The sequence below is a fragment of the Mesoplodon mirus genome (assembly GCF_964341445.2).
Source record: "Mesoplodon mirus genome assembly, chromosome: 1".
In the NCBI taxonomy this organism is placed as follows: domain Eukaryota; kingdom Metazoa; phylum Chordata; class Mammalia; order Artiodactyla; family Ziphiidae; genus Mesoplodon; species Mesoplodon mirus.
This window is the reverse complement of record NC_138976.1, coordinates 129,259,186-129,331,274: the sequence shown is the minus strand read 5'-3', so window position 1 is coordinate 129,331,274 and position 72,089 is coordinate 129,259,186.

Sequence of the window (72,089 nt, the reverse complement as noted above, 5' to 3'; positions counted from 1 at the left end):
AGCTACGATGCCCAGACCTATGCTTAGCTGTGCCGCGAGGTGTACTGCGCCGACAGGTTCCACACAAACTTCATGTAAGAGGGCGGCCTGAGTGGAAAGGTGAGAGTTTGGCAGTTGTGCAGACAATGAAAGCGCCCTTTGGCCTGGGCCTAAATGCTTGTGACACTCCACTGGGCCTGCCGGGCTCTGAGGGCCCTGCCCTGGGCCCCCTGCTCCCCTGCCCTTTGTTCAGTCACAGCAGAGATGGCCACACCCACTCCCTCAGTGAGGGCAGTGTTCCAACCTCCCTCAGCCCCGCCCCCTCTCCGCAGGTTACCATGGACTACAGAGGCTGCATTCTGAGGCAAGGGCTTTCAGAGAATGCCAAGGGCAGACATGATGACCTTAAATGATTTCCTCTTGTGTCAGTTTTGGTAAACTTTAGGAGCTAGGAAATGGTCCAATTGACAGAAATGTTCAAATTTACTGGCATTTCATATATTCTCTGCTCTAACATTGTCCTGACTCTTTCTGTATATTCTTTACTTATGTTTTTGTTTTCCTTAATCAAAGTGTGTCTTTTAAATCTTTTCAAAGAAGATTCTTTGGACTTACTAAATCATCTGAATTTTATACGTTTTCTGTTGTATTAACTTCTGCTCATATCTTTATTTAACTTTTTTCTATGTTCTCAGGGTTTATTGTTTTCATCTTCTGATGTCAATTAAAACACTTGGTTATTCATTTTAATAAATATTTTTACTTATAAAGATTTGAACTTTTGAAGATTCCAGCTTACTAGTACGTTTCTAAGGGTCAGGTCCTCTCCACTGTTGCCGGCCTAAGGCTTAGTTCAGCATATAGCAATGTATATACTGACCTATTTTCCCCTCGACTTTCTGTGATCCACTACATCTCACCTTTCTTTGCAGACAAGCCATTTGAAATACCCTTAGCTTATTTCACAGCCAATAAGGCTTTGAAATAATGTTTATTTTTTACAGAAAACTTCTTATATAATTAGGCAGAAAATCTGACCTGCCATAGTTTTCAAAACAGCATAATTTCACTCTTCTCAATGATTAATCTGTTGTATTACACAACCTTTGTGTATTTACCTTTATCAATGACATGTCCTTTAAAAATGTTTTAGAGATCCTACCAGTCTTTGAATACATCCTCGTGCTTTGTTTCAGTTCCAGTTTTATGTATATTTTCTGCCTTGCACCCGATTATTCCTACATCTGATGGATGGCCTTGGAAATCTAATTCTGGTATTGATTGTTTTGGCTGATTGTCTCTCCTTGTAGCTGCTTTCTTCATTATTGTGTAAATTTAGATCATGAGCTAATGTTTAGCTAAGCAGCTGACCTTGTAAGAGGTTTAGGTGTGAACGCTCGTAAGTTTCAGAAGAAAGACGGCAAAGATTTATTAGTGTCCCTCCAATGAGTGCTCCGCAAGTACCCCGTTTTCTACAAGTGTTGGTCCAATACTCCCTCTAGAGGCAGGGGACTCAGACAGGGCTGCTTTGCGGCCCCCGATCTGGGACAGGGGCAGTTCGCGGCCTGTGGCCCGGGCAGGAGCCTCTCCGCGTGTGTCCCAGGGACCCATCTGCCTGCGAGCCTCGGTCCCCTGGCAAGAAGCTATGATGCCCAGACCTATGTTTAGCTGTGCAGCGAGGTGTACTGCGCAGACAGGTTCCACACACACTTCAAGTAAGAGGGCGGCCTGAGTGGAAAGGTGAGAGTTTGGGCAGCTGTGCAGACAAAGAAAGCGCCCTTTGGCCTGGGCCTAAATGCTTGTGACACTCCACTGGGCCTGCCGGGCTCTGAGGGCCCTGCCCTGGGCCCCCTGCTCCCCTGCCCTTTGTTCAGTCACAGCAGAGATGGCCACACCCACTCCCTCAGTGAGGGCAGTGTTCCAACCTCCCTCAGCCCCGCCCCCTCTCCGCAGGTTACCATGGACCACAGAGGCTGCATTCTGAGGCCAGGGCGTTCCGAGAATGCCAAGGGCAGACATGATGACCTTAAATGATTTCCTCTTGTGTCAGTTTTGGTAAACTTTAGGAGCTAGGAAATGGTCCACTTTCCAGAAATGTTCAAATTTACTGGCATTTCATATATTCTCTGCTCTAACATTGTCCTGACTCTTTCTGTATATTCTTTACTTATGTTTTTGTTTTCCTTAATCAAAGTGTGTCTTTTAAATCTTTTCAAAGAAGATTCTTTGGACTTACTAAATCATCTGAATTTTATACGTTTTCTGTTGTATTAACATCTGCTCATATCTTTATTTAACTTTTTTCTATGTTCTCAGGGTTTATTGTTTTCATCTTCTGATGTCAATTAAAACACTTGGTTATTCATTTTAATAAATCTTTTTACTTATAAAGATTTGAACTTTTGAAGATTCCAGCTTACTTGTACGTTTCTAAGGGTCAGGTCCTCTCCACTGTTGCCGGCCTAAGGCTTAGTTCACCATATAGCAATGTATATACTGACCTATTTTCCCCTCGACTTTCTGTGATCCACTACATCTCACCTTTCTCTGCAGACAAGCCATTTGAAATACCCTTAACTTATTTCACAGCCAATAAGGCTTTGAAATAATGTTTATTTTTTAGAGAAATCTTCTTATACAATTAGGCAGAAAATCTGACCTGCCATAGTTTTCAAAACAGCATAATTTCACTCTTCTCAATGATTAATCTGTTGTATTACACAACCTTTGTGTATTTAGCTTTATCAATGACATGTCCTTTAAAAATGTTTTAGAGATCCTACCAGTCTTTGAAAACATCCTCGTGCCTTGTTTCAGTTCCAGTTTTATGTATATTTTCTGCCTTGCACCCGATTATTCCTACATCTGATGGATGGCCTTGGGAATCTAATACTGGTATTGATTGTTTTGGCTGATTGTCTCCCCTTGTAGCTGCTTTCTTCATTATTGTGTAAATTTAGATCATGAGCTCATGTTTAGCTAAACAGCTGACCTTGTAAGAGGCTTAGGTGTGAACGCTCGTAAGTTTCAGCAGAAAGTCGGCAAAGATTTATTTGTGTCCCTCCAATGAGTGGCCCACAAGGACCCCGTTTTCTACAAGTGTTGGTCCAATACTCCCTCTAGAGGCAGGGGACTCAGACAGGGCTGCTTTTCGGCCCCCGATCTGGGGCAGGGGCAGTGGGGGGCCTGTGGCCCGGGCAGGAGCCTCTCCGCGTGTGTCCCAGGGACACATCTGCCTGCGAGCCTCGGTCACCTGCCAGAAAGCTACGATGCCCAGACCTATGCTTAGCTGTGCCGCGAGGTGTACTGCGCCGACAGGTTCCACACACACTTCATGTAAGAGGGCGGCCTGAGTGGAAAGGTGAGAGTTTGGGCAGTTGTGCAGACAAAGAAAGCGCCCTTTGGCCTGGGCCTAAATGCTTGTGACACTCCACTGGGCCTGCCGGGCTCTGAGGGCCCTGCCCTGGGCCCCCTGCTCCCCTGCCCTTTGTTCAGTCACAGCAGAGATGGCCACACCCACTCCCTCAGTGAGGGCAGTGTTCCAACCTCCCTCAGCCCCGCCCCCTCTCTGCAGGTTACCATGGACTACAGAGGCTGCATTCTGAGGCAAGGGCTTTCCGAGAATGCCAAGGGCAGACATGATGACCTTAAATGATTTCCTCTTGTGTCAGTTTTGGTAAACTTTAGGAGCTAGGAAATGGTCCAATTGACAGAAATGTTCAAATTTACTGGCATTTCATATATTCTCTGCTCTAACATTGTCCTGACTCTTTCTGTATATTCTTTACTTATGTTTTTGTTTTCCTTAATCAAAGTGTGTCTTTTAAATCTTTTCAAAGAAGATTCTTTGGACTTACTAAATCATCTGAATTTTATACGTTTTCTGTTGTATTAAGTTCTGCTCATATCTTTATTTAACTTTTTTCTATGTTCTCAGGGTTTATTGTTTTCATCTTCTGATGTCAATTAAAACACTTGGTTATTCATTTTAATAAATCTTTTTACTTATAAAGATTTGAACTTTTGAAGATTCCAGCTTACTTGTACGTTTCTAAGGGTCAGGTCCTCTCCACTGTTGCCGGCCTAAGGCTTAGTTCACCATATAGCAATGTATATACTGACCTATTTTCCCCTCGACTTTCTGTGATCCACTACATCTCACCTTTCTTTGCAGACAAGCCATTTGAAATACCCTTAGCTTATTTCACTGCCAATAAGGCTTTGAAATAATGTTTATTTTTTAGAGAAATCTTCTTATATAATTAGGCAGAAAATCTGACCTGCCATAGTTTTCAAAACAGCATAATTTCACTCTTCTCAATGATTAACCTGTTGTATTACACAACCTTTGTGTATTTACCTTTATCAATGACATGTCCTTTAAAAATGTTTTAGAGATCCTACCAGTCTTTGAATACATCCTCGTGCCTTGTTTCAGTTCCAGTTTTATGTATATTTTCTGCCTTGCACCCGATTATTCCTACATCTGATGGATGGCCTTGGGAATCTAATTCTGGTATTGATTGTTTTGGCTGATTGTCTCCCCTTGTAGCTGCTTTCTTCATTATTGTGTAAATTTAGATCATGAGCTAATGTTTAGCTAAACAGCAGACCTTGTAAGAGGTTTAGGTGTGAACGCTCGTAAGTTTCAGAAGAAAGACGGCAAAGATTTATTTGTGTCCCTCCAATGAGTGGCCCGCAAGTACCCCGTTTTCTACAAGTGTTGGTCCAATACTCCCTCTAGAGGCAGGGGATTCAGACAGGGCTGCTTTGCGGCCCCCGATCTGGGGCAGGGGCAGTGTGCGGCCTGTGGCCCGGGCAGGATCCTCTCCGCGTGTGTCCCAGGGACCCATCTGCCTGTGAGCCTCAGTCACCTGGCAGGAGGCCACAATGCCCAGACCTATGGTTAGCTGTGCAGCGAGGTGTACTGCGCGGACAGGTTCCACACACACTTCAAGTAAGAGGGTGGCCTGAGTGGAAAGGTGAGAGTTTGGGCAGCTGTGCAGACAAAGAAAGCGCCCTTTGGCCTGGGCCTAAATGCTTGTGACACTCCACTGGGCCTGCCGGGCTCTGAGGGCCCTGCCCTGGGCCCCCTGCTCCCCTGGCCTTTGTTCAGTCACAGCAGAGATGGCCACACCCACTCCCTCAGTGAGGGCAGTGTTCCAACCTCCCTCAGCCCCGCCCCCTCTCCGCAGGTTACCATGGACTACAGAGGCTGCATTCTGAGGCCAGGGCGTTCCGAGAATGCCAAGGGCAGACATGATGACCTTAAATGATTTCCTCTTGTGTCAGTTTTGGTAAACTTTAGGAGCTAGGAAATGGTCCAATTGACAGAAATGTTCAAATTTACTGGCATTTCATATATTCTCTGCTCTAACATTGTCCTGACTCTTTCTGTATATTCTTTACTTATGTTTTGGTTTTCCTTAATCAAAGTGTGTCTTTTAAATCTTTTCAAAGAAGATTCTTTGGACTTACTAAATCACCTGAATTTTATACGTTTTCTGTTGTATTATGTTCTGCTCATATCTTTATTTAACTTTTTTCTATGTTCTCAGGGTTTATTGTTTTCATCTTCTGATGTCAATTAAAACACTTGGTTATTCATTTTAATAAATCTTTTTACTTATAAAGATTTGAACTTTTGAAGATTCCAGCTTACTTGTACGTTTCTAAGGGTCAGGTCCTCTCCACTGTTGCCGGCCTAAGGCTTAGTTCACCATATAGCAATGTATATACTGACCTATTTTCCCCTCGACTTTCTGTGATCCACTACATCTCACCTTTCTCTGCAGACAAGCCATTTGAAATACCCTTAACTTATTTCACAGCCAATAAGGCTTTGAAATAATGTTTATTTTTTAGAGAAATCTTCTTATACAATTAGGCAGAAAATCTGACCTGCCATAGTTTTCAAAACAGCATAATTTCACTCTTCTCAATGATTAATCTGTTGTATTACACAACCTTTGTGTATTTAGCTTTATCAATGACATGTCCTTTAAAAATGTTTTAGAGATCCTACCAGTCTTTGAAAACATCCTCGTGCCTTGTTTCAGTTCCAGTTTTATGTATATTTTCTGCCTTGCACCCGATTATTCCTACATCTGATGGATGGCCTTGGGAATCTAATACTGGTATTGATTGTTTTGGCTGATTGTCTCCCCTTGTAGCTGCTTTCTTCATTATTGTGTAAATTTAGATCATGAGCTCATGTTTAGCTAAACAGCTGACCTTGTAAGAGGCTTAGGTGTGAACGCTCGTAAGTTTCAGCAGAAAGTCGGCAAAGATTTATTTGTGTCCCTCCAATGAGTGGCCCGCAAGGACCCCGTTTTCTACAAGTGTTGGTCCAATACTCCCTCTAGAGGCAGGGGACTCAGACAGGGCTGCTTTGCGGCCCCTGATCTGGGGCAGGGGCAGTGGGGGGCCTGTGGCCCGGGCAGTAGCCTCTCCGCGTGTGTCCCAGGGACACATCTGCCTGCGAGCCTCGGTCACCTGCCAGAAAGCTACGATGCCCAGACCTATGCTTAGCTGTGCCGCGAGGTGTACTGCGCCGACAGGTTCCACACACACTTCATGTAAGAGGGCGGCCTGAGTGGAAAGGTGAGAGTTTGGGCAGTTGTGCAGACAAAGAAAGCGCCCTTTGGCCTGGGCCTAAATGCTTGTGACACTCCACTGGGCCTGCCGGGCTCTGAGGGCCCTGCCCTGGGCCCCCTGCTCCCCTGCCCTTTGTTCAGTCACAGCAGAGATGGCCACACCCACTCCCTCAGTGAGGGCAGTGTTCCAACCTCCCTCAGCCCCGCCCCCTCTCTGCAGGTTACCATGGACTACAGAGGCTGCATTCTGAGGCAAGGGCTTTCCGAGAATGCCAAGGGCAGACATGATGACCTTAAATGATTTCCTCTTGTGTCAGTTTTGGTAAACTTTAGGAGCTAGGAAATGGTCCAATTGACAGAAATGTTCAAATTTACTGGCATTTCATATATTCTCTGCTCTAACATTGTCCTGACTCTTTCTGTATATTCTTTACTTATGTTTTTGTTTTCCTTAATCAAAGTGTGTCTTTTAAATCTTTTCAAAGAAGATTCTTTGGACTTACTAAATCATCTGAATTTTATACGTTTTCTGTTGTATTAAGTTCTGCTCATATCTTTATTTAACTTTTTTCTATGTTCTCAGGGTTTATTGTTTTCATCTTCTGATGTCAATTAAAACACTTGGTTATTCATTTTAATAAATCTTTTTACTTATAAAGATTTGAACTTTTGAAGATTCCAGCTTACTTGTACGTTTCTAAGGGTCAGGTCCTCTCCACTGTTGCCGGCCTAAGGCTTAGTTCACCATATAGCAATGTATATACTGACCTATTTTCCCCTCGACTTTCTGTGATCCACTACATCTCACCTTTCTTTGCAGACAAGCCATTTGAAATACCCTTAGCTTATTTCACTGCCAATAAGGCTTTGAAATAATGTTTATTTTTTAGAGAAATCTTCTTATATAATTAGGCAGAAAATCTGACCTGCCATAGTTTTCAAAACAGCATAATTTCACTCTTCTCAATGATTAACCTGTTGTATTACACAACCTTGGAGTATTTAGCTTTATCAATGACATGTCCTTTAAAAATGTTTTAGAGATCCTACCAGTCTTTGAATACATCCTCGTGCCTTGTTTCAGTTCCAGTTTTATGTATATTTTCTGCCTTGCACCCGATTATTCCTACATCTGATGGATGGCCTTGGGAATCTAATTCTGGTATTGATTGTTTTGGCTGATTGTCTCCCCTTGTAGCTGCTTTCTTCATTATTGTGTAAATTTAGATCATGAGCTAATGTTTAGCTAAACAGCAGACCTTGTAAGAGGTTTAGGTGTGAACGCTCGTAAGTTTCAGAAGAAAGACGGCAAAGATTTATTTGTGTCCCTCCAATGAGTGGCCCGCAAGTACCCCGTTTTCTACAAGTGTTGGTCCAATACTCCCTCTAGAGGCAGGGGATTCAGACAGGGCTGCTTTGCGGCCCCCGATCTGGGGCAGGGGCAGTGTGCGGCCTGTGGCCCGGGCAGGATCCTCTCCGCGTGTGTCCCAGGGACCCATCTGCCTGTGAGCCTCAGTCACCTGGCAGGAGGCCACAATGCCCAGACCTATGGTTAGCTGTGCAGCGAGGTGTACTGCGCGGACAGGTTCCACACACACTTCAAGTAAGAGGGTGGCCTGAGTGGAAAGGTGAGAGTTTGGGCAGCTGTGCAGACAAAGAAAGCGCCCTTTGGCCTGGGCCTAAATGCTTGTGACACTCCACTGGGCCTGCCGGGCTCTGAGGGCCCTGCCCTGGGCCCCCTGCTCCCCTGGCCTTTGTTCAGTCACAGCAGAGATGGCCACACCCACTCCCTCAGTGAGGGCAGTGTTCCAACCTCCCTCAGCCCCGCCCCCTCTCCGCAGGTTACCATGGACTACAGAGGCTGCATTCTGAGGCCAGGGCGTTCCGAGAATGCCAAGGGCAGACATGATGACCTTAAATGATTTCCTCTTGTGTCAGTTTTGGTAAACTTTAGGAGCTAGGAAATGGTCCAATTGACAGAAATGTTCAAATTTACTGGCATTTCATATATTCTCTGCTCTAACATTGTCCTGACTCTTTCTGTATATTCTTTACTTATGTTTTGGTTTTCCTTAATCAAAGTGTGTCTTTTAAATCTTTTCAAAGAAGATTCTTTGGACTTACTAAATCACCTGAATTTTATACGTTTTCTGTTGTATTATGTTCTGCTCATATCTTTATTTAACTTTTTTCTATGTTCTCAGGGTTTATTGTTTTCATCTTCTGATGTCAATTAAAACACTTGGTTATTCATTTTAATAAATCTTTTTACTTATAAAGATTTGAACTTTTGAAGATTCCAGCTTACTTGTACGTTTCTAAGGGTCAGGTCCTCTCCACTGTTGCCGGCCTAAGGCTTAGTTCACCATATAGCAATGTATATACTGACCTATTTTCCCCTCGACTTTCTGTGATCCACTACATCTCACCTTTCTCTGCAGACAAGCCATTTGAAATACCCTTAACTTATTTCACAGCCAATAAGGCTTTGAAATAATGTTTATTTTTTAGAGAAATCTTCTTATACAATTAGGCAGAAAATCTGACCTGCCATAGTTTTCAAAACAGCATAATTTCACTCTTCTCAATGATTAATCTGTTGTATTACACAACCTTTGTGTATTTAGCTTTATCAATGACATGTCCTTTAAAAATGTTTTAGAGATCCTACCAGTCTTTGAAAACATCCTCGTGCCTTGTTTCAGTTCCAGTTTTATGTATATTTTCTGCCTTGCACCCGATTATTCCTACATCTGATGGATGGCCTTGGGAATCTAATACTGGTATTGATTGTTTTGGCTGATTGTCTCCCCTTGTAGCTGCTTTCTTCATTATTGTGTAAATTTAGATCATGAGCTCATGTTTAGCTAAACAGCTGACCTTGTAAGAGGCTTAGGTGTGAACGCTCGTAAGTTTCAGCAGAAAGTCGGCAAAGATTTATTTGTGTCCCTCCAATGAGTGGCCCGCAAGGACCCCGTTTTCTACAAGTGTTGGTCCAATACTCCCTCTAGAGGCAGGGGACTCAGACAGGGCTGCTTTGCGGCCCCTGATCTGGGGCAGGGGCAGTGGGGGGCCTGTGGCCCGGGCAGTAGCCTCTCCGCGTGTGTCCCAGGGACACATCTGCCTGCGAGCCTCGGTCACCTGCCAGAAAGCTACGATGCCCAGACCTATGCTTAGCTGTGCCGCGAGGTGTACTGCGCCGACAGGTTCCACACACACTTCATGTAAGAGGGCGGCCTGAGTGGAAAGGTGAGAGTTTGGGCAGTTGTGCAGACAAAGAAAGCGCCCTTTGGCCTGGGCCTAAATGCTTGTGACACTCCACTGGGCCTGCCGGGCTCTGAGGGCCCTGCCCTGGGCCCCCTGCTCCCCTGCCCTTTGTTCAGTCACAGCAGAGATGGCCACACCCACTCCCTCAGTGAGGGCAGTGTTCCAACCTCCCTCAGCCCCGCCCCCTCTCTGCAGGTTACCATGGACTACAGAGGCTGCATTCTGAGGCAAGGGCTTTCCGAGAATGCCAAGGGCAGACATGATGACCTTAAATGATTTCCTCTTGTGTCAGTTTTGGTAAACTTTAGGAGCTAGGAAATGGTCCAATTGACAGAAATGTTCAAATTTACTGGCATTTCATATATTCTCTGCTCTAACATTGTCCTGACTCTTTCTGTATATTCTTTACTTATGTTTTTGTTTTCCTTAATCAAAGTGTGTCTTTTAAATCTTTTCAAAGAAGATTCTTTGGACTTACTAAATCATCTGAATTTTATACGTTTTCTGTTGTATTAAGTTCTGCTCATATCTTTATTTAACTTTTTTCTATGTTCTCAGGGTTTATTGTTTTCATCTTCTGATGTCAATTAAAACACTTGGTTATTCATTTTAATAAATCTTTTTACTTATAAAGATTTGAACTTTTGAAGATTCCAGCTTACTTGTACGTTTCTAAGGGTCAGGTCCTCTCCACTGTTGCCGGCCTAAGGCTTAGTTCACCATATAGCAATGTATATACTGACCTATTTTCCCCTCGACTTTCTGTGATCCACTACATCTCACCTTTCTTTGCAGACAAGCCATTTGAAATACCCTTAGCTTATTTCACTGCCAATAAGGCTTTGAAATAATGTTTATTTTTTAGAGAAATCTTCTTATATAATTAGGCAGAAAATCTGACCTGCCATAGTTTTCAAAACAGCATAATTTCACTCTTCTCAATGATTAACCTGTTGTATTACACAACCTTTGTGTATTTACCTTTATCAATGACATGTCCTTTAAAAATGTTTTAGAGATCCTACCAGTCTTTGAATACATCCTCGTGCCTTGTTTCATTTCCAGTTTTATGTATATTTTCTGCCTTGCACCCGATTATTCCTACATCTGATGGATGGCCTTGGGAATCTAATTCTGGTATTGATTGTTTTGGCTGATTGTCTCCCCTTGTAGCTGCTTTCTTCATTATTGTGTAAATTTAGATCATGAGCTAATGTTTAGCTAAACAGCAGACCTTGTAAGAGGTTTAGGTGTGAACGCTCGTAAGTTTCAGAAGAAAGACGGCAAAGATTTATTTGTGTCCCTCCAATGAGTGGCCCGCAAGTACCCCGTTTTCTACAAGTGTTGGTCCAATACTCCCTCTAGAGGCAGGGGATTCAGACAGGGCTGCTTTGCGGCCCCCGATCTGGGGCAGGGGCAGTGTGCGGCCTGTGGCCCGGGCAGGATCCTCTCCGCGTGTGTCCCAGGGACCCATCTGCCTGTGAGCCTCAGTCACCTGGCAGGAGGCCACAATGCCCAGACCTATGGTTAGCTGTGCAGCGAGGTGTACTGCGCGGACAGGTTCCACACACACTTCAAGTAAGAGGGTGGCCTGAGTGGAAAGGTGAGAGTTTGGGCAGCTGTGCAGACAAAGAAAGCGCCCTTTGGCCTGGGCCTAAATGCTTGTGACACTCCACAGGGCCTGCCGGGCTCTGAGGGCCCTGCCCTGGGCCCCCTGCTCCCCTGGCCTTTGTTCAGTCACAGCAGAGATGGCCACACCCACTCCCTCAGTGAGGGCAGTGTTCCAACCTCCCTCAGCCCCGCCCCCTCTCCGCAGGTTACCATGGACTACAGAGGCTGCATTCTGAGGCCAGGGCGTTCCGAGAATGCCAAGGGCAGACATGATGACCTTAAATGATTTCCTCTTGTGTCAGTTTTGGTAAACTTTAGGAGCTAGGAAATGGTCCAATTGACAGAAATGTTCAAATTTACTGGCATTTCATATATTCTCTGCTCTAACATTGTCCTGACTCTTTCTGTATATTCTTTACTTATGTTTTGGTTTTCCTTAATCAAAGTGTGTCTTTTAAATCTTTTCAAAGAAGATTCTTTGGACTTACTAAATCACCTGAATTTTATACGTTTTCTGTTGTATTAAGTTCTGCTCATATCTTTATTTAACTTTTTTCTATGTTCTCAGGGTTTATTGTTTTCATCTTCTGATGTCAATTAAAACACTTGGTTATTCATTTTAATAAATCTTTTTACTTATAAAGATTTGAACTTTTGAAGATTCCAGCTTACTTGTACGTTTCTAAGGGTCAGGTCCTCTCCACTGTTGCCGGCCTAAGGCTTAGTTCACCATATAGCAATGTATATACTGACCTATTTTCCCCTCGACTTTCTGTGATCCACTACATCTCACCTTTCTCTGCAGACAAGCCATTTGAAATACCCTTAACTTATTTCACAGCCAATAAGGCTTTGAAATAATGTTTATTTTTTAGAGAAATCTTCTTATACAATTAGGCAGAAAATCTGACCTGCCATAGTTTTCAAAACAGCATAATTTCACTCTTCTCAATGATTAATCTGTTGTATTACACAACCTTTGTGTATTAAGCTTTATCAATGACATGATCTTTAAAAATGTTTTAGAGATCCTACCAGTCTTTGAAAACATCCTCGAGCCTTGTTTCAGTTCCAGTTTTATATATATTTTCTGCCTTGCACCCGATTATTCCTACATCTGATGGATGGCCTTGGGAATCTAATACTGGTATTGATTGTTTTGGCTGATTGTCTCCCCTTGTAGCTGCTTTCTTCATTATTGTGTAAATTTAGATCATGAGCTAATGTTTAGCTAAACAGCTGACCTTGTAAGAGGCTTAGGTGTGAACGCTCGTAAGTTTCAGCAGAAAGTCGGCAAAGATTTATTTGTGTCCCTCCAATGAGTGGCCCGCAAGGACCCCGTTTTCTACAAGTGTTGGTCCAATACTCCCTCTAGAGGCAGGGGACTCAGACAGGGCTGATTTGCGGCCCCCGATCTGGGGCAGGGGCAGTGGGGGGCCTGTGGCCCGGGCAGGAGCCTCTCCGCGTGTGTCCCAGGGACACATCTGCCTGCGAGCCTCGGTCACCTGCCAGAAAGCTACGATGCCCAGACCTATGCTTAGCTGTGCCGCGAGGTGTACTGCGCTGACAGGTTCCACACACACTTCATGTAAGAGGGCGGCCTGAGTGGAAAGGTGAGAGTTTGGGCAGTTGTGCAGACAAAGAAAGCGCCCTTTGGCCTGGGCCTAAATGCTTGTGACAGTCCACTGGGCCTGCCGGGCTCTGAGGGCCCTGCCCTGGGCTCCCTGCTCCCCTGCCCTTTGTTCAGTCACAGCAGAGATGGCCACACCCACTCCCTCAGTGAGGGCAGTGTTCCAACCTCCCTCAGCCCCGCCCCCTCTCCGCAGGTTACCATGGACTACAGAGGCTGCATTCTGAGGCAAGGGCTTTCCGAGAATGCCAAGGGCAGATATGATGACCTTAAATGATTTCCTCTTGTGTCAGTTTTGGTAAACTTTAGGAGCTAGGAAATGGTCCAATTGACAGAAATGTTCAAATTTACTGGCATTTCATATATTCTCTGCTCTAACATTGTCCTGACTCTTTCTGTATATTCTTTACTTATGTTTTTGTTTTCCTTAATCAAAGTGTGTCTTTTAAATCTTTTCAAAGAAGATTCTTTGGACTTACTAAATCTTCTGAATTTTACACGTTTTCTGTTGTATTAAGTTCTGCTCATATCTTTATTTAACTTTTTTCTATGTTCTCAGGGTTTATTGTTTTCATCTTCTGATGTCAATTAAAACACTTGGTTATTCATTTTAATAAATCTTTTTACTTATAAAGATTTGAACTTTTGAAGATTCCAGCTTACTTGTACGTTTCTAAGGGTCAGGTCCTCTCCACTGTTGCCGGCCTAAGGCTTAGTTTACCATATAACAATGTATATACTGACCTATTTTCCCCTCGACTTTCTGTGATCCACTACATCTCACCTTTCTTTGCACACAAGCCATTTGACATTCCCTTAGCATATTTCACAGCCAATAAGGCTTTGAAATAATGTTTATTTTTTAGAGAAATCTTCTTATATAATTAGGCAGAAAATCTGACCTGCCATAGTTTTCAAAACAGCATAATTTCACTCTTCTCAATGATTAATCTGTTGTATTACACAACATTTGTGTATTTACCTTTATCAATGACATGTCCTTTAAAAATGTTTTAGAGATCCTACCAGTCTTTGAATACATCCTCGTGCCTTGTTTCAGTTCCAGTTTTATGTATATTTTCTGCCTTGCACCCGATTATTCCTACATCTGATGGATGGCCTTGGGAATCTAATTCTGGTATTGATTGTTTTGGCTGATTGTCTCCTCTTGTAGCTGCTTTCTTCATTATTGTGTAAATTTAGATCATGAGCTCATGTTTAGCTAAACAGCTGACCTTGTAAGAGGTTTAGGTGTGAACGCTCGTAAGTTTCAGAAGAAAGACGGCAAAGATTTATTTGTGTCCCTCCAATGAGTGGCCCGCAAGTACCCCGTTTTCTACAAGTGTTGGTCCAATACTCCCTCTAGCGGCAGGGGATTCAGACAGGGCTGCTTTTCGGCCCCCGATCTGGGGCAGGGGCAGTGGGCGGCCTGTGGCCAGGGCAGGAGCCTCTCCGCGTGTGTCCCAGGGACCCATCTGCCTGCGAGCCTCGGTCACCTGGCAGGAGGCCACGATGCCCAGACCTATGGTTAGCTGTGCAGCGAGGTGTACTGCGCGGACAGGTTCCACACACACTTCAAGTAAGAGGGCGGCCTGAGTGGAAAGGTGAGAGTTTGGGCAGCTGTGCAGACAAAGAAAGCGCCCCTTGGCCTGGGCCTAAATGCTTGTGACACTCCACTGGGCCTGCCAGGCTCTGAGGGCCCTGCCCTGGGCCCAATGCTCCCCTGCCCTTTGTTCAGTCACAGCAGAGATGGCCACACCCACTCCCTCAGTGAGGGCAGTGTTCCAACCTCCCTCAGCCCCTCCGCCTCTCCGCAGGTTACCATGGACTACAGAGGCTGCATTCTGAGGCCAGGGCGTTCCGAGAATGCCAAGGGCAGACATGATGACCTTAAATGATTTCCTCTTGTGTCAGTTTTGGTAAACTTTAGGAGCTAGGAAATGGTCCACTTGACAGAAATGTTCAAATTTACTGGCATTTCATATATTCTCAGCTCTAACATTGTCCTGACTCTTTCTGTATATTCTTTACTTATGTTTTGGTTTTCCTTAATCAAAGTGTGTCTTTTAAATCTTTTCAAAGAAGATTCTTTGGACTTACTAAATCACCTGAATTTTATACGTTTTCTGTTGTATGAACTTCTGCTCATATCTTTATTTAACTTTTTTCTATGTTCTCAGGGTTTATTGTTTTCATCTTCTGATGTCAATTAAAACACTTGGTTATTCATTTTAATAAATCTTTTTACTTATAAAGATTTGAACTTTTGAAGATTCCAGCTTACTTGTACGTTTCTAAGGGTCAGGTCCTCTCCACTGTTGCCGGCCTAAGGCTTAGTTCATCATATAGCTATGTATATATTGACCTATTTTCCCCTCGACTTTCTGTGATCCACTACATCTCACCTTTCTTTGCAGACAAGCCATTTGAAATACACTTAACTTATTTCACAGACAATAAGGCTTTGCAATAATGTGTATTTTTTAGAGAAATCTTCTTATATAATTAGGCAGAAAATCTGAAGTGCCATAGTTTTCAAAACAGCATAATTTCACTCTTCTCAATGATTAATCTGTTGTATTACACAACCTTTGTGTATTTAGCTTTATCAATGACATGATCTTTAAAAATGTTTTAGAGATCCTACCAGTCTTTGAAAACATCCTCGTGCCTTGTTTCAGTTCCAGTTTTATATATATTTTCTGCCTTGCACCCGATTATTCCTACATCAGATGGATGGCCTTGGGAATCTAATACTGGTATGGATTGTTTTGGCTGATTGTTTCCCCTTATAGCTGCTTTCTTCATTATTGTGTAAATTTAGATCATGAGCTCATGTTTAGCTAAACAGCTGACCTTGTAAGAGGCTTAGGTGTGAATGCTCGTAAGTTTCAGCAGAAAGTCGGCAAAGATTTATTTGTGTCCCTCCAATGAGTGGCCCGCAAGGACCCCGTTTTCTACAAGTGTCAGTCCAATACTCCCTCTAGAGGCAGGGGACTCAGACTGGGCTGCTTTGCGGCCCCCGATCTGGGGCAGGGGAAGTGGGCGGCCTGTGGCCCGGGCAGGAGCCTCTCCGCGTGTGTCCCAGGGACCCATCTGCCTGCGAGCCTCGGTCACCTGGCAGGAAGCTATGATGCCCAGACCTATGGTTAGCTGTGCAGCGAGGTGTACTGCGCAGACAGGTTCCACACACACTTCAAGTAAGAGGGCGGCCTGAGTGGAAAGGTGAGAGTTTGGGCAGCTGTGCAGACAAAGAAAGCGCCCTTTGGCCTGGGCCTAAATGCTTGTGACACTCCACTGGGCCTGCCGGGCTCTGAGGGCCCTGCCCTGGGCCCCCTGCTCCCCTGCCCTTTGTTCAGTCACAGCAGAGATGGCCACACCCACTCCCTCAGTGAGGGCAGTGTTCCAACCTCCCTCAGCCCCGCCCCCTCTCCGCAGGTTACCATGGACGACAGAGGCTGCATTCTGAGGCCAGGGCGTTCCGAGAATGCCAAGGGCAGACATGATGACCTTAAATGATTTCCTCTTGTGTCAGTTTTGGTAAACTTTAGGAGCTAGGAAATGGTCCACTTTCCAGAAATGTTCAAATTTACTGGCATTTCATATATTCTCTGCTCTATCATTGTCCTGACTCTTTCTGTATATTCTTTACTTATGTTTTTGTTTTCCTTAATCAAAGTGTGTCTTTTAACTCTTTTCAAAGAAGATTCTTTGGACTTACTAAATCATCTGAATTTTATACGTTTTCTGTTGTATTAACTTCTGCTCATATCTTTATTTAACTTTTTTCTATGTTCTCAGGGTTTATTGTTTTCATCTTCTGCTGTCAATTAAAACACTTGGTTATTCATTTTAATAAATCTTTTTACTTATAAAGATTTGAACTTTTGAAGATTCCAGCTTACTTGTACGTTTCTAAGGGTCAGGTCCTCTCCACTGTTGCCGGCCTAAGGCTTAGTTTACCATATAACAATGTATATACTGACCTATTTTCCCCTCGACTTTCTGTGATCCACTACATCTCACCTTTCTTTGCACACAAGCCATTTGACATTCCCTTAGCATATTTCACAGCCAATAAGGCTTTGAAATAATGTTTATTTTTTAGAGAAATCTTCTTATATAATTAGGCAGAAAATCTGACCTGCCATAGTTTTCAAAACAGCATAATTTCACTCTTCTCAATGATTAATCTGTTGTATTACACAACATTTGTGTATTTACCTTTATCAATGACATGTCCTTTAAAAATGTTTTAGAGATCCTACCAGTCTTTGAATACATCCTCGTGCCTTGTTTCAGTTCCAGTTTTATGTATATTTTCTGCCTTGCACCCGATTATTCCTACATCTGATGGATGGCCTTGGGAATCTAATTCTGGTATTGATTGTTTTGGCTGATTGTCTCCTCTTGTAGCTGCTTTCTTCATTATTGTGTAAATTTAGATCATGAGCTCATGTTTAGCTAAACAGCTGACCTTGTAAGAGGTTTAGGTGTGAACGCTCGTAAGTTTCAGAAGAAAGACGGCAAAGATTTATTTGTGTCCCTCCAATGAGTGGCCCGCAAGTACCCCGTTTTCTACAAGTGTTGGTCCAATACTCCCTCTAGCGGCAGGGGATTCAGACAGGGCTGCTTTTCGGCCCCCGATCTGGGGCAGGGGCAGTGGGCGGCCTGTGGCCCGGGCAGGAGCCTCTCCGCGTGTGTCCCAGGGACCCATCTGCCTGCGAGCCTCGGTCACCTGGCAGGAGGCCACGATGCCCAGACCTATGGTTAGCTGTGCAGCGAGGTGTACTGCGCGGACAGGTTCCACACACACTTCAAGTAAGAGGGCGGCCTGAGTGGAAAGGTGAGAGTTTGGGCAGCTGTGCAGACAAAGAAAGCGCCCCTTGGCCTGGGCCTAAATGCTTGTGACACTCCACTGGGCCTGCCAGGCTCTGAGGGCCCTGCCCTGGGCCCAATGCTCCCCTGCCCTTTGTTCAGTCACAGCAGAGATGGCCACACCCACTCCCTCAGTGAGGGCAGTGTTCCAACCTCCCTCAGCCCCTCCGCCTCTCCGCAGGTTACCATGGACTACAGAGGCTGCATTCTGAGGCCAGGGCGTTCCGAGAATGCCAAGGGCAGACATGATGACCTTAAATGATTTCCTCTTGTGTCAGTTTTGGTAAACTTTAGGAGCTAGGAAATGGTCCACTTGACAGAAATGTTCAAATTTACTGGCATTTCATATATTCTCAGCTCTAACATTGTCCTGACTCTTTCTGTATATTCTTTACTTATGTTTTGGTTTTCCTTAATCAAAGTGTGTCTTTTAAATCTTTTCAAAGAAGATTCTTTGGACTTACTAAATCACCTGAATTTTATACGTTTTCTGTTGTATGAACTTCTGCTCATATCTTTATTTAACTTTTTTCTATGTTCTCAGGGTTTATTGTTTTCATCTTCTGATGTCAATTAAAACACTTGGTTATTCATTTTAATAAATCTTTTTACTTATAAAGATTTGAACTTTTGAAGATTCCAGCTTACTTGTACGTTTCTAAGGGTCAGGTCCTCTCCACTGTTGCCGGCCTAAGGCTTAGTTCATCATATAGCTATGTATATATTGACCTATTTTCCCCTCGACTTTCTGTGATCCACTACATCTCACCTTTCTTTGCAGACAAGCCATTTGAAATACACTTAACTTATTTCACAGACAATAAGGCTTTGCAATAATGTGTATTTTTTAGAGAAATCTTCTTATATAATTAGGCAGAAAATCTGAAGTGCCATAGTTTTCAAAACAGCATAATTTCACTCTTCTCAATGATTAATCTGTTGTATTACACAACCTTTGTGTATTTAGCTTTATCAATGACATGATCTTTAAAAATGTTTTAGAGATCCTACCAGTCTTTGAAAACATCCTCGTGCCTTGTTTCAGTTCCAGTTTTATATATATTTTCTGCCTTGCACACGATTATTCCTACATCTGATGGATGGCCTTGGGAATCTAATACTGGTATGGATTGTTTTGGCTGATTGTTTCCCCTTATAGCTGCTTTCTTCATTATTGTGTAAATTTAGATCATGAGCTCATGTTTAGCTAAACAGCTGACCTTGTAAGAGGCTTAGGTGTGAATGCTCATAAGTTTCAGCAGAAAGTCGGCAAAGATTTATTTGTGTCCCTCCAATGAGTGGCCCGCAAGGACCCCGTTTTCTACAAGTGTCAGTCCAATACTCCCTCTAGAGGCAGGGGACTCAGACTGGGCTGCTTTGCGGCCCCCGATCTGGGGCAGGGGAAGTGGGCGGCCTGTGGCCCGGGCAGGAGCCTTTCCGCGTGTGTCCCAGGGACCCATCTGCCTGCGAGCCTCGGTCACCTGGCAGGAAGCTATGATGCCCAGACCTATGGTTAGCTGTGCAGCGAGGTGTACTGCGCAGACAGGTTCCACACACACTTCAAGTAAGAGGGCGGCCTGAGTGGAAAGGTGAGAGTTTGGGCAGCTGTGCAGACAAAGAAAGCGCCCTTTGGCCTGGGCCTAAATGCTTGTGACACTCCACTGGGCCTGCCGGGCTCTGAGGGCCCTGCCCTGGGCCCCCTGCTCCCCTGCCCTTTGTTCAGTCACAGCAGAGATGGCCACACCCACTCCCTCAGTGAGGGCAGTGTTCCAACCTCCCTCAGCCCCGCCCCCTCTCCGCAGGTTACCATGGACGACAGAGGCTGCATTCTGAGGCCAGGGCGTTCCGAGAATGCCAAGGGCAGACATGATGACCTTAAATGATTTCCTCTTGTGTCAGTTTTGGTAAACTTTAGGAGCTAGGAAATGGTCCACTTTCCAGAAATGTTCAAATTTACTGGCATTTCATATATTCTCTGCTCTATCATTGTCCTGACTCTTTCTGTATATTCTTTACTTATGTTTTTGTTTTCCTTAATCAAAGTGTGTCTTTTAACTCTTTTCAAAGAAGATTCTTTGGACTTACTAAATCATCTGAATTTTATACGTTTTCTGTTGTATTAACTTCTGCTCATATCTTTATTTAACTTTTTTCTATGTTCTCAGGGTTTATTGTTTTCATCTTCTGCTGTCAATTAAAACACTTGGTTATTCATTTTAATAAATCTTTTTACTTATAAAGATTTGAACTTTTGAAGATTCCAGCTTACTTGTACGTTTCTAAGGGTCAGGTCCTCTCCACTGTTGCCGGCCTAAGGCTTAGTTTACCATATAACAATGTATATACTGACCTATTTTCCCCTCGACTTTCTGTGATCCACTACATCTCACCTTTCTTTGCACACAAGCCATTTGACATTCCCTTAGCATATTTCACAGCCAATAAGGCTTTGAAATAATGTTTATTTTTTAGAGAAATCTTCTTATATAATTAGGCAGAAAATCTGACCTGCCATAGTTTTCAAAACAGCATAATTTCACTCTTCTCAATGATTAATCTGTTGTATTACACAACATTTGTGTATTTACCTTTATCAATGACATGTCCTTTAAAAATGTTTTAGAGATCCTACCAGTCTTTGAATACATCCTCGTGCCTTGTTTCAGTTCCAGTTTTATGTATATTTTCTGCCTTGCACCCGATTATTCCTACATCTGATGGATGGCCTTGGGAATCTAATTCTGGTATTGATTGTTTTGGCTGATTGTCTCCTCTTGTAGCTGCTTTCTTCATTATTGTGTAAATTTAGATCATGAGCTCATGTTTAGCTAAACAGCTGACCTTGTAAGAGGTTTAGGTGTGAACGCTCGTAAGTTTCAGAAGAAAGACGGCAAAGATTTATTTGTGTCCCTCCAATGAGTGGCCCGCAAGTACCCCGTTTTCTACAAGTGTTGGTCCAATACTCCCTCTAGCGGCAGGGGATTCAGACAGGGCTGCTTTTCGGCCCCCGATCTGGGGCAGGGGCAGTGGGCGGCCTGTGGCCCGGGCAGGAGCCTCTCCGCGTGTGTCCCAGGGACCCATCTGCCTGCGAGCCTCGGTCACCTGGCAGGAGGCCACGATGCCCAGACCTATGGTTAGCTGTGCAGCGAGGTGTACTGCGCGGACAGGTTCCACACACACTTCAAGTAAGAGGGCGGCCTGAGTGGAAAGGTGAGAGTTTGGGCAGCTGTGCAGACAAAGAAAGCGCCCCTTGGCCTGGGCCTAAATGCTTGTGACACTCCACTGGGCCTGCCAGGCTCTGAGGGCCCTGCCCTGGGCCCAATGCTCCCCTGCCCTTTGTTCAGTCACAGCAGAGATGGCCACACCCACTCCCTCAGTGAGGGCAGTGTTCCAACCTCCCTCAGCCCCTCCGCCTCTCCGCAGGTTACCATGGACTACAGAGGCTGCATTCTGAGGCCAGGGCGTTCCGAGAATGCCAAGGGCAGACATGATGACCTTAAATGATTTCCTCTTGTGTCAGTTTTGGTAAACTTTAGGAGCTAGGAAATGGTCCACTTGACAGAAATGTTCAAATTTACTGGCATTTCATATATTCTCAGCTCTAACATTGTCCTGACTCTTTCTGTATATTCTTTACTTATGTTTTGGTTTTCCTTAATCAAAGTGTGTCTTTTAAATCTTTTCAAAGAAGATTCTTTGGACTTACTAAATCACCTGAATTTTATACGTTTTCTGTTGTATGAACTTCTGCTCATATCTTTATTTAACTTTTTTCTATGTTCTCAGGGTTTATTGTTTTCATCTTCTGATGTCAATTAAAACACTTGGTTATTCATTTTAATAAATCTTTTTACTTATAAAGATTTGAACTTTTGAAGATTCCAGCTTACTTGTACGTTTCTAAGGGTCAGGTCCTCTCCACTGTTGCCGGCCTAAGGCTTAGTTCATCATATAGCTATGTATATATTGACCTATTTTCCCCTCGACTTTCTGTGATCCACTACATCTCACCTTTCTTTGCAGACAAGCCATTTGAAATACACTTAACTTATTTCACAGACAATAAGGCTTTGCAATAATGTGTATTTTTTAGAGAAATCTTCTTATATAATTAGGCAGAAAATCTGAAGTGCCATAGTTTTCAAAACAGCATAATTTCACTCTTCTCAATGATTAATCTGTTGTATTACACAACCTTTGTGTATTTAGCTTTATCAATGACATGATCTTTAAAAATGTTTTAGAGATCCTACCAGTCTTTGAAAACATCCTCGTGCCTTGTTTCAGTTCCAGTTTTATATATATTTTCTGCCTTGCACACGATTATTCCTACATCTGATGGATGGCCTTGGGAATCTAATACTGGTATGGATTGTTTTGGCTGATTGTTTCCCCTTATAGCTGCTTTCTTCATTATTGTGTAAATTTAGATCATGAGCTCATGTTTAGCTAAACAGCTGACCTTGTAAGAGGCTTAGGTGTGAATGCTCATAAGTTTCAGCAGAAAGTCGGCAAAGATTTATTTGTGTCCCTCCAATGAGTGGCCCGCAAGGACCCCGTTTTCTACAAGTGTCAGTCCAATACTCCCTCTAGAGGCAGGGGACTCAGACTGGGCTGCTTTGCGGCCCCCGATCTGGGGCAGGGGAAGTGGGCGGCCTGTGGCCCGGGCAGGAGCCTTTCCGCGTGTGTCCCAGGGACCCATCTGCCTGCGAGCCTCGGTCACCTGGCAGGAAGCTATGATGCCCAGACCTATGGTTAGCTGTGCAGCGAGGTGTACTGCGCAGACAGGTTCCACACACACTTCAAGTAAGAGGGCGGCCTGAGTGGAAAGGTGAGAGTTTGGGCAGCTGTGCAGACAAAGAAAGCGCCCTTTGGCCTGGGCCTAAATGCTTGTGACACTCCACTGGGCCTGCCGGGCTCTGAGGGCCCTGCCCTGGGCCCCCTGCTCCCCTGCCCTTTGTTCAGTCACAGCAGAGATGGCCACACCCACTCCCTCAGTGAGGGCAGTGTTCCAACCTCCCTCAGCCCCGCCCCCTCTCCGCAGGTTACCATGGACGACAGAGGCTGCATTCTGAGGCCAGGGCGTTCCGAGAATGCCAAGGGCAGACATGATGACCTTAAATGATTTCCTCTTGTGTCAGTTTTGGTAAACTTTAGGAGCTAGGAAATGGTCCACTTTCCAGAAATGTTCAAATTTACTGGCATTTCATATATTCTCTGCTCTATCATTGTCCTGACTCTTTCTGTATATTCTTTACTTATGTTTTTGTTTTCCTTAATCAAAGTGTGTCTTTTAACTCTTTTCAAAGAAGATTCTTTGGACTTACTAAATCATCTGAATTTTATACGTTTTCTGTTGTATTAACTTCTGCTCATATCTTTATTTAACTTTTTTCTATGTTCTCAGGGTTTATTGTTTTCATCTTCTGCTGTCAATTAAAACACTTGGTTATTCATTTTAATAAATCTTTTTACTTATAAAGATTTGAACTTTTGAAGATTCCAGCTTACTTGTACGTTTCTAAGGGTCAGGTCCTCTCCACTGTTGCCGGCCTAAGGCTTAGTTTACCATATAACAATGTATATACTGACCTATTTTCCCCTCGACTTTCTGTGATCCACTACATCTCACCTTTCTTTGCACACAAGCCATTTGACATTCCCTTAGCATATTTCACAGCCAATAAGGCTTTGAAATAATGTTTATTTTTTAGAGAAATCTTCTTATATAATTAGGCAGAAAATCTGACCTGCCATAGTTTTCAAAACAGCATAATTTCACTCTTCTCAATGATTAATCTGTTGTATTACACAACATTTGTGTATTTACCTTTATCAATGACATGTCCTTTAAAAATGTTTTAGAGATCCTACCAGTCTTTGAATACATCCTCGTGCCTTGTTTCAGTTCCAGTTTTATGTATATTTTCTGCCTTGCACCCGATTATTCCTACATCTGATGGATGGCCTTGGGAATCTAATTCTGGTATTGATTGTTTTGGCTGATTGTCTCCTCTTGTAGCTGCTTTCTTCATTATTGTGTAAATTTAGATCATGAGCTCATGTTTAGCTAAACAGCTGACCTTGTAAGAGGTTTAGGTGTGAACGCTCGTAAGTTTCAGAAGAAAGACGGCAAAGATTTATTTGTGTCCCTCCAATGAGTGGCCCGCAAGTACCCCGTTTTCTACAAGTGTTGGTCCAATACTCCCTCTAGCGGCAGGGGATTCAGACAGGGCTGCTTTTCGGCCCCCGATCTGGGGCAGGGGCAGTGGGCGGCCTGTGGCCCGGGCAGGAGCCTCTCCGCGTGTGTCCCAGGGACCCATCTGCCTGCGAGCCTCGGTCACCTGGCAGGAGGCCACGATGCCCAGACCTATGGTTAGCTGTGCAGCGAGGTGTACTGCGCGGACAGGTTCCACACACACTTCAAGTAAGAGGGCGGCCTGAGTGGAAAGGTGAGAGTTTGGGCAGCTGTGCAGACAAAGAAAGCGCCCCTTGGCCTGGGCCTAAATGCTTGTGACACTCCACTGGGCCTGCCAGGCTCTGAGGGCCCTGCCCTGGGCCCAATGCTCCCCTGCCCTTTGTTCAGTCACAGCAGAGATGGCCACACCCACTCCCTCAGTGAGGGCAGTGTTCCAACCTCCCTCAGCCCCTCCGCCTCTCCGCAGGTTACCATGGACTACAGAGGCTGCATTCTGAGGCCAGGGCGTTCCGAGAATGCCAAGGGCAGACATGATGACCTTAAATGATTTCCTCTTGTGTCAGTTTTGGTAAACTTTAGGAGCTAGGAAATGGTCCACTTGACAGAAATGTTCAAATTTACTGGCATTTCATATATTCTCAGCTCTAACATTGTCCTGACTCTTTCTGTATATTCTTTACTTATGTTTTGGTTTTCCTTAATCAAAGTGTGTCTTTTAAATCTTTTCAAAGAAGATTCTTTGGACTTACTAAATCACCTGAATTTTATACGTTTTCTGTTGTATGAACTTCTGCTCATATCTTTATTTAACTTTTTTCTATGTTCTCAGGGTTTATTGTTTTCATCTTCTGATGTCAATTAAAACACTTGGTTATTCATTTTAATAAATCTTTTTACTTATAAAGATTTGAACTTTTGAAGATTCCAGCTTACTTGTACGTTTCTAAGGGTCAGGTCCTCTCCACTGTTGCCGGCCTAAGGCTTAGTTCATCATATAGCTATGTATATATTGACCTATTTTCCCCTCGACTTTCTGTGATCCACTACATCTCACCTTTCTTTGCAGACAAGCCATTTGAAATACACTTAACTTATTTCACAGACAATAAGGCTTTGCAATAATGTGTATTTTTTAGAGAAATCTTCTTATATAATTAGGCAGAAAATCTGAAGTGCCATAGTTTTCAAAACAGCATAATTTCACTCTTCTCAATGATTAATCTGTTGTATTACACAACCTTTGTGTATTTAGCTTTATCAATGACATGATCTTTAAAAATGTTTTAGAGATCCTACCAGTCTTTGAAAACATCCTCGTGCCTTGTTTCAGTTCCAGTTTTATATATATTTTCTGCCTTGCACACGATTATTCCTACATCTGATGGATGGCCTTGGGAATCTAATACTGGTATGGATTGTTTTGGCTGATTGTTTCCCCTTATAGCTGCTTTCTTCATTATTGTGTAAATTTAGATCATGAGCTCATGTTTAGCTAAACAGCTGACCTTGTAAGAGGCTTAGGTGTGAATGCTCATAAGTTTCAGCAGAAAGTCGGCAAAGATTTATTTGTGTCCCTCCAATGAGTGGCCCGCAAGGACCCCGTTTTCTACAAGTGTCAGTCCAATACTCCCTCTAGAGGCAGGGGACTCAGACTGGGCTGCTTTGCGGCCCCCGATCTGGGGCAGGGGAAGTGGGCGGCCTGTGGCCCGGGCAGGAGCCTTTCCGCGTGTGTCCCAGGGACCCATCTGCCTGCGAGCCTCGGTCACCTGGCAGGAAGCTATGATGCCCAGACCTATGGTTAGCTGTGCAGCGAGGTGTACTGCGCAGACAGGTTCCACACACACTTCAAGTAAGAGGGCGGCCTGAGTGGAAAGGTGAGAGTTTGGGCAGCTGTGCAGACAAAGAAAGCGCCCTTTGGCCTGGGCCTAAATGCTTGTGACACTCCACTGGGCCTGCCGGGCTCTGAGGGCCCTGCCCTGGGCCCCCTGCTCCCCTGCCCTTTGTTCAGTCACAGCAGAGATGGCCACACCCACTCCCTCAGTGAGGGCAGTGTTCCAACCTCCCTCAGCCCCGCCCCCTCTCCGCAGGTTACCATGGACGACAGAGGCTGCATTCTGAGGCCAGGGCGTTCCGAGAATGCCAAGGGCAGACATGATGACCTTAAATGATTTCCTCTTGTGTCAGTTTTGGTAAACTTTAGGAGCTAGGAAATGGTCCACTTTCCAGAAATGTTCAAATTTACTGGCATTTCATATATTCTCTGCTCTATCATTGTCCTGACTCTTTCTGTATATTCTTTACTTATGTTTTTGTTTTCCTTAATCAAAGTGTGTCTTTTAACTCTTTTCAAAGAAGATTCTTTGGACTTACTAAATCATCTGAATTTTATACGTTTTCTGTTGTATTAACTTCTGCTCATATCTTTATTTAACTTTTTTCTATGTTCTCAGGGTTTATTGTTTTCATCTTCTGCTGTCAATTAAAACACTTGGTTATTCATTTTAATAAATCTTTTTACTTATAAAGATTTGAACTTTTGAAGATTCCAGCTTACTTGTACGTTTCTAAGGGTCAGGTCCTCTCCACTGTTGCCGGCCTAAGGCTTAGTTTACCATATAACAATGTATATACTGACCTATTTTCCCCTCGACTTTCTGTGATCCACTACATCTCACCTTTCTTTGCACACAAGCCATTTGACATTCCCTTAGCATATTTCACAGCCAATAAGGCTTTGAAATAATGTTTATTTTTTAGAGAAATCTTCTTATATAATTAGGCAGAAAATCTGACCTGCCATAGTTTTCAAAACAGCATAATTTCACTCTTCTCAATGATTAATCTGTTGTATTACACAACATTTGTGTATTTACCTTTATCAATGACATGTCCTTTAAAAATGTTTTAGAGATCCTACCAGTCTTTGAATACATCCTCGTGCCTTGTTTCAGTTCCAGTTTTATGTATATTTTCTGCCTTGCACCCGATTATTCCTACATCTGATGGATGGCCTTGGGAATCTAATTCTGGTATTGATTGTTTTGGCTGATTGTCTCCTCTTGTAGCTGCTTTCTTCATTATTGTGTAAATTTAGATCATGAGCTCATGTTTAGCTAAACAGCTGACCTTGTAAGAGGTTTAGGTGTGAACGCTCGTAAGTTTCAGAAGAAAGACGGCAAAGATTTATTTGTGTCCCTCCAATGAGTGGCCCGCAAGTACCCCGTTTTCTACAAGTGTTGGTCCAATACTCCCTCTAGCGGCAGGGGATTCAGACAGGGCTGCTTTTCGGCCCCCGATCTGGGGCAGGGGCAGTGGGCGGCCTGTGGCCCGGGCAGGAGCCTCTCCGCGTGTGTCCCAGGGACCCATCTGCCTGCGAGCCTCGGTCACCTGGCAGGAGGCCACGATGCCCAGACCTATGGTTAGCTGTGCAGCGAGGTGTACTGCGCGGACAGGTTCCACACACACTTCAAGTAAGAGGGCGGCCTGAGTGGAAAGGTGAGAGTTTGGGCAGCTGTGCAGACAAAGAAAGCGCCCCTTGGCCTGGGCCTAAATGCTTGTGACACTCCACTGGGCCTGCCAGGCTCTGAGGGCCCTGCCCTGGGCCCAATGCTCCCCTGCCCTTTGTTCAGTCACAGCAGAGATGGCCACACCCACTCCCTCAGTGAGGGCAGTGTTCCAACCTCCCTCAGCCCCTCCGCCTCTCCGCAGGTTACCATGGACTACAGAGGCTGCATTCTGAGGCCAGGGCGTTCCGAGAATGCCAAGGGCAGACATGATGACCTTAAATGATTTCCTCTTGTGTCAGTTTTGGTAAACTTTAGGAGCTAGGAAATGGTCCACTTGACAGAAATGTTCAAATTTACTGGCATTTCATATATTCTCAGCTCTAACATTGTCCTGACTCTTTCTGTATATTCTTTACTTATGTTTTGTTTTTCCTTAATCAAAGTGTGTCTTTTAAATCTTTTCAAAGAAGATTCTTTGGACTTACTAAATCACCTGAATTTTATACGTTTTCTGTTGTATGAACTTCTGCTCATATCTTTATTTAACTTTTTTCTATGTTCTCAGGGTTTATTGTTTTCATCTTCTGATGTCAATTAAAACACTTGGTTATTCATTTTAATAAATCTTTTTACTTATAAAGATTTGAACTTTTGAAGATTCCAGCTTACTTGTACGTTTCTAAGGGTCAGGTCCTCTCCACTGTTGCCGGCCTAAGGCTTAGTTCATCATATAGCTATGTATATATTGACCTATTTTCCCCTCGACTTTCTGTGATCCACTACATCTCACCTTTCTTTGCAGACAAGCCATTTGAAATACACTTAACTTATTTCACAGACAATAAGGCTTTGCAATAATGTGTATTTTTTAGAGAAATCTTCTTATATAATTAGGCAGAAAATCTGAAGTGCCATAGTTTTCAAAACAGCATAATTTCACTCTTCTCAATGATTAATCTGTTGTATTACACAACCTTTGTGTATTTAGCTTTATCAATGACATGATCTTTAAAAATGTTTTAGAGATCCTACCAGTCTTTGAAAACATCCTCGTGCCTTGTTTCAGTTCCAGTTTTATATATATTTTCTGCCTTGCACACGATTATTCCTACATCTGATGGATGGCCTTGGGAATCTAATACTGGTATGGATTGTTTTGGCTGATTGTTTCCCCTTATAGCTGCTTTCTTCATTATTGTGTAAATTTAGATCATGAGCTCATGTTTAGCTAAACAGCTGACCTTGTAAGAGGCTTAGGTGTGAATGCTCATAAGTTTCAGCAGAAAGTCGGCAAAGATTTATTTGTGTCCCTCCAATGAGTGGCCCGCAAGGACCCCGTTTTCTACAAGTGTCAGTCCAATACTCCCTCTAGAGGCAGGGGACTCAGACTGGGCTGCTTTGCGGCCCCCGATCTGGGGCAGGGGAAGTGGGCGGCCTGTGGCCCGGGCAGGAGCCTTTCCGCGTGTGTCCCAGGGACCCATCTGCCTGCGAGCCTCGGTCACCTGGCAGGAAGCTATGATGCCCAGACCTATGGTTAGCTGTGCAGCGAGGTGTACTGCGCAGACAGGTTCCACACACACTTCAAGTAAGAGGGCGGCCTGTGTGGAAAGGTGAGAGTTTGGGCAGCTGTGCAGACAAAGAAAGCGCCCTTTGGCCTGGGCCTAAATGCTTGTGACACTCCACTGGGCCTGCCGGGCTCTGAGGGCCCTGCCCTGGGCCCCCTGCTCCCCTGCCCTTTGTTCAGTCACAGCAGAGATGGCCACACCCACTCCCTCAGTGAGGGCAGTGTTCCAACCTCCCTCAGCCCCGCCCCCTCTCCGCAGGTTACCATGGACGACAGAGGCTGCATTCTGAGGCCAGGGCGTTCCGAGAATGCCAAGGGCAGACATGATGACCTTAAATGATTTCCTCTTGTGTCAGTTTTGGTAAACTTTAGGAGCTAGGAAATGGTCCACTTTCCAGAAATGTTCAAATTTACTGGCATTTCATATATTCTCTGCTCTATCATTGTCCTGACTCTTTCTGTATATTCTTTACTTATGTTTTTGTTTTCCTTAATCAAAGTGTGTCTTTTAAATCTTTTCAAAGAAGATTCTTTGGACTTACTAAATCATCTGAATTTTATACGTTTTCTGTTGTATTATGTTCTGCTCATATCTTTATTTAACTTTTTTCTATGTTCTCAGGGTTTATTGTTTTCATCTTCTGCTGTCAATTAAAACACTTGGTTATTCATTTTAATAAATCTTTTTACTTATAAAGATTTGATCTTTTGAAGATTCCAGCTTACTTGTACGTTTCTAAGGGTCAGGTTCTCTCCACTGTTGCCGGCCTAAGGCTTAGTTCACCATATAGCAATGTATATACTGACCTATTTTCCCCTCGACTTTCTGTGATCCACTACATCTCACCTTTCTCTGCAGACAAGCCATTTGAAATACCCTTAACTTATTTCACAGCCAATAAGGCTTTGAAATAATGTTTATTTTTTAGAGAAATCTTCTTATACAATTAGGCAGAAAATCTGACCTGCCATAGTTTTCAAAACAGCATAATTTCACTCTTCTCAATGATTAATCTGTTGTATTACACAACCTTTGTGTATTTAGCTTTATCAATGTCATGTCCTTTAAAAATGTTTTAGAGATCCTACCAGTCTTTGAAAACATCCTCGTGCCTTGTTTCAGTTCCAGTTTTATGTATATTTTCTGCCTTGCACCCGATTATTCCTACATCAGATGGATGGCCTTGGGAATCTAATACTGGTATTGATTGTTTTGGCTGATTGTCTCCCCTTGTAGCTGCTTTCTTCATTATTGTGTAAATTTAGATCATGAGCTCATGTTTAGCTAAACAGCTGACCTTGTAAGAGGCTTAGGTGTGAACGCTCGTAAGTTTCAGCAGAAAGTCAGCAAAGATTTATTTGTGTCCCTCCAATGAGTGGCCCACAAGGACCCCGTTTTCTACAAGTCTTGGTCCAATACTCCGTCTAGAGGCAGGGGACTCAGACAGGGCTGCTTTGCGGCCCCCGGTCTGGGGCAGGGGCAGTGGGGCGCCTGTGGCCCGGACAGGAGCCTCTCCGCGTGTGTCCCAGGGACACATCTGCCTGTGAGCCTCGGTCACCTGCCAGAAAGCTACGATGCCCAGACCTATGCTTAGCTGTGCCGCGAGGTGTACTGCGCCGACAGGTTCCACACACACTTCATGTAAGAGGGCGGCCTGAGTGGCAAGGTGAGAGTTTGGCAGTTGTGCAGACAAAGAAAGCGCCCTTTGGCCTTGGCCTAAATGCTTGTGACACTCCACTGGGCCTGCCGGGCTCTGAGGGCCCTGCCCTGGGCCCCCTGCTCCCCTGCCCTTTGTTCAGTCACAGCAGAGATGGCCACACCCACTCCCTCAGTGAGGGCAGTGTTCCAACCTCCCTCAGCCCCGCCCCCTCTCCGCAGGTTACCATGGACTACAGAGGCTGCATTCTGAGGCAAGGGCTTTCAGAGAATGCCAAGGGCAGACATGATGACCTTAAATGATTTCCTCTTGTGTCAGTTTTGGTAAACTTTAGGAGCTAGGAAATGGTCCAATTGACAGAAATGTTCAAATTTACTGGCATTTCATATATTCTCTGCTCTAACATTGTCCTGACTCTTTCTGTATATTCTTTACTTATGTTTTTGTTTTCCTTAATCAAAGTGTGTCTTTTAAATCTTTTCAAAGAAGATTCTTTGGACTTACTAAATCATCTGAATTTTATACGTTTTCTGTTGTATTAACTTCTGCTCATATCTTTATTTAACTTTTTTCTATGTTCTCAGGGTTTATTGTTTTCATCTTCTGATGTCAATTAAAACACTTGGTTATTCATTTTAATAAATCTTTTTACTTATAAAGATTTGAACTTTTGAAGATTCCAGCTTACTAGTACGTTTCTAAGGGTCAGGTCCTCTCCACTGTTGCCGGCCTAAGGCTTAGTTCAGCATATAGCAATGTATATACTGACCTATTTACCCCTCGACTTTCTGTGATCCACTACATCTCACCTTTCTGTGCAGACAAGCCATTTGAAATACCCTTAGCTTATTTCACAGCCAATAAGGCTTTGAAATAATGTTTATTTTTTAGAGAAAACTTCTTATATAATTAGGCAGAAAATCTGACCTGCCATAGTTTTCAAAACAGCATAATTTCACTCTTCTCAATGATTAATCTGTTGTATTACACAACCTTTGTGTATTTACCTTTATCAATGACATGTCCTTTAAAAATGTTTTAGAGATCCTACCAGTCTTTGAATACATCCCCGTGCCTTGTTTCAGTTCCAGTTTTATGTATATTTTCTGCCTTGCACCCGATTATTCCTACATCTGATGGATGGCCTTGGGAATCTAATTCTGGTATTGATTGTTTTGGCTGATTGTCTCTCCTTGTAGCTGCTTTCTTCATTATTGTGTAAATTTAGATCATGAGCTAATGTTTAGCTAAACAGCTGACCTTGTAAGAGGTTTAGGTGTGAACGCTCGTAAGTTTCAGAAGAAAGACGGCAAAGATTTATTAGTGTCCCTCCAATGAGTGCTCCGCAAGTACCCCGTTTTCTACAAGTGTTGGTCCAATACTCCCTCTAGAGGCAGGGGACTCAGACAGGGCTGCTTTGCGTCCCCCGATCTGGGACAGGGGCAGTGGGCGGCCTGTGGCCCGGGCAGGAGCCTCTCCGCGTGTGTCCCAGGGACCCATCTGCCTGCGAGCCTCGGTCCCCTGGCAAGAAGCTATGATGCCCAGACCTATGTTTAGCTGTGCAGCGAGGTGTACTGCGCAGACAGGTTCCACACACACTTCAAGTAAGAGGGCGGCCTGAGTGGAAAGGTGAGAGTTTGGGCAGCTGTGCAGACAAAGAAAGCGCCCTTTGGCCTGGGCCTAAATGCTTGTGACACTCCACTGGGCCTGCCGGGCTCTGAGGGCCCTGCCCTGGGCCCCCTGCTCCCCTGCCCTTTGTTCAGTCACAGCAGAGATGGCCACACCCACTCCCTCAGTGAGGGCAGTGTTCCAACCTCCCTCAGCCCCGCCCCCTCTCCGCAGGTTACCATGGACCACAGAGGCTGCATTCTGAGGCCAGGGCGTTCCGAGAATGCCAAGGGCAGACATGATGACCTTAAATGATTTCCTCTTGTGTCAGTTTTGGTAAACTTTAGGAGCTAGGAAATGGTCCACTTTCCAGAAATGTTCAAATTTACTGGCATTTCATATATTCTCTGCTCTAACATTGTCCTGACTCTTTCTGTATATTCTTTACTTATGTTTTGGTTTTCCTTAATCAAAGTGTGTCTTTTAAATCTTTTCAAAGAAGATTCTTTGGACTTACTAAATCATCTGAATTTTATACGTTTTCTGTTGTATTAACATCTGCTCATATCTTTATTTAACTTTTTTCTATGTTCTCAGGGTTTATTGTTTTCATCTTCTGATGTCAATTAAAACACTTGGTTATTCATTTTAATAAATCTTTTTACTTATAAAGATTTGAACTTTTGAAGATTCCAGCTTACTTGTACGTTTCTAAGGGTCAGGTCCTCTCCACTGTTGCCGGCCTAAGGCTTAGTTCACCATATAGCAATGTATATACTGACCTATTTTCCCCTCGACTTTCTGTGATCCACTACATCTCACCTTTCTCTGCAGACAAGCCATTTGAAATACCCTTAACTTATTTCACAGCCAATAAGGCTTTGAATTAATGTTTATTTTTTAGAGAAATCTTCTTATACAATTAGGCAGAAAATCTGACCTGCCATAGTTTTCAAAACAGCATAATTTCACTCTTCTCAATGATTAATCTGTTGTATTACACAACCTTTGTGTATTTAGCTTTATCAATGACATGTCCTTTAAAAATGTTTTAGAGATCCTACCAGTCTTTGAAAACATCCTCGTGCCTTGTTTCAGTTCCAGTTTTATGTATATTTTCTGCCTTGCACCCGATTATTCCTACATCTGATGGATGGCCTTGGGAATCTAATACTGGTATTGATTGTTTTGGCTGATTGTCTCCCCTTGTAGCTGCTTTCTTCATTATTGTGTAAATTTAGATCATGAGCTCATGTTTAGCTAAACAGATAACCTTGTAAGAGGCTTAGGTGTGAACGCTCGTAAGTTTCAGCAGAAAGTCGGCAAAGATTTATTTGTGTCCCTCCAATGAGTGGCCCACAAGGACCCCGTTTTCTACAAGTGTTGGTCCAATACTCCCTCTAGAGGCAGGGGACTCAGACAGGGCTGCTTTGCGGCCCCCGATCTGGGGCAGGGGCAGTGGGGGGCCTGTGGCCCGGGCAGGAGCCTCTCCGCGTGTGTCCCAGGGACACATCTGCCTGCGAGCCTCGGTCACCTGCCAGAAAGCTACGATGCCCAGACCTATGCTTAGCTGTGCCGCGAGGTGTACTGCGCCGACAGGTTCCACACACACTTCATGTAAGAGGGCGGCCTGAGTGGAAAGGTGAGAGTTTGGGCAGTTGTGCAGACAAAGAAAGCGCCCTTTGGCCTGGGCCTAAATGCTTGTGACACTCCACTGGGCCTGCCGGGCTCTGAGGGCCCTGCCCTGGGCCCCCTGCTCCCCTGCCCTTTGTTCAGTCACAGCAGAGATGGCCACACCCACTCCCTCAGTGAGGGCAGTGTTCCAACCTCCCTCAGCCCCGCCCCCTCTCTGCAGGTTACCATGGACTACAGAGGCTGCATTCTGAGGCAAGGGCTTTCCGAGAATGCCAAGGGCAGACATGATGACCTTAAATGATTTCCTCTTGTGTCAGTTTTGGTAAACTTTAGGAGCTAGGAAATGGTCCAATTGACAGAAATGTTCAAATTTACTGGCATTTCATATATTCTCTGCTCTAACATTGTCCTGACTCTTTCTGTATATTCTTTACTTATGTTTTGGTTTTCCTTAATCAAAGTGTGTCTTTTAAATCTTTTCAAAGAAGATTCTTTGGACTTACTAAATCATCTGAATTTTATACGTTTTCTGTTGTATTAAGTTCTGCTCATATCTTTATTTAACTTTTTTCTATGTTCTCAGGGTTTATTGTTTTCATCTTCTGATGTCAATTAAAACACTTGGTTATTCATTTTAATAAATTTTTTACTTATAAAGATTTGAACTTTTGAAGATTCCAGCTTACTTGTACGTTTCTAAGGGTCAGGTCCTCTCCACTGTTGCCGGCCTAAGGCTTAGTTCACCATATAGCAATGTATATACTGACCTATTTTCCCCTCGACTTTCTGTGATCCACTACATCTCACCTTTGTTTGCAGACAAGCCATTTGAAATACCCTTAGCTTATTTCACAGCCAATAAGGCTTTGAAATAATATTTATTTTTTAGAGAAATCTTCTTATATAATTAGGCAGAAAATCTGACCTGCCATAGTTTTCAAAACAGCATAATTTCACTCTTCTCAATGATTAATCTGTTGTATTACACAACCTTTGAGTATTTACCTTTATCAATGACATGTCCATTAAAAATGTTTTAGAGATCCTACCAGTCTTTGAATACATCCTCGTGCCTTGTTTCAGTTCCAGTTTTATGTATATTTTCTGCCTTGCACCCGATTATTCCTACATCTGATGGATGGCCTTGGGAATCTAATACTGGTATTGATTGTTTTGGCTGATTGTCTCCCCTTGTAGCTGCTTTCTTCATTATTGTGTAAATTTAGATCATGAGCTAATGTTTAGCTAAACAGCTGACCTTGTAAGAGGTTTAGGTGTGAACGCTCGTAAGTTTCAGAAGAAAGACGGCAAAGATTTATTTGTGTCCCTCCAATGAGTGGCCCGCAAGTACCCCGTTTTCTACAAGTGTTGGTCCAATACTCCCTCTAGAGGCAGGGGATTCAGACAGGGCTGCTTTGCGGCCCCCGATCTGGGGCAGGGGCAGTGGGCGGCCTGTGGCCCAGGCAGGAGCCTCTCCGCGTGTGTCCAAGGGACCCGTCTGCCTGCGAGCCTCGGTCACCTGGCAGGAAGCTACGATGCCCAGACCTATGCTCAGCTGTGCAGCGAGGTGTACTGCGCGGACAGGTTCCACACACACTTCAAGTAAGAGGGTGGCCTGAGTGGAAAGGTGAGAGTTTGGGCAGCTGTGCAGACAAAGAAAGCGCCCTTTGTCCTGGGCCTAAATGCTTGTGACACTCCACTGGGCCTGCCGGGCTCTGAGGGCTCTTCCCTGGGCCCCCTGCACCCCTGTCCTTTGTTCAGTCACAGCAGAGATGGCCACACCCACTCCCTCAGTGAGGGCAGTGTTCCAACCTCCCTCAGCCCCGCCCCCTCTCCGCAGGTTACCATGGACCACAGAGGCTGCATTCTGAGGCCAGGGCGTTCCGAGAATGCCAAGGGCAGACATGATGACCTTAAATGATTTCCTCTTGTGTCAGTTTTGGTAAACTTTAGGAGCTAGGAAATGGTCCACTTTCCAGAAATGTTCAAATTTACTGGCATTTCATATATTCTCTGCTCTAACATTGTCCTGACTCTTTCTGTATATTCTTTACTTATGTTTTTGTTTTCCTTAATCAAAGTGTGTCTTTTAAATCTTTTCAAAGAAGATTCTTTGGACTTACTAAATCATCTGAATTTTATAGGTTTTCTGTTGTATTAAGTTCTGCTCATATCTTTATTTAACTTTTTTCTATGTTCTCAGCGTTTATTGTTTTCATCTTCTGATGTCAATTAAAACACTTGGTTATTCATTTTAATAAATCTTTTTACTTATAAACATTTGAACTTTTGAAGATTCCAGCTTACTTGTACGTTTCTAAGGGTCAGGTCCTCTCCACTGTTGCCGGCCTAAGGCTTAGTTCACCATATAGCAATGTATATATTGATCTATTTTCCCCTCGACTTTCTGTGATCCACTACATCTCACCTTTCTCTGCAGACAAGCCATTTGAAATACCCTTAACTTATTTCACAGCCAATAAGGCTTTGAAATAATGTGTATTTTTTAGAGAAATCTTCTTATATAATTAGGCAGAAAATCTGACCTGCCATAGTTTTCAAAACAGCATAATTTCACTCTTCTCAATGATTAATCTGTTGTATTACACAACCTTTGTGTATTTAGCTTTATCAATGACATGTCCTTTAAAAATGTTTTAGAGATCCTACCAGTCTTTGAAAACATCCTTGTGCCTTGTTTCAGTTCCAGTTTTATGTATATTTTCTGCCTTGCACCCGATTATTCCTACATCTGATGGATGGCCTTGTGAATCTAATTCTGGTATTGATTGTTTTGGCTGATTGTCTCCCCTTGTAGCTGCTTTCTTCATTATTGTGTAAATTTAGATCATGAGCTCATGTTTAGCTAAACAGCTGACCTTGTAAGAGGCTTAGGTGTGAACGCTCGTAAGTTTCAGCAGAAAGTCGGCAAAGATTTCTTTGTGTCCCTCCAATGAGTGGCCCGCAAGGACCCCGTTTTCTACAAGTGTTGGTCCAATACTCCCTCTAGAGGCAGGGGACTCAGACAGGGCTGCTTTGCGGCCCCCGATCTGGGGCAGGGGCAGTGGGCGGCCTGTGGCCCGGGCAGGAGCCTCTCCGCCTCTGTCCCAGGCACCCACCTGCCTGCGAGCCTCGGTCACCTGGCAGGAAGCTATGATGCCCAGACCTATGATTAGCTGTGCAGCGAGGTGTACTGCGCAGACAGGTTCCACACACACTTCAAGTAAGAGGGCGGCCTGAGTGGAAAGGTGAGAGTTTGGGCAGCTGTGCAGACAAAGAAAGCGCCCTTTGGCCTGGGCCTAAATGCTTGTGACACTCCACTGGGCCTGCCGGGCTCTGAGGGCCCTTCCCTGGGCCCCCTGCTCCCCTGCCCTTTGTTCAGTCGCAGCAGAGATGGCCACACCCACTCCCTCAGTGAGGGCAGTGTTCCAACCTCCCTCAGCCCCGCCCCCTCTCCGCAGTTTAAAATGGACGACAGAGGCTGCATTCTGAGGCCAGGGCGTTCCGAGAATGCCAAGGGCAGACATGATGACCTTAAATGATTTCCTCTTGTGTCAGTTTTGGTAAACTTTAGGAGCTACGAAATGGTCCACTTGACAGAAATGTTCAAATTTACTGGCATTTCATATATTCTCTGCTCTAACATTGTCCTGACTCTTTCTGTATATTCTTTACTTATGTTTTGGTTTTCCTTAATCAAAGTGTGTCTTTTAAATCTTTTCAAAGAAGATTCTTTGGACTTACTAAATCATCTGAATTTTATACGTTTTCTGTTGTATTAAGTTCTGCTCATATCTTTATTTAACTTTTTTCTATGTTCTCAGGGTTTATTGTTTTCATCTTCTGATGTCAATTAAAACACTTGGTTATTCATTTTAATAAATTTTTTACTTATAAAGATTTGAACTTTTGAAGATTCCAGCTTACTTGTACGTTTCTAAGGGTCAGGTCCTCTCCACTGTTGCCGGCCTAAGGCTTAGTTCACCATATAGCAATGTATATACTGACCTATTTTCCCCTCGACTTTCTGTGATCCACTACATCTCACCTTTCTTTGCAGACAAGCCATTTGAAATACCCTTAGCTTATTTCACAGCCAATAAGGCTTTGAAATAATGTTTATTTTTTAGAGAAATCTTCTTATATAATTAGGCAGAAAATCTGACCTGCCATAGTTTTCAAAACAGCATAATTTCACTCTTCTCAATGATTAATCTGTTGTATTACACAACCTTTGAGTATTTACCTTTATCAATGACATGTCCATTAAAAATGTTTTAGAGATCCTACCAGTCTTTGAATACATCCTCGTGCCTTGTTTCAGTTCCAGTTTTATGTATATTTTCTGCCTTGCACCCGATTATTCCTACATCTGATGGATGGCCTTGGGAATCTAATTCTGGTATTGATTGTTTTGGCTGATTGTCTCTCCTTGTAGCTGCTTTCTTCATTATTGTGTAAATTTAGATCATGAGCTAATGTTTAGCTAAACAGCTGACCTTGTAAGAGGTTTAGGTGTGAACGCTCGTAAGTTTCAGAAGAAAGACGGCAAAGATTTATTAGTGTCCCTCCAATGAGTGCTCCGCAAGTACCCCGTTTTCTACAAGTGTTGGTCCAATACTCCCTCTAGAGGCAGGGGACTCAGACAGGGCTGCTTTGCGGCCCCCGATCTGGGACAGGGGCAGTGGGCGGCCTGTGGCCCGGGCAGGAGCCTCTCCGCGTGTGTCCCAGGGACCCATCTGCCTGCGAGCCTCGGTCCCCTGGCAAGAAGCTATGATGCCCAGACCTATGTTTAGCTGTGCAGCGAGGTGTACTGCGCAGACAGGTTCCACACACACTTCAAGTAAGAGGGCGGCCTGAGTGGAAAGGTGAGAGTTTGGGCAGCTGTGCAGACAAAGAAAGCGCCCTTTGGCCTGGGCCTAAATGCTTGTGACACTCCACTGGGCCTGCCGGGCTCTGAGGGCCCTGCCCTGGGCCCCCTGCTCCCCTGCCCTTTGTTCAGTCACAGCAGAGATGGCCACACCCACTCCCTCAGTGAGGGCAGTGTTCCAACCTCCCTCAGCCCCGCCCCCTCTCCGCAGGTTACCATGGACCACAGAGGCTGCATTCTGAGGCCAGGGCGTTCCGAGAATGCCAAGGGCAGACATGATGACCTTAAATGATTTCCTCTTGTGTCAGTTTTGGTAAACTTTAGGAGCTAGGAAATGGTCCACTTTCCAGAAATGTTCAAATTTACTGGCATTTCATATATTCTCTGCTCTAACATTGTCCTGACTCTTTCTGTATATTCTTTACTTATGTTTTGGTTTTCCTTAATCAAAGTGTGTCTTTTAAATCTTTTCAAAGAAGATTCTTTGGACTTACTAAATCATCTGAATTTTATACGTTTTCTGTTGTATTAACATCTGCTCATATCTTTATTTAACTTTTTTCTATGTTCTCAGGGTTTATTGTTTTCATCTTCTGATGTCAATTAAAACACTTGGTTATTCATTTTAATAAATTTTTTACTTATAAAGATTTGAACTTTTGAAGATTCCAGCTTACTTGTACGTTTCTAAGGGTCAGGTCCTCTCCACTGTTGCCGGCCTAAGGCTTAGTTCACCATATAGCAATGTATATACTGACCTATTTTCCCCTCGACTTTCTGTGATCCACTACATCTCACCTTTCTTTGCAGACAAGCCATTTGAAATACCCTTAGCTTATTTCACAGCCAATAAGGCTTTGAAATAATGTTTATTTTTTAGAGAAATCTTCTTATATAATTAGGCAGAAAATCTGACCTGCCATAGTTTTCAAAACAGCATAATTTCACTCTTCTCAATGATTAATCTGTTGTATTACACAACCTTTGAGTATTTACCTTTATCAATGACATGTCCATTAAAAATGTTTTAGAGATCCTACCAGTCTTTGAATACATCCTCGTGCCTTGTTTCAGTTCCAGTTTTATGTATATTTTCTGCCTTGCACCCGATTATTCCTACATCTGATGGATGGCCTTGGGAATCTAATTCTGGTATTGATTGTTTTGGCTGATTGTCTCTCCTTGTAGCTGCTTTCTTCATTATTGTGTAAATTTAGATCATGAGCTAATGTTTAGCTAAACAGCTGACCTTGTAAGAGGTTTAGGTGTGAACGCTCGTAAGTTTCAGAAGAAAGACGGCAAAGATTTATTAGTGTCCCTCCAATGAGTGCTCCGCAAGTACCCCGTTTTCTACAAGTGTTGGTCCAATACTCCCTCTAGAGGCAGGGGACTCAGACAGGGCTGCTTTGCGGCCCCCGATCTGGGACAGGGGCAGTGGGCGGCCTGTGGCCCGGGCAGGAGCCTCTCCGCGTGTGTCCCAGGGACCCATCTGCCTGCGAGCCTCGGTCCCCTGGCAAGAAGCTATGATGCCCAGACCTATGTTTAGCTGTGCAGCGAGGTGTACTGCGCAGACAGGTTCCACACACACTTCAAGTAAGAGGGCGGCCTGAGTGGAAAGGTGAGAGTTTGGGCAGCTGTGCAGACAAAGAAAGCGCCCTTTGGCCTGGGCCTAAATGCTTGTGACACTCCACTGGGCCTGCCGGGCTCTGAGGGCCCTGCCCTGGGCCCCCTGCTCCCCTGCCCTTTGTTCAGTCACAGCAGAGATGGCCACACCCACTCCCTCAGTGAGGGCAGTGTTCCAACCTCCCTCAGCCCCGCCCCCTCTCCGCAGGTTACCATGGACCACAGAGGCTGCATTCTGAGGCCAGGGCGTTCCGAGAATGCCAAGGGCAGACATGATGACCTTAAATGATTTCCTCTTGTGTCAGTTTTGGTAAACTTTAGGAGCTAGGAAATGGTCCACTTTCCAGAAATGTTCAAATTTACTGGCATTTCATATATTCTCTGCTCTAACATTGTCCTGACTCTTTCTGTATATTCTTTACTTATGTTTTTGTTTTCCTTAATCAAAGTGTGTCTTTTAAATCTTTTCAAAGAAGATTCTTTGGACTTACTAAATCATCTGAATTTTATACGTTTTCTGTTGTATTAACATCTGCTCATATCTTTATTTAACTTTTTTCTATGTTCTCAGGGTTTATTGTTTTCATCTTCTGATGTCAATTAAAACACTTGGTTATTCATTTTAATAAATTTTTTACTTATAAAGATTTGAACTTTTGAAGATTCCAGCTTACTTGTACGTTTCTAAGGGTCAGGTCCTCTCCACTGTTGCCGGCCTAAGGCTTAGTTCACCATATAGCAATGTATATACTGACCTATTTTCCCCTCGACTTTCTGTGATCCACTACATCTCACCTTTCTTTGCAGACAAGCCATTTGAAATACCCTTAGCTTATTTCACAGCCAATAAGGCTTTGAAATAATGTTTATTTTTTAGAGAAATCTTCTTATATAATTAGGCAGAAAATCTGACCTGCCATAGTTTTCAAAACAGCATAATTTCACTCTTCTCAATGATTAATCTGTTGTATTACACAACCTTTGAGTATTTACCTTTATCAATGACATGTCCATTAAAAATGTTTTAGAGATCCTACCAGTCTTTGAATACATCCTCGTGCCTTGTTTCAGTTCCAGTTTTATGTATATTTTCTGCCTTGCACCCGATTATTCCTACATCTGATGGATGGCCTTGGGAATCTAATTCTGGTATTGATTGTTTTGGCTGATTGTCTCTCCTTGTAGCTGCTTTCTTCATTATTGTGTAAATTTAGATCATGAGCTAATGTTTAGCTAAACAGCTGACCTTGTAAGAGGTTTAGGTGTGAACGCTCGTAAGTTTCAGAAGAAAGACGGCAAAGATTTATTAGTGTCCCTCCAATGAGTGCTCCGCAAGTACCCCGTTTTCTACAAGTGTTGGTCCAATACTCCCTCTAGAGGCAGGGGACTCAGACAGGGCTGCTTTGCGGCCCCCGATCTGGGACAGGGGCAGTGGGCGGCCTGTGGCCCGGGCAGGAGCCTCTCCGCGTGTGTCCCAGGGACCCATCTGCCTGCGAGCCTCGGTCCCCTGGCAAGAAGCTATGATGCCCAGACCTATGTTTAGCTGTGCAGCGAGGTGTACTGCGCAGACAGGTTCCACACACACTTCAAGTAAGAGGGCGGCCTGAGTGGAAAGGTGAGAGTTTGGGCAGCTGTGCAGACAAAGAAAGCGCCCTTTGGCCTGGGCCTAAATGCTTGTGACACTCCACTGGGCCTGCCGGGCTCTGAGGGCCCTGCCCTGGGCCCCCTGCTCCCCTGCCCTTTGTTCAGTCACAGCAGAGATGGCCACACCCACTCCCTCAGTGAGGGCAGTGTTCCAACCTCCCTCAGCCCCGCCACCTCTCCGCAGGTTACCATGGACCACAGAGGCTGCATTCTGAGGCCAGGGCGTTCCGAGAATGCCAAGGGCAGACATGATGACCTTAAATGATTTCCTCTTGTGTCAGTTTTGGTAAACTTTAGGAGCTAGGAAATGGTCCACTTTCCAGAAATGTTCAAATTTACTGGCATTTCATATATTCTCTGCTCTAACATTGTCCTGACTCTTTCTGTATATTCTTTACTTATGTTTTTGTTTTCCTTAATCAAAGTGTGTCTTTTAAATCTTTTCAAAGAAGATTCTTTGGACTTACTAAATCATCTGAATTTTATACGTTTTCTGTTGTATTAACATCTGCTCATATCTTTATTTAACTTTTTTCTATGTTCTCAGGGTTTATTGTTTTCATCTTCTGATGTCAATTAAAACACTTGGTTATTCATTTTAATAAATCTTTTTACTTATAAAGATTTGAACTTTTGAAGATTCCAGCTTACTTGTACGTTTCTAAGGGTCAGGTCCTCTCCACTGTTGCCGGCCTAAGGCTTAGTTCACCATATAGCAATGTATATACTGACCTATTTTCCCCTCGACTTTCTGTGATCCACTACATCTCACCTTTCTCTGCAGACAAGCCATTTGAAATACCCTTAACTTATTTCACAGCCAATAAGTCTTTGAAATAATGTTTATTTTTTAGAGAAATCTTCTTATACAATTAGGCAGAAAATCTGACCTGCCATAGTTTTCAAAACAGCATAATTTCACTCTTCTCAATGATTAATCTGTTGTATTACACAACCTTTGTGTATTTAGCTTTATCAATGACATGTCCTTTAAAAATGTTTTAGAGATCCTACCAGTCTTTGAAAACATCCTCGTGCCTTGTTTCAGTTCCAGTTTTATGTATATTTTCTGCCTTGCACCCGATTATTCCTACATCTGATGGATGGCCTTGTGAATCTAATTCTGGTATTGATTGTTTTGGCTGATTGTCTCCCCTTGTAGCTGCTTTCTTCATTATTGTGTAAATTTAGATCATGAGCTCATGTTTAGCTAAACAGCTGACCTTGTAAGAGGCTTAGGTGTGAACGCTCGTAAGTTTCAGCAGAAAGTCGGCAAAGATTTCTTTGTGTCCCTCCAATGAGTGGCCCGCAAGGACCCCGTTTTCTACAAGTGTTGGTCCAATACTCCCTCTAGAGGCAGGGGACTCAGACAGGGCTGCTTTGCGGCCCCCGATCTGGGGCAGGGGCAGTGGGCGGCCTGTGGCCCTGGCAGGAGCCTCTCCGCCTCTGTCCCAGGCACCCACCTGCCTGCGAGCCTCGGTCACCTGGCAGGAAGCTATGATGCCCAGACCTATGCTTAGCTGTGCAGCGAGGTGTACTGCGCAGACAGGTTCCACACACACTTCAAGTAAGAGGGCGGCCTGAGTGGAAAGGTGAGAGTTTGGGCAGCTGTGCAGACAAAGAAAGCGCCCTTGGGCCTGGGCCTAAATGCTTGTGACACTCCACTGGGCCTGCCGGGCTCTGAGGGCCCTTCCCTGGGCCCCCTGCTCCCCTGCCCTTTGTTCAGTCGCAGCAGAGATGGCCACACCCACTCCCTCAGTGAGGGCAGTGTTCCAACCTCCCTCAGCCCCGCCCCCTCTCCGCAGTTTACCATGGACGACAGAGGCTGCATTCTGAGGCCAGGGCGTTCCGAGAATGCCAAGGGCAGACATGATGACCTTAAATGATTTCCTCTTGTGTCAGTTTTGGTAAACTTTAGGAGCTAGGAAATGGTCCACTTGACAGAAATGTTCAAATTTACTGGCATTTCATATATTCTCTGCTCTAACATTGTCCTGACTCTTTCTGTATATTCTTTACTTATGTTTTGGTTTTCCTTAATCAAAGTGTGTCTTTTAAATCTTTTCAAAGAAGATTCTTTGGACTTACTAAATCACCTGAATTTTATACGTTTTCTGTTGTATTAAGTTCTGCTCATATCTTTATTTAACTTTTTTCTATGTTCTCAGGGTTTATTGTTTTCATCTTCTGATGTCAATTAAAACACTTGGTTATTCATTTTAATAAATCTTTTTACTTATAAAGATTTGAACTTTTGAAGATTCCAGCTTACTTGTACGTTTCTAAGGGTCAGGTCCTCTCCACTGTTGCCGGCCTAAGGCTTAGTTCACCATATAGCAATGTATATACTGACCTATTTTCCCCTCGACTTTCTGTGATCCACTACATCTCACCTTTCTCTGCAGACAAGCCATTTGAAATACCCTTAACTTATTTCACAGCCAATAAGGCTTTGAAATAATGTTTATTTTTTAGAGAAATCTTCTTATACAATTAGGCAGAAAATCTGACCTGCCATAGTTTTCAAAACAGCATAATTTCACTCTTCTCAATGATTACTCTGTTGTATTACACAACCTTTGTGTATTTAGCTTTATCAATGACATGTCCTTTAAAAATGTTTTAGAGATCCTACCAGTCTTTGAAAACATCCTCGTGCCTTGTTTCAGTTCCAGTTTTATGTATATTTTCTGCCTTGCACCCGATTATTCCTACATCTGATGGATGGCCTTGGGAATCTAATACTGGTATTGATTGTTTTGGCTGATTGTCTCCCCTTGTAGCTGCTTTCTTCATTATTGTGTAAATTTAGATCATGAGCTCATGTTTAGCTAAACAGCTGACCTTGTAAGAGGCTTAGGTGTGAACGCTCGTAAGTTTCAGCAGAAAGTCGGCAAAGATTTATTTGTGTCCCTCCAATGAGTGGCCCGCAAGGGCCCCGTTTTCTACAAGTGTCGGTCCAATACTCCCTCTAGAGGCAGGGGACTCAGACAGGGCTGCTTTGCGGCCCCCGATCTGGGGCAGGGGCAGTGGGGGGCCTGTGGCCCGGGCAGGAGCCTCTCCGCGTGTGTCCCAGGGACACATCTGCCTGCGAGCCTCGGTCACCTGCCAGAAAGCTACGATGCCCAGACCTATGCTTAGCTGTGCCGCGAGGTGTACTGCGCCGACAGGTTCCACACACACTTCATGTAAGAGGGCGGCCTGAGTGGAAAGGTGAGAGTTTGGGCAGTTGTGCAGACAAAGAAAGCGCCCTTTGGCCTGGGCCTAAATGCTTGTGACACTCCACTGGGCCTGCCGGGCTCTGAGGGCCCTGCCCTGGGCCCCCTGCTCCCCTGCCCTTTGTTCAGTCGCAGCAGAGATGGCCACACCCACTCCCTCAGTGAGGGCAGTGTTCCAACCTCCCTCAGCCCCGCCCCCTCTCCGCAGGTTACCATGGACTACAGAGGCTGCATTCTGAGGCAAGGGCTTTCCGAGAATGCCAAGGGCACACATGATGACCTTAAATGATTTCCTCTTGTGTCAGTTTTGGTAAACTTTAGGAGCTACGAAATGGTCCAATTGACAGAAGTGTTCAAATTTACTGGCATTTCATATATTCTCTGCTCTAACATTGTCCTGACTCTTTCTGTATATTCTTTCCTAATGTTTTGGTTTTCCTTAATCAAAGTGTGTCTTTTAAATCTTTTCAAAGAAGATTCTTTGGACTTACTAAATCATCTGAATTTTATACGTTTTCTGTTGTATTAACTTCTGCTCATATCTTTATTTAACTTTTTTCTATGTTCTCAGGGTTTATTGTTTTCATCTTCTGATGTCAATTAAAACACTTGGTTATTCATTTTAATAAATTTTTTACTTATAAAGATTTGAACTTTTGAAGATTCCAGCTTACTTGTACGTTTCTAAGGGTCAGGTCCTCTCCACTGTTGCCGGCCTAAGGCTTAGTTCACCATATAGCAATGTATATACTGACCTATTTTCCCCTCGACTTTCTGTGATCCACTATATCTCACCTTTCTTTGCAGACAAGCCATTTGAAATAACCTTAGCTTATTTCACAGCCAATAAGGCTTTGAAATAATGTTTATTTTTTAGAGAAATCTTCTTATATAATTAGGCAGAAAATCTGACCTGCCATAGTTTTCAAAACAGCATAATTTCACTCTTCTCAATGATTAATCTATTGTATTACACAACCTTTGTGTATTTACCTTTATCAATGACATGTCCATTAAAAATGTTTTAGAGATCCTACCAGTCTTTGAATATATCCTCGTGCCTTGTTTCAGTTCCAGTTTTATGTATATTTTCTGCCTTGCACCCGATTATTCCTACATCTGATGGATGGCCTTGGGAATCTAATACTGGTATTGATTGTTTTGGCTGATTGTCTCCCCTTGTAGCTGCTTTCTTCATTATTGTGTAAATTTAGATCATGAGCTAATGTTTAGCTAAACAGCTGACCTTGTAAGAGGTTTAGGTGTGAACGCTCGTAAGTTTCAGAAGAAAGACGGCAAAGATTTATTTGTGTCCCTCCAATGAGTGGCCCGCAAGTACCCCGTTTTCTACAAGTGTTGGTCCAATACTCCCTCTAGAGGCAGGGGATTCAGACAGGGCTGCTTTGCGGCCCCCGATCTGGGGCAGGGGCAGTGGGTGGCCTGTGGCCCAGGCAGGAGCCTCTCCGCGTGTCTCCCAGGGACCCATCTGCCTGTGAGCCTCAGTCAACTGGCAGGAGGCCACAATGCCCAGACCTATGGTTAGCTGTGCAGCGAGCTGTACTGCGTGGACAGGTTCCACACACACTTCAAGTAAGAGGGCGGCCTGAGTGGAAAGGTGAGAGTTTGGGCAGCTGTGCAGACAAAGAAGGCGCCCTTTGGCCTGGGCCTAAATGCTTGTGACACTCCACTGGTCCTGCCGGGCTCTGAGGGCCCTGCCCTGGGCCCCCTGCTCCCCTGCCCTTTGTTCAGTCACAGCAGAGATGGCCACACCCACTCCCTCAGTGAGGGCAGTGTTCCATCCTCCCTCAGCCCCGCCCCCTCTCCGCAGGTTACCATGGACTACAGAGGCTGCATTCTGAGGCCAGGGCGTTCCGAGAATGCCAAGGGCAGACATGATGACCTTAAATGATTTCCTCTTGTGTCAGTGCTGGTAAACTTTAGGAGCTAGGAAATGGTCCACTTTCCAGAAATGTTCAAATTTACTGGCATTTCATATATTCTCTGCTCTAACATTGTCCTGACTCTTTCTGTATATTCTTTACTTATGTTTTGGTTTTCCTTAATCAAAGTGTGTCTTTTAAATCTTTTCAAAGAAGATTCTTTGGACTTACTAAATCACCTGAATTTAATACGTTTTCTGTTGTATTAAGTTCTGCTCATATCTTTATTTAACTTTTTTCTATGTTCTCAGGGTTTATTGTTTTCATCTTCTGATGTCAATTAAAACACTTGGTTATTCATTTTAATAAATCTTTTTACTTATAAAGATTTGAACTTTTGAAGATTCCAGCTTACTTGTACGTTTCTAAGGGTCAGGTCCTCTCCACTGTTGCCGGCCTAATGCTTAGTTCTCCATATAGCAATGTATATATTGACCTATTTTCCCCTCGACTTTCTGTGATCCACTACATCTCACCTTTCTTTGCAGACAAGCCATTTGAAATACACTTAACTTATTTCACAGACAATAAGGCTTTGCAATAATGTGTATTTTTTAGAGAAATCTTCTTATATAATTAGGCAGAAAATCTGAAGTGCCATAGTTTTCAAAACAGCATAATTTCACTCTTCTCAATGATTAATCTGTTGTATTACACAACCTTTGTGTATTTAGCTTTATCAATGACATGATCTTTAAAAATGTTTTAGAGATCCTACCAGTCTTTGAAAACATCCTCGTGCCTTGTTTCAGTTCCAGTTTTATATATATTTTCTGCCTTGCACCCGATTATTCCTACATCTGATGGATGGCCTTGGGAATCTAATTCTGGTATGGATTGTTTTGGCTGATTGTTTCCCCTTATAGCTGCTTTCTTCATTATTGTGTAAATTTAGATCATGAGCTCATGTTTAGCTAAACAGCTGACCTTGTAAGAGGCTTAGGTGTGAACGCTCGTAAGTTTCAGCAGAAAGTCGGCAAAGATTTATTTGTGTCCCTCCAATGAGTGGCCCGCAAGGACCCCGTTTTCTACAAGTGTCAGTCCAATACTCCCTCTAGAGGCAGGGGACTCAGACTGGGCTGCTTTGCGGCCCCCGATCTGGGGCAGGGGAAGTGGGCGGCCTGTGGCCCGGGCAGGAGCCTCTCCGCGTGTGTCCCAGGGACCCATCTGCCTGCGAGCCTCGGGCACCTGGCAGGAAGCTATGATGCCCAGACCTATGCTTAGCTGTGCAGCGAGGTGTACTGCGCAGACAGGTTCCACACACACTTCAAGTAAGAGGGCGGCCTGAGTGGAAAGGTGAGAGTTTGGGCAGCTGTGCAGACAAAGAAAGCGCCCTTTGGCCTGGGCCTAAATGCTTGTGACACTCCACTGGGCCTGCCGGGCTCTGAGGGCCCTTCCCTGGGCCCCCTGCTCCCCTGCCCTTTGTTCAGTCACAGCAGAGATGGCCACACCCACTCCCTCAGTGAGGGCAGTGTTCCAACCTCCCTCCGCCCCGCCCCCTCTCCACAGTTTACCATGGACGACAGAGGCTGCATTCTGAGGCCAGGGCGTTCCGAGAATGCCAAGGGCAGACATGATGACCTTAAATGATTTCCTCTTGTGTCAGTTTTGGTAAACTTTAGGAGCTAGGAAATGGTCCACTTTCCAGAAATGTTCAAATTTACTGGCATTTCATATATTCTCTGCTCTAACATTGTCCTGACTCTTTCTGTATATTCTTTACTTATGTTTTTGTTTTCCTTAATCAAAGTGTGTCTTTTAAATCTTTTCAAAGAAGATTCTTTGGACTTACTAAATCATCTGAATTTTATACGTTTTCTGTTGTATTAACTTCTGCTCATATCTTTATTTAACTTTTTTCTATGTTCTCAGGGTTTATTGTTTTCATCTTCTGATGTCAATTAAAACACTTGGTTATTCATTTTAATAAATCTTTTTACTTATAAAGATTTGAACTTTTGAAGATTCCAGCTTACTTGTACGTTTCTAAGGGTCAGGTCCTCTCCACTGTTGCCGGCCTAAGGCTTAGTTCACCATATAGCAATGTATATACTGATCTATTTTCCCCTCGACTTTCTGTGATCCACTACATCTCACCTTTCTCTGCAGACAAGCCATTTGAAATACCCTTAACTTATTTCACAGCCAATGAGGCTTTGAAATAATGTTTATTTTTTAGAGAAATCTTCTTATACAATTAGGCAGAAAATCTGACCTGCCATAGTTTTCAAAACAGCATAATTTCACTCTTCTCAATGATTAATCTGTTGTATTACACAACCTTTGTGTATTTAGCTTTATCAATGACATGTCCTTTAAAAATGTTTTAGAGATCCTACCAGTCTTTGAAAACATCCTCGTGCCTTGTTTCAGTTCCAGTTTTATGTATATTTTCTGCCTTGCACCCGATTATTCCTACATCTGATGGATGGCCTTGGGAATCTATTACTGGTATTGATTGTTTTGGCTGATTGTCTCCCCTTGTAGCTGCTTTCTTCATTATTGTGTAAATTTAGATCATGAGCTCATGTTTAGCTAAACAGCTGACCTTGTAAGAGGCTTAGGTGTGAACGCTCGTAAGTTTCAGCAGAAAGTCGGCAAAGATTTATTTGTGTCCCTCCAATGAGTGGCCCGCAAGGACCCCGTTTTCTACAAGTGTTGGTCCAAAACTCCCTCTAGAGGCAGGGGACTCAGACAGGGCTGCTTTGCGGCCCCTGATCTGGGGCAGGGGCAGTGGGGGGCCTGTGGCCCGGGCAGGAGCCTCTCCACGTGTGTCCCAGGGACACATCTGCCTGCGAGCCTCGGTCACCTGCCAGAAAGCTACGATGCCCAGACCTATGCTTAGGTGTGCCACGAGGTGTACTGCGCCGACAGGTTCCACACACACTTCATGTAAGAGGGCGGCCTGAGTGGAAAGGTGAGAGTTTGTGCAGTTGTGCAGACAAAGAAAGCGCCCTTTGGCCTGGGCCTAAATGCTTGTGACACTCCACTGGGCCTGCCGGGCTCTGAGGGCCCTTTCCTGGGCCCCCTGCTCCCCTGCCCTTTGTTCAGTCACAGCAGAGATGGCCACACCCACTCCCTCAGTGAGGGCAGTGTTCCAAACTCCCTCAGCCCCGCCCCCTCTCCGCAGGTTACCATGGACTACAGAGGCTGCATTCTGAGGCCAGGGCTTTCCGAGAATGCCAAGGGCAGACATGATGACCTTAAATGATTTCCTCTTGTGTCAGTTTTGGTAAACTTTAGGAGCTAGGAAATGGTCCAATTGACAGAAATGTTCAAATTTACTGGCATTTCATATATTCTCTGCTCTAACATTGTCCTGACTCTTTCTGTATATTCTTTACTTATGTTTTGGTTTTCCTTAATCAAAGTGTGTCTTTTAAATCTTTTCAAAGAAGATTCTTTGGACTTACTAAATCATCTGAATTTTATACGTTTTCTGTTGTATTAAGTTCTGCTCATATCTTTATTTAACTTTTTTCTATGTTCTCAGGGTTTATTGTTTTCATCTTCGGATGTCAATTAAAACACTTGGTTATTCATTTTAATAAATCTTTTTACTTATAAAGATTTGAACTTTTGAAGATTCCAGCTTACTTGTACGTATCTAAGGGTCAGGTCCTCTCCACTGTTGCCGGCCTAAAGCTTAGTTCACCATATAGCAATGTATATACTGACCTATTTTCCCCTCGACTTTCTGTGATCCACTACATCTCACCTTTCTCTGCAGACAAGCCATTTGAAATACCCTTAACTTATTTCACAGCCAATAAGGCTTTGAAATAATGTTTATTTTTTAGAGAAATCTTCTTATACAATTAGGCAGAAAATCTGACCTGCCATAGTTTTCAAAACAGCATAATTTCACTCTTCTCAATGATTAATCTGTTGTATTACACAACCTTTGTGTATTTAGCTTTATCAATGACATGTCCTTTAAAAATGTTTTAGAGATCCTACCAGTCTTTGAAAACATCCTCGTGCCTTGTTTCAGTTCCAGTTTTATGTATATTTTCTGCCTTGCACCCGATTATTCCTACATCTGATGGATGGCCTTGGGAATCTAATACTGGTATTGATTGTTTTGGCTGATTGTCTCCCCTTGTAGCTGCTTTCTTCATTATTGTGTAAATTTAGATCATGAGCTCATGTTTAGCTAAACAGCTGACCTTGTAAGAGGCTTAGGTGTGAACGCTCGTAAGTTTCAGCAGAAAGTCGGCAAAGATTTATTTGTGTCCCTCCAATGAGTGGCCCGCAAGGACCCCGTTTTCTACAAGTGTTGGTCCAATACTCCCTCTAGAGGCAGGGGACTCAGACAGGGCTGCTTTGCGGCCCCCGATCTGGGGCAGGGGCAGTGGGGGGCCTGTGGCCCGGGCAGGAGCCTCTCCGCGTGTGTCCCAGGGACACATCTGCCTGCGAGCCTCGGTCACCTGCCAGAAAGCTACGATGCCCAGACCTATGCTTAGCTGTGCCGCGAGGTGTACTGCGCCGACAGGTTCCACACACACTTCATGTAAGAGGGCGGCCTGAGTGGAAAGGTGAGAGTTTGGGCAGTTGTGCAGACAAAGAAAGCGCCCTTTGGCCTGGGCCTAAATGCTTGTGACACTCCACTGGGCCTGCCGGGCTCTGAGGGCCCTGCCCTGGGCCCCCTGCTCCCCTGGCCTTTGTTCACTCACAGCAGAGATGGCCACACCCACTCCCTCAGTGAGGGCAGTGTTCCAACCTCCCTCAGCCCCGCCCCCTCTCCGCAGTTTACCATGGACTACAGAGGCTGCATTCTGAGGCCAGGGCGTTCCGAGAATGCCAAGGGCAGACATGATGACCTTAAATGATTTCCTCTTGTGTCAGTTTTGGTAAACTTTAGGAGCTAGGAAATGGTCCACTTGACAGAAATGTTCAAATTTACTGGCATTTCATATATTCTCTGCTCTAACATTGTCCTGACTCTTTCTGTATATTCTTTACTTATGTTTTGGTTTTCCTTAATCAAAGTGTGTCTTTTAAATCTTTTCAAAGAAGATTCTTTGGACTTACTAAATCACCTGAATTTTATACGTTTTCTGTTGTATTAAGTTCTGCTCATTTCTTTATTTAACTTTTTTCTATGTTCTCAGGGTTTATTGTTTTCATCTTCTGATGTCAATTAAAACACTTGGTTATTCATTTTAATAAATCTTTTTACTTATAAAGATTTGAACTTTTGAAGATTCCAGCTTACTTGTACGTTTCTAAGGGTCAGGTCCTCTCCACTGTTGCCGGCCTAAGGCTTAGTTCACCATATAGCAATGTATATACTGACCTATTTTCCCCTCGACTTTCTGTGATCCACTACATCTCACCTTTCTTTGCAGACAAGCCATTTGAAATACCCTTAGCTTATTTCACTGCCAATAAGGCTTTGAAATAATGTTTATTTTTTAGAGAAATCTTCTTATATAATTAGGCAGAAAATCTGACCTGCCATAGTTTTCAAAACAGCATAATTTCACTCTTCTCAATGATTAATCTGTTGTATTACACAACCTTTGTGTATTTAGCTTTATCAATGACATGTCCTTTAAAAATGTTTTAGAGATCCTACCAGTCTTTGAAAACATCCTCGTGCCTTGTTTCAGTTCCAGTTTTATGTATATTTTCTGCCTTGCACCCGATTATTCCTACATCTGATGGATGGCCTTGGGAATCTAATACTGGTATTGATTGTTTTGGCTGATTGTCTCCCCTTGTAGCTGCTTTCTTCATTATTGTGTAAATTTAGATCATGAGCTCATGTTTAGCTAAACAGCTGACCTTGTAAGAGGCTTAGGTGTGAACGCTCGTAAGTTTCAGCAGAAAGTCGGCAAAGATTTATTTGTGTCCCTCCAATGAGTGGCCCGCAAGGACCCCGTTTTCTACAAGTGTTGGTCCAATACTCCCTCTAGAGGCAGGGGACTCAGACAGGGCTGCTTTGCGGCCCCCGATCTGGGGCAGGGGCAGTGGGGGGCCTGTGGCCCGGGCAGGAGCCTCTCCGCGTGTGTCCCAGGGACACATCTGCCTGCGAGCCTCGGTCACCTGCCAGAAAGCTACGATGCCCAGACCTATGCTTAGCTGTGCCGCGAGGTGTACTGCGCCGACAGGTTCCACACACACTTCATGTAAGAGGGCGGCCTGAGTGGAAAGGTGAGAGTTTGGGCAGTTGTGCAGACAAAGAAAGCGCCCTTTGGCCTGGGCCTAAATGCTTGTGACACTCCACTGGGCCTGCCGGGCTCTGAGGGCCCTGCCCTGGGCCCCCTGCTCCCCTGGCCTTTGTTCACTCACAGCAGAGATGGCCACACCCACTCCCTCAGTGAGGGCAGTGTTCCAACCTCCCTCAGCCCCGCCCCCTCTCCGCAGTTTACCATGGACTACAGAGGCTGCATTCTGAGGCCAGGGCGTTCCGAGAATGCCAAGGGCAGACATGATGACCTTAAATGATTTCCTCTTGTGTCAGTTTTGGTAAACTTTAGGAGCTAGGAAATGGTCCACTTGACAGAAATGTTCAAATTTACTGGCATTTCATATATTCTCTGCTCTAACATTGTCCTGACTCTTTCTGTATATTCTTTACTTATGTTTTGGTTTTCCTTAATCAAAGTGTGTCTTTTAAATCTTTTCAAAGAAGATTCTTTGGACTTACTAAATCACCTGAATTTTATACGTTTTCTGTTGTATTAAGTTCTGCTCATTTCTTTATTTAACTTTTTTCTATGTTCTCAGGGTTTATTGTTTTCATCTTCTGATGTCAATTAAAACACTTGGTTATTCATTTTAATAAATCTTTTTACTTATAAAGATTTGAACTTTTGAAGATTCCAGCTTACTTGTACGTTTCTAAGGGTCAGGTCCTCTCCACTGTTGCCGGCCTAAGGCTTAGTTCACCATATAGCAATGTATATACTGACCTATTTTCCCCTCGACTTTCTGTGATCCACTACATCTCACCTTTCTTTGCAGACAAGCCATTTGAAATACCCTTAGCTTATTTCACTGCCAATAAGGCTTTGAAATAATGTTTATTTTTTAGAGAAATCTTCTTATATAATTAGGCAGAAAATCTGACCTGCCATAGTTTTCAAAACAGCATAATTTCACTCTTCTCAATGATTAACCTGTTGTATTACACAACCTTTGTGTATTTAGCTTTATCAATGACATGTCCTTTAAAAATGTTTTAGAGATCCTACCAGTCTTTGAATACATCCTCGTGCCTTGTTTCAGTTCCAGTTTTATGTATATTTTCTGCCTTGCACCCGATTATTCCTACATCTGATGGATGGCCTTGGGAATCTAATTCTGGTATTGATTGTTTTGGCTGATTGTCTCCCCTTGTAGCTGCTTTCTTCATTATTGTGTAAATTTAGATCATGAGCTCATGTTTAGCTAAACAGCTGACCTTGTAAGAGGCTTAGGTGTGAACGCTCGTAAGTTTCAGCAGAAAGTCGGCAAAGATTTATTTGTGTCCCTCCAATGAGTGGCCCGCAAGGACCCCGTTTTCTACAAGTGTCAGTCCAATACTCCCTCTAGAGGCAGGGGACTCAGACTGGGCTGCTTTGCGGCCCCCGATCTGGGGCAGGGGAAGTGGGCGGCCTGTGGCCCGGGCAGGAGCCTCTCCGCGTGTGTCCCAGGGACCCATCTGCCTGCGAGCCTCGGTCACCTGGCAGGAAGCTATGATGCCCAGACCTATGCTTAGCTGTGCAGCGAGGTGTACTGCGCAGACAGGTTCCACACACACTTCAAGTAAGAGGGTGGCCTGAGTGGAAAGGTGAGAGTTTGGGCAGCTGTGCAGACAAAGAAAGCGCCCTTTGGCCTGGGCCTAAATGCTTGTGACACTCCACTGGGCCTGCCGGGCTCTGAGGGCCCTTCCCTGGGCCCCTTGCTCCCCTGCCCTTTGTTCAGTCACAGCAGAGATGGCCACACCCACTCCCTCAGTGAGGGCAGTGTTCCAACCTCCCTCAGCCCCGCCCCCTCTCCACAGTTTACCATGGACGACAGAGGCTGCATTCTGAGGCCAGGGCGTTCCGAGAATGCCAAGGGCAGACATGATGACCTTAAATGATTTCCTCTTGTGTCAGTGCTGGTAAACTTTAGGAGCTAGGAAATGGTCCACTTGACAGAAATGTTCAAATTTACTGGCATTTCATATATTCTCTGCTCTAACATTGTCCTGACTCTTTCTGTATATTCTTTACTTATGTTTTTGTTTTCCTTAATCAAAGTGTGTCTTTTAAATCTTTTCAAAGAAGATTCTTTGGACTTACTAAATCATCTGAATTTTATACGTTTTCTGTTGTATTAACTTCTGCTCATATCTTTATTTAACTTTTTTCTATGTTCTCAGGGTTTATTGTTTTCATCTTCTGATGTCAATTAAAACACTTGGTTATTCATTTTAATAAATCTTTTTACTTATAAAGATTTGAACTTTTGAAGATTCCAGCTTACTTGTACGTTTCTAAGGGTCAGGTCCTCTCCACTGTTGCCGGCCTAAGGCTTAGTTCACCATATAGCAATGTATATACTGATCTATTTTCCCCTCGACTTTCTGTGATCCACTACATCTCACCTTTCTCTGCAGACAAGCCATTTGAAATACCCTTAACTTATTTCACAGCCAATAAGGCTTTGAAATAATGTTTATTTTTTAGAGAAATCTTCTTATACAATTACGCAGAAAATCTGACCTGCCATAGTTTTCAAAACAGCATAATTTCACTCTTCTCAATGATTAATCTGTTGTATTACACAACCTTTGTGTATTTAGCTTTATCAATGACATGTCCTTTAAAAATGTTTTAGAGATCCTACCAGTCTTTGAAAACATCCTCGTGCCTTGTTTCAGTTCCAGTTTTATGTATATTTTCTGCCTTGCACCCGATTATTCCTACATCTGATGGATGGCCTTGGGAATCTAATACTGGTATTGATTGTTTTGGCTGATTGTCTCCCCTTGTAGCTGCTTTCTTCATTATTGTGTAAATTTAGATCATGAGCTCATGTTTAGCTAAACAGCTGACCTTGTAAGAGGCTTAGGTGTGAACACTCGTAAGTTTCAGCAGAAAGTCGGCAAAGATTTATTTGTGTCCCTCCAATGAGTGGCCCGCAAGGACCCCGTTTTCTACAAGTGTTGGTCCAAAACTCCCTCTAGAGGCAGGGGACTCAGACAGGGCTGCTTTGCGGCCCCTGATCTGGGGCAGGGGCAGTGGGGGGCCTGTGGCCCGGGCAGGAGCCTCTCCACGTGTGTCCCAGGGACACATCTGCCTGCGAGCCTCGGTCACCTGCCAGAAAGCTACGATGCCCAGACCTATGCTTAGCTGTGCCACGAGGTGTACTGCGCCGACAGGTTCCACACACACTTCATGTAAGAGGGCGGCCTGAGTGGAAAGGTGAGAGTTTGGGCAGTTGTGCAGACAAAGAAAGCGCCCTTTGGCCTGGGCCTAAATGCTTGTGACACTCCACTGGGCCTGCCGGGCTCTGAGGGCCCTGTCCTGGGCCCCCTGCTCCCCTGCCCTTTGTTCAGTCACAGCAGAGATGGCCACACCCACTCCCTCAGTGAGGGCAGTGTTCCAACCTCCCTCAGCCCCGCCCCCTCTCCGCAGGTTACCATGGACTACAGAGGCTGCATTCTGAGGCCAGGGCTTTCCGAGAATGCCAAGGGCAGACATGATGACCTTAAATGATTTCCTCTTGTGTCAGTTTTGGTAAACTTTAGGAGCTAGGAAATGGTCCAATTGACAGAAATGTTCAAATTTACTGGCATTTCATATATTCTCTGCTCTAACATTGTCCTGACTCTTTCTGTATATTCTTTACTTATGTTTTGGTTTTCCTTAATCAAAGGGTGTCTTTTAAATCTTTTCAAAGAAGATTCTTTGGACTTACTAAATCATCTGAATTTTATACGTTTTCTGTTGTATTAAGTTCTGCTCATATCTTTATTTAACTTTTTTCTATGTTCTCAGGGTTTATTGTTTTCATCTTCTGATGTCAATTAAAACACTTGGTTATTCATTTTAATAAATCTTTTTACTTATAAAGATTTGAACTTTTGAAGATTCCAGCTTACTTGTACGTATCTAAGGGTCAGGTCCTCTCCACTGTTGCCGGCCTAAGGCTTAGTTCACCATATAGCAATGTATATACTGACCTATTTTCCCCTCGACTTTCTGTGATCCACTACATCTCACCTTTCTCTGCAGACAAGCCATTTGAAATACCCTTAACTTATTTCACAGCCAATAAGGCTTTGAAATAATGTTTATTTTTTAGAGAAATCTTCTTATACAATTAGGCAGAAAATCTGACCTGCCATAGTTTTCAAAACAGCATAATTTCACTCTTCTCAATGATTAATCTGTTGTATTACACAACCTTTGTGTATTTAGCTTTATCAATGACATGTCCTTTAAAAATGTTTTAGAGATCCTACCAGTCTTTGAAAACATCCTCGTGCCTTGTTTCAGTTCCAGTTTTATGTATATTTTCTGCCTTGCACCCGATTATTCCTACATCTGATGGATGGCCTTGGGAATCTAATACTGGTATTGATTGTTTTGGCTGATTGTCTCCCCTTGTAGCTGCTTTCTTCATTATTGTGTAAATTTAGATCATGAGCTCATGTTTAGCTAAACAGCTGACCTTGTAAGAGGCTTAGGTGTGAACGCTCGTAAGTTTCAGCAGAAAGTCGGCAAAGATTTATTTGTGTCCCTCCAATGAGTGGCCCGCAAGGACCCCGTTTTCTACAAGTGTTGGTCCAATACTCCCTCTAGAGGCAGGGGACTCAGACAGGGCTGCTTTGCGGCCCCCGATCTGGGGCAGGGGCAGTGGGGGGCCTGTGGCCCGGGCAGGAGCCTCTCCGCGTGTGTCCCAGGGACACATCTGCCTGCGAGCCTCGGTCACCTGCCAGAAAGCTACGATGCCCAGACCTATGCTTAGCTGTGCCGCGAGGTGTACTGCGCCGACAGGTTCCACACACACTTCATGTAAGAGGGCGGCCTGAGTGGAAAGGTGAGAGTTTGGGCAGTTGTGCAGACAAAGAAAGCGCCCTTTGGCCTGGGCCTAAATGCTTGTGACACTCCACTGGGCCTGCCGGGCTCTGAGGGCCCTGCCCTGGGCCCCCTGCTCCCCTGGCCTTTGTTCACTCACAGCAGAGATGGCCACACCCACTCCCTCAGTGAGGGCAGTGTTCCAACCTCCCTCAGCCCCGCCCCCTCTCCGCAGTTTACCATGGACTACAGAGGCTGCATTCTGAGGCCAGGGCGTTCCGAGAATGCCAAGGGCAGACATGATGACCTTAAATGATTTCCTCTTGTGTCAGTTTTGGTAAACTTTAGGAGCTAGGAAATGGTCCACTTGACAGAAATGTTCAAATTTACTGGCATTTCATATATTCTCTGCTCTAACATTGTCCTGACTCTTTCTGTATATTCTTTACTTATGTTTTGGTTTTCCTTAATCAAAGTGTGTCTTTTAAATCTTTTCAAAGAAGATTCTTTGGACTTACTAAATCACCTGAATTTTATACGTTTTCTGTTGTATTAAGTTCTGCTCATATCTTTATTTAACTTTTTTCTATGTTCTCAGGGTTTATTGTTTTCATCTTCTGATGTCAATTAAAACACTTGGTTATTCATTTTAATAAATCTTTTTACTTATAAAGATTTGAACTTTTGAAGATTCCAGCTTACTTGTACGTTTCTAAGGGTCAGGTCCTCTCCACTGTTGCCGGCCTAAGGCTTAGTTCACCATATAGCAATGTATATACTGACCTATTTTCCCCTCGACTTTCTGTGATCCACTACATCTCACCTTTCTTTGCAGACAAGCCATTTGAAATACCCTTAGCTTATTTCACTGCCAATAAGGCTTTGAAATAATGTTTATTTTTTAGAGAAATCTTCTTATATAATTAGGCAGAAAATCTGACCTGCCATAGTTTTCAAAACAGCATAATTTCACTCTTCTCAATGATTAACCTGTTGTATTACACAACCTTTGTGTATTTACCTTTATCAATGACATGTCCTTTAAAAATGTTTTAGAGATCCTACCAGTCTTTGAATACATCCTCGTGCCTTGTTTCAGTTCCAGTTTTATGTATATTTTCTGCCTTGCACCCGATTATTCCTACATCTGATGGATGGCCTTGGGAATCTAATTCTGGTATTGATTGTTTTGGCTGATTGTCTCCCCTTGTAGCTGCTTTCTTCATTATTGTGTAAATTTAGATCATGAGCTAATGTTTAGCTAAACAGCTGACCTTGTAAGAGGTTTAGGTGTGAACGCTCGTAAGTTTCAGAAGAAAGACGGCAAAGATTTATTTGTGTCCCTCCAATGAGTGGCCCGCAAGTACCCCGTTTTCTACAAGTGTTGGTCCAATACTCCCTCTAGAGGCAGGGGATTCAGACAGGGCTGCTTTGCGGCCCCCGATCTGGGGCAGGGGCAGTGGGCGGCCTGTGGCCCGGGCAGGATCCTCTCCGCGTGTGTCCCAGGGACCCATCTGCCTGTGAGCCTCAGTCACCTGGCAGGAGGCCACAATGCCCAGACCTATGGTTAGCTGTGCAGCGAGGTGTACTGCGCGGACAGGTTCCACACACACTTCAAGTAAGAGGGTGGCCTGAGTGGAAAGGTGAGAGTTTGGGCAGCTGTGCAGACAAAGAAAGCGCCCTTTGGCCTGGGCCTAAATGCTTGTGACACTCCACTGGGCCTGCCGGGCTCTGAGGGCCCTGCCCTGGGCCTCCTGCTCCCCTGGCCTTTGTTCAGTCACAGCAGAGATGGCCACACCCACTCCCTCAGTGAGGGCAGTGTTCCAACCTCCCTCAGCCCCGCCCCCTCTCCGCAGGTTACCATGGACTACAGAGGCTGCATTCTGAGGCCAGGGCGTTCCGAGAATGCCAAGGGCAGACATGATGACCTTAAATGATTTCCTCTTGTGTCAGTTTTGGTAAACTTTAGGAGCTAGGAAATGGTCCACTTGACAGAAATGTTCAAATTTACTGGCATTTCATATATTCTCTGCTCTAACATTCTCCTGACTCTTTCTGTATATTCTTTACTTATGTTTTGGTTTTCCTTAATCAAAGTGTGTCTTTTAAATCTTTTCAAAGAAGATTCTTTGGACTTACTAAATCACCTGAATTTTATACGTTTTCTGTTGTATTAAGTTCTGCTCATATCTTTATTTAACTTTTTTCTATGTTCTCAGGGTTTATTGTTTTCATCTTCTGATGTCAATTAAAACACTTGGTTATTCATTTTAATAAATCTTTTTACTTATAAAGATTTGAACTTTTGAAGATTCCAGCTTACTTGTACGTTTCTAAGGGTCAGGTCCTCTCCACTGTTGCCGGCCTAAGGCTTAGTTCACCATATAGCAATGTATATATTGACCTATTTTCCCCTCGACTTTCTGTGATCCACTACATCTCACCTTTCTTTGCAGACAAGCCATTTGAAATACACTTAACTTATTTCACAGACAATAAGGCTTTGAAATAATGTGTATTTTTTAGAGAAATTTCTTATATAATTAGGCAGAAAATCTGAAGTGCCATAGTTTTCAAAACAGCATAATTTCACTCTTCTCAATGATTAATCTGTTGTATTACACAACCTTTGTGTATTTATCTTTATCAATGACATGATCTTTAAAAATGTTTTAGAGATCCTACCAGTCTTTGAAAACATCCTCGTGCCTTGTTTCAGTTCCAGTTTTATATATATTTTCTGCCTTGCACCCGATTATTCCTACATCTGATGGATGGCCTTGGGAATCTAATACTGGTATTGATTGTTTTGGCTGATTGTCTCCCCTTGTAGCTGCTTTCTTCATTATTGTGCAAATTTAGATCATGAGCTCATGTTTAGCTAAACAGCTGACCTTGTAAGAGGCTTAGGTGTGAACGCTCGTAAGTTTCAGCAGAAAGTCGGCAAAGATTTATTTGTGTCCCTCCAATGAGTGGCCCACAAGGACCCCGTTTTCTACAAGTGTTGGTCCAATACTCCCTCTAGAGGCAGGGGACTCAGACAGGGCTGCTTTGCGGGCCCCTATCTGGGGCAGGGGCTGTGGGCGGCCTGTTGCCCGGGCAGGAGCCTCTCCGCGTGTGTCCCAGGGACCCATCTGCCTGCGAGACTCGGTCACCTGGCTGGAAGCTACGATGCCCAGACCTATGCTTAGCTGTGCAGCGAGGTGTACTGCGCGGACAGGTTCCACACACACTTCAAGTAAGAGGGCGGCATGAGTGGAAAGGTGAGAGTTTGGGCAGCTGTGCAGACAAAGAATGCGCCCTTTGGCCTCGGCCTAAATGCTTGTGACACTCCACTGGGCCTGCCGGGCTCTGAGGGCTCTTCCCTGGGCCCCCTGCTCCCCTGTCCTTTGTTCAGTCACAGCAGAGATGGCCACACCCACTCCCTCAGTGAGGGCAGTGTTCCAACCTCCCTCAGCCCCGCCCCCTCTCCGCACGTTACCATGGACTACAGAGGCTGCATTCTGAGGCCAGGGCGTTCCGAGATGCCAAGGGCAGACATGATGACCTTAAATGATTTCCTCTTGTGTCAGTTTTGGTAAACTTTAGGAGCTAGGAAATGGTCCAATTGACAGAAATGTTCAAATTTACTGGCATTTCATATATTCTCTGCTCTAACATTGTCCTGACTCTTTCTGTATATTCTTTACTTATGTTTTGGTTTTCCTTAATCAAAGTGTGTCTTTTAAATCTTTTCAAAGAAGATTCTTTGGACTTACTAAATCATCTGAATTTTATACGTTTTTTGTTGTATTAACTTCTGCTCATATCTTTATTTAACTTTTTTCTATGTTCTCAGGGTTTATTGTTTTCATTTTCTGATGTCAATTAAAACACTTGGTTATTCATTTTAATAAATCTTTTTACTTATAAAGATTTGAACTTTTGAAGATTCCAGCTTACTTGTACGTTTCTAAGGGTCAGGTCCTCTCCACTGTTGCCGGCCTAAGGCTTAGTTCACCATATAGCAATGTATATACTGACCTATTTTCCCCTCGACTTTCTGTGATCCACTACATCTCACCTTTCTCTGCAGACAAGCCATTTGAAATACCCTTAACTTATTTCACAGCCAATAAGGCTTTGAAATAATGTTTATTTTTTAGAGAAATCTTCTTATACAATTAGGCAGAAAATCTGACCTGCCGTAGTTTTCAAAACAGCATAATTTCACTCTTCTCAATGATTAATCTGTTGTATTACACAACCTTTGTGTATTTAGCTTTATCAATGACATGTCCTTTAAAAATGTTTTAGAGATCCTACCAGTCTTTGAAAACATCCTCGTGCCTTGTTTCAGTTCCAGTTTTATGTATATTTTCTGCCTTGCACCCGATTATTCCTACATCTGATGGATGGCCTTGGGAATCTAATACTGGTATTGATTGTTTTGGCTGATTGTCTCCCCTTGTAGCTGCTTTCTTCATTATTGTGTAAATTTAGATCATGAGCTCATGTTTAGCTAAACAGCTGACCTTGTAAGAGGCTTAGGTGTGAACGCTCGTAAGTTTCAGCAGAAAGTCGGCAAAGATTTATTTGTGTCCCTCCAATGAGTGGCCCGCAAGGACCCCGTTTTCTACAATTGTTGGTCCAATACTCCCTCTAGAGGCAGGGGACTCAGACAGGGCTGCTTTGCGGCCACCGATCTGGGGCAGGGGCAGTGGGGGGCCTGTGGCCCGGGCAGGAGCCTCTCCACGTGTGTCCCAGGGACACATCTGCCTGCGAGCCTCGGTCACCTGCCAGAAAGCTACGATGCCCAGACCTATGCTTAGCTGTGCCGCGAGGTGTACTGCGCCGACAGGTTCCACACACACTTCATGTAAGAGGGCGGCCTGAGTGGAAAGGTGAGAGTTTGGGCAGTTGTGCAGACAAAGAAAACGCCCTTTGTCCTGGGCCTAAATGCTTGTGACACTCCACTGGGCCTGCCGGGCTCTGAGGGCCCTGCCCTGGGCCCCCTGCTCCCCTGCCCTTTGTTCAGTCACAGCAGAGATGGCCACACCCACTCCCTCAGTGAGGGCAGTGTTCCAACCTCCCTCAGCCCCGCCCCCTCTCCGCAGGTTACCATGGACTACAGAGGCTGCATTCTGAGGCAAGGGCTTTCCGAGAATGCCAAGGGCAGATATGATGACCTTAAATGATTTCCTCTTGTGTCAGTTTTGGTAAACTTTAGGAGCTAGGAAATGGTCCAATTGACAGAAATGTTCAAATTTACTGGCATTTCATATATTCTCTGCTCTAACATTGTCCTGACTCTTTCTGTATATTCTTTACTTATGTTTTTGTTTTCCTTAATCAAAGTGTGTCTTTTAAATCTTTTCAAAGAAGATTCTTTGGACTTACTAAATTTTCTGAATTTTACACGTTTTCTGTTGTATTAAGTTCTGCTCATATCTTTATTTAACTTTTTTCTATGTTCTCAGGGTTTATTGTTTTCATCTTCTGATGTCAATTAAAACACTTGGTTATTCATTTTAATAAATCTTTTTACTTATAAAGATTTGAACTTTTGAAGATTCCAGCTTACTTGTACGTTTCTAAGGGTCAGGTCCTCTCCACTGTTGCCGGCCTAAGGCTTAGTTCACCATATAGCAATGTATATACTGACCTATTTTCCCCTCGACTTTCTGTGATCCACTACATCTCACCTTTCTTTGCAGACAAGCCATTTGACATTCCCTTAGCTTATTTCACAGCCAATAAGGCTTTGAAATAATGTTTATTTTTTAGAGAAATCTTCTTATATAATTAGGCAGAAAATCTGACCTGCCATAGTTTTCAAAACAGCATAATTTCACTCTTCTCAATGATTAATCTGTTGTATTACACAACATTTGTGTATTTACCTTTATCAATGACATGTCCTTTAAAAATGTTTTAGAGATCCTACCAGTCTTTGAATACATCCTCGTGCCTTGTTTCAGTTCCAGTTTTATGGATATTTTCTGCCTTGCACCCGATTATTCCTACATCTGATGGATGGCCTTGGGAATCTAATTCTGGTATTGATTGTTTTGGCTGATTGTCTCCTCTTGTAGCTGCTTTCTTCATTATTGTGTAAATTTAGATCATGAGCTCATGTTTAGCTAAACAGCTGACCTGGTAAGAGGTTTAGGTGTGAACGCTCGTAAGTTTCCGAAGAAAGACGGCAAAGATTTATTTGTGTCCCTCCAATGAGTGGCCCGCAAGTACCCCGTTTTCTACAAGTGTTGGTCCAATACTCCCTCTAGCGGCAGGGGATTCAGACAGGGCTGCTTTGCGGCCCCCGATCTGGGGCAGGGGCAGTGGGCGGCCTGTGGCCCGGGCAGGAGCCTCTCCGCGTGTGTCCCAGGGACCCATCTGCCTGCGAGCCTCGGTCACCTGGCAGGAGGCCACGATGCCCAGACCTATGGTTAGCTGTGCAGCGAGGTGTACTGCGCGGACAGGTTCCACACACACTTCAAGTAAGAGGGCGGCCTGAGTGGAAAGGTGAGAGTTTGGGCAGCTGTGCAGACAAAGAAAGCGCCCTTTGGCCTGGGCCTAAATGCTTGTGACACTCCACTGGGCCTGCCAGGCTCTGAGGGCCCTGCCCTGGGCCCCCTGCTCCCCTGCCCTTTGTTCAGTCACAGCAGAGATGGCCACACCCACTCCCTCAGTGAGGGCAGTGTTCCAACCTCCCTCAACCCCTCCGCCTCTCCGCAGCTTACCATGGACTACAGAGGCTGCATTCTGAGGCCAGGGCGATCCGAGAATGCCAAGGGCAGACCTGATGACCTTAAATGATTTCCTCTTGTGTCAGTTTTGGTAAACTTTAGGAGCTAGGAAATGGTCCACTTGACAGAAATGTTCAAATTTACTGGCATTTCATATATTCTCTGCTCTAACATTGTCCTGACTCTTTCTGTATATTCTTTACTTATGTTTTGGTTTTCCTTAATCAAAGTGTGTCTTTTAAATCTTTTCAAAGAAGATTCTTTGGGCTTACTAAATCACCTGAATTTTATCCGTTTTCTGTTGTATTAAGTTCTGCTCATATCTTTATTTAACTTTTTTCTATGTTCTCAGGGTTTATTGTTTTCATCTTCTGATGTCAATTAAAACACTTGGTTATTCATTTTAATAAATCTTTTTACTTATAAAGATTTGAACTTTTGAAGATTCCAGCTTACTTGTACGTTTCTAAGGGTCAGGTGCTCTCCACTGTTGCCGGCCTAAGGCTTAGTTCACCATATAGCTATGTATATATTGACCTATTTTCCCCTCGACTTTCTGTGATCCACTACATCTCACCTTTCTTTGCAGACAAGCCATTTGAAATACACTTAACTTATTTCACAGACAATAAGGCTTTGCAATAATGTGTATTTTTTAGAGAAATCTTCTTATATAATTAGGCAGAAAATCTGAAGTGCCATAGTTTTCAAAACAGCATAATTTCACTCTTCTCAATGATTAATCTGTTGTATTACACAACCTTTGTGTATTAAGCTTTATCAATGACATGATCTTTAAAAATGTTTTAGAGATCCTACCAGTCTTTGAAAACATCCTCGTGCCTTGTTTCAGTTCCAGTTTTATATATATTTTCTGCCTTGCACCCGATTATTCCTACATCTGATGGATGGCCTTGGGAATCTAATTCTGGTATGGACTGTTTTGGCTGATTGTTTCCCCTTATAGCTGCTTTCTTCATTATTGTGTAAATTTAGATCATGAGCTCATGTTTAGCTAAACAGCTGACCTTGTAAGAGGCTTAGGTGTGAATGCTCGTAAGTTTCAGCAGAAAGTCGGCAAAGATTTATTTGTGTCCCTCCAATGAGTGGCCCGCAAGGACCCCGTTTTCTACAAGTGTCAGTCCAATACTCCCTCTAGAGGCAGGGGACTCAGACTGGGCTGCTTTGCGGCCCCCGATCTGGGGCAGTGGTAGTGGGCGGCCTGTGGCCCGGGCATGAGCCTCTCCGCGTGTGTCCCAGGGACCCATCTGCCTGCGAGCCTCGGTCACCTGGCAAGAAGCTATGATGCCCAGACCTATGCTTAGCTGTGCAGCGAGGTGTACTGCGCAGACAGGTTCCACACACACTTCAAGTAAGAGGGCGGCCTGAGTGGAAAGGTGAGAGTTTGGGCAGCTGTGCAGACAAAGAAAGCGCCCTTTGGCTTGGGCCTAAATGCTTGTGACACTCCACTGGGCCTGCCGGGCTCTGAGGGCCCTTCCCTGGGCCCCCTGCTCCCCTGCCCTTTATTCAGTCACAGCACAGATGGCCACACCCACTCCCTCAGTGAGGGCAGTGTTCCAACCTCCCTCAGCCCCGCCCCCTCTCCGCAGTTTACCATGGACGACAGAGGCTGCATTCTGAGGCCAGGGCGTTCCGAGAATGCCAAGGGCAGACATGATGACCTTAAATGATTTCCTCTTGTGTCAGTTTTGGTAAACTTTAGGAGCTAGGAAATGGTCCACTTTCCAGAAATGTTCAAATTTACTGGCATTTCATATATTCTCTGCTCTAACATTGTCCTGACTCTTTCTGTATATTCTTTACTTATGTTTTTGTTTTCCTTAATCAAAGTGTGTCTTTTAAATCTTTTCAAAGAAGATTCTTTGGACTTACTAAATCATCTGAATTTTATACGTTTTCTGTTGTATTAACTTCTGCTCATATCTTTATTTAACTTTTTTCTATGTTCTCAGGGTTTATTGTTTTCATCTTCTGATGTCAATTAAAACACTTGGTTATTCATTTTAATAAATCTTTTTACTTATAAAGATTTGAACTTTTGAAGATTCCAGCTTACTTGTACGTTTCTAAGGGTCAGGTCCTCTCCACTGTTGCCGGCCTAAGGCTTAGTTCACCATATAGCAATGTATATACTGACCTATTTTCCCCTCGACTTTCTGTGATCCACTACATCTCACCTTTCTCTGCAGACAAGCCATTTGAAATACCCTTAACTTATTTCACAGCCAATAAGGCTTTGAAATAATGTTTATTTTTTAGAGAAATCTTCTTATACAATTAGGCAGAAAATCTGACCTGCCATAGTTTTCAAAACAGCATAATTTCACTCTTCTCAATGATTAATCTGTTGTATTACACAACCTTTGTGTATTTAGCTTTATCAATGACATGTCCTTGAAAAATGTTTTAGAGATCCTACCAGTCTTTGAAAACATCCTCGTGCCTTGTTTCAGTTCCAGTTTTATGTATATTTTCTGCCTTGCACCCGATTATTCCTACATCTGATGGATGGCCTTGGGAATCTAATACTGGTATTGATTGTTTTGGCTGATTGTCTCCCCTTGTAGCTGCTTTCTTCATTATTGTGTAAATTTAGATCATGAGCTCATGTTTAGCTAAACAGCTGACCTTGTAAGAGGCTTAGGTGTGAACGCTCGTAAGTTTCAGCAGAAAGTCGGCAAAGATTTATTTGTGTCCCTCCAATGAGTGGCCCGCAAGGACCCCGTTTTCTACAAGTGTTGGTCCAATACTCCCTCTAGAGGCAGGGGACTCAGACAGGGCTGCTTTGCGGCCCCCGATCTGGGGCAGGGGCAGTGGGGGGCCTGTGGCCCGGGCAGGAGCCTCTCCGCGTGTGTCCCAGGGACACATCTGCCTGCGAGCCTTGGTCACCTGCCAGAAAGCTACGATGCCCAGACCTATGCTTAGCTGTGCCGCGAGGTGTACTGCGCTGACAGGTTCCACACACACTTCATGTAAGAGGGCGGCCTGAGTGGAAAGGTGAGAGTTTGGGCAGTTGTGCAGACAAAGAAAGCGCCCTTTGGCCTGGGCCTAAATGCTTGTGACACTCCACTGGGCCTGCCGGGCTCTGAGGGCCCTGCCCTGGGCCCCCTGCTCCCCTGCCCTTTGTTCAGTCACAGCAGAGATGGCCACACCCACTCCCTCAGTGAGGGCAGTGTTCCAACCTCCCTCAGCCCCGCCCCCTCTCCGCAGGTTACCATGGACTACAGAGGCTGCATTCTGAGGCAAGGGCTTTCCGAGAATGCCAAGGGCAGATATGATGACCTTAAATGATTTCCTCTTGTGTCAGTTTTGGTAAACTTTAGGAGCTAGGAAATGGTCCAATTGACAGAAATGTTCAAATTTACTGGCATTTCATATATTCTCTGCTCTAACATTGTCCTGACTCTTTCTGTATATTCTTTACTTATGTTTTTGTTTTCCTTAATCAAAGTGTGTCTTTTAAATCTTTTCAAAGAAGATTCTTTGGACTTACTAAATCTTCTGAATTTTACACGTTTTCTGTTGTATTAAGTTCTGCTCATATCTTTATTTAACTTTTTTCTATGTTCTCAGGGTTTATTGTTTTCATCTTCTGATGTCAATTAAAACACTTGGTTATTCATTTTAATAAATCTTTTTACTTATAAAGATTTGAACTTTTGAAGATTCCAGCTTACTTGTACGTTTCTAAGGGTCAGGTCCTCTCCACTGTTGCCGGCCTAAGGCTTAGTTCACCATATAACAATGTATATACTGACCTATTTTCCCCTCGACTTTCTGTGATCCACTATATCTCACCTTTCTTTGCAGACAAGCCATTTGACATTCCCTTAGCTTATTTCACAGCCAATAAGGCTTTGAAATAATGTTTATTTTTTAGAGAAATCTTCTTATATAATTAGGCAGAAAATCTGACCTGCCATAGTTTTCAAAACAGCATAATTTCACTCTTCTCAATGATTAATCTGTTGTATTACACAACATTTGTGTATTTACCTTTATCAATGACATGTCCTTTAAAAATGTTTTAGAGATCCTACCAGTCTTTGAATACATCCTCGTGCCTTGTTTCAGTTCCAGTTTTATGTATATTTTCTGCCTTGCACCCGATTATTCCTACATCTGATGGATGGCCTTGGGAATCTAATTCTGGTATTGATTGTTTTGGCTGATTGTCTCCTCTTGTAGCTGCTTTCTTCATTATTGTGTAAATTTAGATCATGAGCTCATGTTTAGCTAAACAGCTGACCTTGTAAGAGGTTTAGGTGTGAACGCTCGTAAGTTTCAGAAGAAAGACGGCAAAGATTTATTTGTGTCCCTCCAATGAGTGGCCCGCAAGTACCCCGTTTTCTACAAGTGTTGGTCCAATACTCCCTCTAGCGGCAGGGGATTCAGACAGGGCTGCTTTGCGGCCCCCGATCTGGGGCAGGGGCAGTGGGCGGCCTGTGGCCCGGGCAGGAGCCTCTCCGCGTGTGTCCCAGGGACCCAACTGCCTGCGAGCCTCGGTCACCTGGCAGGAGGCCACGATGCCCAGACCTATGGTTAGCTGTGCAGCGAGGTGTACTGCGCGGACAGGTTCCACACACACTTCAAGTAAGAGGGCGGCCTGAGTGGAAAGGTGAGAGTTTGGGCAGCTGTGCAGACAAAGAAAGCGTCCCTTGGCCTGGGCCTAAATGCTTGTGACACTCCACTGGGCCTGCCAGGCTCTGAGGGCCCTGCCCTGGGCCCCCTGCTCCCCTGCCCTTTGTTCAGTCACAGCAGAGATGGCCACACCCACTCCCTCAGTGAGGGCAGTGTTCCAACCTCCCTCAACCCCTCCGCCTCTCCGCAGGTTACCATGGACTACAGAGGCTGCATTCTGAGGCCAGGGCTTTCCGAGAATGCCAAGGGCAGACATGATGACCTTAAATGATTTCCTCTTGTGTCAGTTTTGGTAAACTTTAGGAGCTAGGAAATGGTCCACTTGACAGAAATGTTCAAATTTACTGGCATTTCATATATTCTCTGCTCTAACATTGTCCTGACTCTTTCTGTATATTCTTTACTTATGTTTTGGTTTTCCTTAATCAAAGTGTGTCTTTTAAATCTTTTCAAAGAAGATTCTTTGGACTTACTAAATCACCTGAATTTTATCCGTTTTCTGTTGTATTAAGTTCTGCTCATATCTTTATTTAACTTTTTTCTATGTTCTCAGGGTTTATTGTTTTCATCTTCTGATGTCAATTAAAACACTTGGTTATTCATTTTAATAAATCTTTTTACTTATAAAGATTTGAACTTTTGAAGATTCCAGCTTACTTGTACGTTTCTAAGGGTCAGGTCCTCTCCACTGTTGCCGGCCTAAGGCTTAGTTCACCATATAGCTATGTATATATTGACCTATTTTCCCCTCGACTTTCTGTGATCCACTACATCTCACCTTTCTTTGCAGACAAGCCATTTGAAATACACTTAACTTATTTCACAGACAATAAGACTTTGCAATAATGTGTATTTTTTAGAGAAATCTTCTTATATAATTAGGCAGAAAATCTGAAGTGCCATAGTTTTCAAAACAGCATAATTTCACTCTTCTCAATGATTAATCTGTTGTATTACACAACCTTTGTGTATTTAGCTTTATCAATGACATGATCTTTAAAAATGTTTTAGAGATCCTACCAGTCTTTGAAAACATCCTCGTGCCTTGTTTCAGTTCCAGTTTTATATATATTTTCTGCCTTGCACCCGATTATTCCTACATCTGATGGATGGCCTTGGGAATCTAATTCTGGTATGGATTGTTTTGGCTGATTGTTTCCCCTTATAGCTGCTTTCTTCATTATTGTGTAAATTTAGATCATGAGCTCATGTTTAGCTAAACAGCTGACCTTGTAAGAGGCTTAGGTGTGAATGCTCGTAAGTTTCAGCAGAAAGTCGGCAAAGATTTATTTGTGTCCCTCCAATGAGTGGCCCGCAAGGACCCCGTTTTCTACAAGTGTCAGTCCAATACTCCCTCTAGAGGCAGGGGACTCAGACAGGGCTGCTTTGCGGCCCCCGATCTGGGGCAGGGGATGTGGGCGGCCTGTGGCCCGGGCAGGAGCCTCTCCACGTGTGTCCCAGGGACCCATCTGCCTGCGAGCCTCGGTCACCTGGCAGGAAGCTATGATGCCCAGACCTATGCTTAGCTGTGCAGCGAGGTGTACTGCGCAGACAGGTTCCACACACACTTCAAGTAAGAGGGCGGCCTGAGTGGAAAGGTGAGAGTTTGGGCAGCTGTGCAGACAAAGAAAGCGCCCTTTGGCTTGGGCCTAAATGCTTGTGACACTCCACTGGGCCTGCCGGGCTCTGAGGGCCCTTCCCTGGGCCCCCTGCTCCCCTGCACTTTATTCAGTCACAGCACAGATGGCCACACCCACTCCCTCAGTGAGGGCAGTGTTCCAACCTCCCTCAGCCCCGCCCCCTCTCCGCAGTTTACCATGGACGACAGAGGCTGCATTCTGAGGCCAGGGCGTTCCGAGAATGCCAAGGGCAGACATGATGACCTTAAATGATTTCCTCTTGTGTCAGTTTTGGTAAACTTTAGGAGCTAGGAAATGGTCCACTTTCCAGAAATGTTCAAATTTACTGGCATTTCATATATTCTCTGCTCTATCATTGTCCTGACTCTTTCTGTATATTCTTTACTTATGTTTTGGTTTTCCTTAATCAAAGTGTGTCTTTTAAATCTTTTCAAAGAAGATTCTTTGGACTTACTAAATCATCTGAATTTTATACGTTTTCTGTTGTATTAACTTCTGCTCATATCTTTATTTAACTTTTTTCTATGTTCTCAGGGTTTATTGTTTTCATCTTCTGATGTCAATTAAAACACTTGGTTATTCATTTTAATAAATCTTTTTACTTATAAAGATTTGAACTTTTGAAGATTCCAG